This window comes from Leucopleurus acutus, assembly GCF_964270905.1.
Source record: "Leucopleurus acutus genome assembly, chromosome: 3".
Classification (NCBI taxonomy): domain Eukaryota; kingdom Metazoa; phylum Chordata; class Mammalia; order Artiodactyla; family Delphinidae; genus Leucopleurus; species Leucopleurus acutus.
In genome coordinates, this window is record NC_139145.1 from 14,061,352 (window position 1) to 14,133,440 (window position 72,089).

At 42.1% G+C, this 72,089-nt stretch overlaps 1 protein-coding gene and 1 pseudogene across 3 annotated transcripts; both read left to right on the forward strand.

Annotated features, from left to right (window-relative positions):
- Nucleotides 1-13,142: 13,142 nt before the first annotated feature.
- SLC1A6 (solute carrier family 1 member 6) lies at nt 13,143-28,191 on the forward strand (the record flags this gene model as incomplete). 2 transcript variants are annotated; one of them, XM_082836668.1, is made up of 9 exons in its annotated part: nt 13,143-13,347; nt 14,148-14,285; nt 15,940-16,144; nt 16,899-16,941; nt 17,363-17,706; nt 21,360-21,593; nt 22,936-23,130; nt 27,002-27,136; nt 27,996-28,191. In XM_082836668.1, the coding sequence occupies 9 exons, from the start codon at nt 13,143-13,145 to the stop codon at nt 28,189-28,191; spliced, it is 1,695 nt and encodes a 564-aa protein (XP_082692794.1). The 2 variants fall into 2 exon arrangements, with proteins under 2 accessions (XP_082692794.1, XP_082692795.1); XM_082836669.1 differs by lacking the exons at nt 15,940-16,144; nt 21,360-21,593; nt 22,936-23,130; nt 27,002-27,136; nt 27,996-28,191 and having other exon boundaries at nt 17,363-17,393.
- A 35,160-nt stretch (nt 28,192-63,351) lies between these two features.
- On the forward strand, nt 63,352-65,945 carry LOC309960062 (inner centromere protein-like; annotated as a pseudogene). Its single transcript has one exon. The product of its transcript is annotated as an inner centromere protein-like (transcript).
- The last annotated feature ends 6,144 nt before the right edge of the window (nt 65,946-72,089 follow it).

The following is a 72,089-nucleotide window of genomic DNA, read 5'->3' on the forward strand; positions in this document are numbered from 1 at the left end:
CTGAGGGTGAGGAGAATGAAGCCCTCACCTGGGCTGCAAAATGTTTAGGAGAGCCAAAAGAAACTCTGTAATTAAGATAAATAATATTAGAATATTATTATTGGAATATTAACTTTGAGAAGTGATAGATATGTTTATGGCCTTGAGGGTGGTGATGGTTTCATGGGTGTATACTTGTTCCCAAACTCATCAGGTTGTATACATGAAATACGTTCAGAATTTTACAGGTCATTTTACCTCAGTAAAATGGTTAAAAAAAAAGAAAAGAAAAGAATAGGGCAGTGAGATACACAGTGAGTCTGTGTGTAACTGTAATTTTGAAATAATGAAATAAGTCAGATTTTTTTCTTTATAAATTATTCTTTGGGGATATAGTTCTGTTATCTTTTCCCCATTCAGAGATAATAAAGATAGTCTCCTAGAAAAAAGATAAATAATATTCCAATGTGAATAATTAGAAAGTCACACAAAATTAATGCAAAAATCCGTGGTAAGCAAAATATCAAAATGTTAAAGACAGAAATCAGTACGGGTATTGAGCTGAGCCATATGGAAGTCTGAAGCACAAGGAGAAACCAGGAATTCTGATCCTGTCTTTATTTGAAATGTTGATATTTTGTTCATTGTGGATGTTTTGCATTAATTTTGATTTTTAAAAATATTGCATTGAAATATTATTTATATTAAATAGCGAGTTTTTTGGGCACTCCTTTACTTTTCCTTAAATTGAGGTGAAATTCAAACAACATGAAATTAACCATTTCAAATAGTACAATTCAACTACTCAGCCATAAAAAAGAATGAAATAATGCCATTTGTAGCACCAGGATGTAACTAGAAATTATCATATTAAATGAAATAAGTTAGAAAGAAAGATAAATGCCATATGAAATCACTTATATGTGGAATCTGAAATATGACACAAATGAACCTATCTACGGAACAGAAACAGAATCACGGACGTAGAGAACAGACTGATGGTTGCCAAGGGGGAAGGCATTGGGGGAGGGATGGAGTGGGAGATGTAAGTTTTTATATATAGAATGGATAAACAAGATCCTACTGTATATCACAGTAAGATGTTACAAAAACCCAAAAGAACTTTTGGGCCAACCCAGTATATTCAATATGCCATGATAAACCATAATGGAAAAGAATATAAAAAATATATGTATAAATATTATATCTATAATATGTATATTATAGATACAACTGAATTACTTTGCTGTACAGCAGAAATTAACATTGTAAATCAACTATACTTCAATAAAAATATTAAAACTAAAAAATAAGTACAATTCAGTGGCATTTGGTACAGTCACAATATCGTTCAACCATCATCTCTATCTAGTACTGAACATTTTCATCATCTCTAAAGGAGACCTACCCCCAGCCCCGGGAAACCACTGGATCTGCCTGTTCTGGACAATTCATATAAATAGAACCATACAATATGTGAACTTTTGTGTCTGGATTTTATCATTGTGCATAATGGTTTCGAGGTTTATCTACGTTATAACATGCATCAGTGCTGCCTCATACATTTTGTACCCATGGTGAGTGCTTCACTTGCCTCAACCTCATCCAAGCCCTGAAGAATTATAGCAGCTAATTTTGTTTTTGGATTCCAATCTTTTTTATTTTAATAACAAATGCTCTCCTGTCTGTGCTATGATGCTGATACCATGCTCTTTATTAAAATGATGTTTTTATTGCATACTAGCAGAGGACCACGGGGCATGATGGCATTTTGAGTACCCAAGAAGAGGACCTTCTTTTTTTTTTTTTGCGGTACGCGGGCCTCTCACTGTTGTGGCCTCTCCCGTTGCGGAGCACAGGCTCCGGACGCGCAGGCTCAGCGGCCATGGCTCACGGGCCCAGCCGCTCCGCGGCATGTGGGATCTTCCCGGACCGGGGCACGAACCCGTGTCGCCTGCATCGGCAGGCGGACTCTCAACCACTGCGCCACCAGGGAAGTCCAGGACCTTCTTTTTTCATTGTGTCCTTTTCTTTCTATTTTATCTTTCTGGACGCAGATCCTCTTTTCTAAACTCATCTTTCCTTGGCTCGACCTCCGAGGACCCACTCCTCCACGCCCACCTTGAGTCCTGCGTGCCGCCCCTTCCTGATGCTCCCATCCCTCATCATCCAAACTCATTCTCACACATCCTTTACTCTCTCCTAACCACCTGCTTTTCATTGTTGCACATCAACCCCATCAGCCCACTTCTAGATTCTCCTGCCATCACTCTGTTTCCTTTCCTTTTCCCTCTGCTCTTTTTTGTGTCCTACTGTCCAGTCTCATCCCTCCTGCCTCCATGTTTCCTTCAGTCTCTAATAGCAGCTAATTTTTATTGAGCTCTTCATGTACGCTTCATTTTAAAAACTGAGATATAATTGACATACAACATTTCGTAAGATTAAGGTGTACAACATGTTGATTTGATACATTTATATATTGCGATATGAGTATCACCATAGCATGGACTCACCCCTCTCTCACATCACCTAATTATCATTTCTTTTTTTGTAGTGAGAACATTTAAGATCTACTCTCTTAGCAACTCTGAAGTTTATAATACAGAATTGTTGATGATAATCACTATGCTGTGCCTTAGATCTCCAGATCTTATTCATCTTCTGGTTCATGTAACCCTCACTACAACTCTACAGATGCAAAGGCTGTGAGCATTCCCATTTTACATATAGGAAAACTGAAGCTTGGAGAAGTAAAGCAACCTGTTGTAAGCCTACGGAGCTAATTATTGGGGGAATGGATGGTAGCCTGATTCCAGGTGCAGTACCCTTAATACTATGTAGGGAGAGTACACGGGCAGTGCCTGGCATAGAGTGGGTTCTTGGTACATGCAGAATAGCTCAGGTCATGTGGATCCAAAAAGGACAGGCTCTGCCTGGGCCCAGACTAAGCTCCCTGATTTGCTTCCCAAAGGCTTCCTAGCTGGGGACAGGTAGATTTTGAATAGCCTGTTGGAATATGTTGGGGAGAGATGCACATGCTACCATCCTTGCTGTGTGTCAAACTCCCCAGGCACGTCCTGCTCTTAGCCTTTGCATTTGCTGTTCCCTCTGCCTGGATTGCTCTTCCTCCAGATATCCTCATGGCTCTCTCCCTTATCTCCCTTGTGCCTTTGCTCAGATATCACATTCACACCCAGACCTTTACCCAATAAAGAATGTTACTCCTTCCCTACCCTTCATACATTCTTTTCCTGATGATTTTTTTCCATAGGGCTTATCACCAACTGACAACAGTTTGCAAAGTGTAGTCTTGCAGAACCCTAAGCTGTGGTATCCCTGAGATTCTTTCGGGGATCGTCGTGGTCAAAACTATTTTCATACTAATTTTTAGGATATTAGGATACCCTAATTTACTAGGTTATTATTTGTTTTCTTCACTATGCTAATCTATGCACTGTTGGTACAAAAGCAATGGTAACAATTGTAACATTTTAGCATGGATCTTAATGGTAACGTCTTAGCACGGATCCAGGCAGCAACACCAACCTGTGCTAGGAATTGTTATATTCTTTGTTGTTGCACACTAATGGTTAAAAAAACCAACGAAAGCCAGTTTTGCTTTATCGTGACCTTGATGAAGCAATCCTTGGTGGCGCAGTGGTTAAGAATCCACCTGCCAATGCAGGGGACACAGGTTCGAACCCTGGTCCGGGAAGATCCCACATGCCGCAGAGCAACTAAGCCCGTGTGCCACAACTACTGAGCCTGCGCTCTAGAACTTGTGAGCCACAGCTTTGAGCCCATGTGCCACTACTACTGAAGCCCACATGCCTAGAGCCTGTGCTCCGCAACAAGAGAAGCCGTCGCAATGAGAAGCCCGTGCACCGCAACGAAGAGTAGCCCCCCCCCCCCCGGCTCGCTGCAACTAGAGAAAGCTTGTGTGCAGCGACGAAGACCCAACGCAGCCAAAAATAAATAAATAAATAAATTTATATAAAATTTTCATTTGATTAAATCACAACTCTTGAGTGCATGTCTTTATTTTGCTCCGATTTTAATTGGAGTATTCTTTTCTTTTAGAGACAATTTTTTAGAGCAGTTTAAGTTCACAGCAAAATTAAGCAGAAGGTACAGAGGTTTCCCATACACATCCTGCCCCTACTCGTGCACAACCTTCCTAGCTCTCAAAGTCCCCACCAAAGTAGTGCGTTTGTTACAACTGATGAGCCTACATTGACAGCTCATTATCACCCAAAGTCCACTGTTTACATTAGAGTTCGCTCTTAGTGTTGTATGTTCTAAGGGTTTGGAAAAATGTATAATGGCCTGTATCCATCTATACTATCATACAGAGTAGTTTCACTGCCCTAGAACTCCTCTGTGTTCCATCTATTCATCCCTTCCTTTCCCCTAATCCTTGCCAACCACTGATCTTTTTACCGACTCTGTAGTTTTGCCTTTTCCCCAGTGTCATATAATTGGAATCCTACAGTATGTAGCCTTTTCAGATTGGCTTCTTTTACTTAGTAATATGCATTTAAGATTCCTCCATGTCTTTTCATAGCTTGAAAGCTCATTTCTTTGTAACTTTGAACACTATTCCGTTGCCTGGATGTTCCACAGTTTATTTATCTATTCACCTACTCAAGGACGTCTTGGTTGCTTTCAGGTTTTGGTAATTATGAATAAAACTGCTATAAACATCCATGTGTAGGTTTTGTGTGGACATAAGTTTTCTACTCCTTTGGGCAAATAGCATGGAGTGAGATTACTGGACCATACAGGAAAAGTATGTTTAGTTTTGTAAGAAATTGTCAAAATGTCTTCCAAAGTGGCTGTACCAGTTCATGTCTTTTTAATATCCAGTATGATGAAATGAAAAGTATGCATAAAGCATTTTTGTTTCATGTTGAAGTACCGTGGTAGCTGTTCCCAGGAAAAAAACACTTGTGTGATTATTTGAATTGCAAGCTGAACAAGCCACTTTTTTCATGGAATACCATTTTTAGACAAACCTCAGTTATTCCAACATGGGTATTTGACAGACATTTTCACAAAAATGAAAGAAATGGGTCTGTCACTTCAAGGAAAACAGCTGATGGTATTTGTTGTCAATGATAAAATTTAGACTTTTAAGTGAAAATTAGAATTTTGGAAAACTTATATTTACTACTGTAATCTTGACGGCTTGCCAGCCCTTAAAGACTTTTCTGATGAGATGAGTGGTCATAGTAACAAATATTACTTTTTGATATTGAATAATGAAATGTGTTAATATTTGGATGATCTGTGTAATTCAGGAACTAATCTTTTTCAGATGACTAGTGAATGATGTTTAAAAAGGTGCACTCAATAGATTTTAATGTTGATAGAATACTAAAGGTTCACGGACAGTTTCAGATGCCACTGTGCAACTATCCTTTAAAATGTGTCAAGTTTTGGTGTAGTCTCAAAGAATAGCCACGATAACTGAAAAAGCTGATTAAAATATTCCTGTCTTTTCCAACCACCTGTCTGGGCGTTTTGTTTAGAGACTCCTTATTTAATATATATTGTTGATTCATCGACGTTGAATTCACAGCCAACAGCACTGTAACTCATGCCTGAATGAAGCTTATCTAACACATGGATTTTTTCCATGAGGCACAGCACAGTCTTCCTGTGCTAAAGAACATCACACAGCACTTCAGCACTGTGTCTGGGGCCACTTCAAACAGCAGAATCAACAAAAAGCACAAAAATGGGGAAAATGCAGCATTAAACAGACCGTGGAAAGGACATTGTTTACAGAATGACACCTGAAACAAGAAGGTAGAGGGTTGCCTTGTTTGACCTTAGCTGGAAACTTGACCTTAGCATATCAACCAGTTCAAATTTTTTACCATGCTGAGCATGTCTGCTAATGGCCCCAAAAGTGCCATGGGTATCTATTTTGGGGTCACAGATAAATTTTAGCAAGTAGGTGAATTTGCAAATATGGAATCCTCACATAAGGAGGATCAACTGTATGAGAATCTTGCTTTCTTTTTATTAAGCTAGTCATGAAACAATTTGTAAAAGTGTAAAACATTGCCACTCTTCTAATAATTTTTTTCTTGTTTTGGAAAATATAGCTATTTTCATAAAAATCTGCTATTTATGTTAACATGTAATGAATTTATTATTATGCTAAAATGAATAAACAAATATTGAAATACTTTCTCAGATTTATTTCCAATAAAGATTAATAGCTATAACTTATACAGACAAAAACTCTTTCGAGTCCTCCATCCTCCATCATCATTTTTTTCCCCTCCGTGATATTTTTTAACCAATAGACACAGTTTCTTAGAATAGTTTTAGATTTACAGAAAGATTGAAAAGATAGTGCAGAGTCCCCATATCCCTTCACCTCCCCCCAAAATTTCCCCTATTATTATTCCCCTATTATTAATATCTTCCATTAGTAGACACACTTGTTACAATTAATGAGCCAATATTGATACATTCGTATTAAAGTCTTTAATAGTATTAAATTCTAATAAATCTTTATTAAAGTAAAGATACATTAGTATTAAACCCTATTCAGATTCCCTCAGTTTTCTCCTAATATCCTTTTTCTGTTCCAGGAACACATGCAGGACCCCATATTACCCTAGACATCATGTCTCCTTAGGCTCTTCTTTACTTGTTTTAGACTTTCCTTGTTTTTATGACTTGACAGTTTTGAGGAGTACTGGTTAGGCATATTGCAGGATGCCCCTTATTGGAATTTGCGTGACTTAAAAAAAAATCATGATTAGACTGGGGTTGTGAGTTTTGGGGGATCCTCCTTAATTTTAAGAGTGTAAAGTGGTTTCAAGACCCAATAGTTTGAGAACCACTGATGTTTCTTCTTCTTATTTTGTGTGAAAGAGCAAGGGGTGCTCTGTCTTCCAGCCTCTAGCACAGCTTGAAGCGTAGTGGGTGGATGAACGATAAATATGTGTGGAGTGAATAACTGTATGAACCAGGACCTCAGGGGCAGCTCAAGGCTCAGAAAAGGATGCAGAATCATCTGTGCACAGCTGGTGACTGAAACAGAGGGAGTGTGAAGGTTTCAGGGAGGAGTTGCAGGTGTGGCCCAGGAGAACCTGACATCTAGGGCAGGGGTTCGACTTCAGCCAGACATTGAAATCATTGAGGAGCATTAAATAAATATGCCTGAGCCCCTTGCCCAGGGAAGCTGACGAGATTGGTCTGGGGTGCCACCTGGGTATCAGAATTTTTAAAGGCTCCCCTGGTGATTCTAAGGTACAGCTAAGTTTGAGAACTGCTTATCTAGAAGGTATTGTGTCAAGAAGGAGAGTGGGGGCTGTATGCACAAAGAATTGGAATTGGGGTGGCTGCTCCCCGGCTGTGTGACCTTGGTCAAGTTACTGAACCTCTCTGAGAGCCTGTCTCCTCATCTGCAAATGAGGGTAATGATATCTACTGCATAGGGGTGTGTAGATTAAATATGAGTAAAAGAGCCTGCCTAGACTAGGAAGTTGCCGTCAACAACTGCTCAATAACAATAATAGTAGCAAACATGTGTTGGGTTTTTATCACATGCCGTGCTCTGTGCTCAGCTCTTAAACATAGCAATTACTTTTCAGGAGAGGTAGGAGATATTGGAAACAGCCAAGTCAGTGCCATTTGGGAAGAAAAGCAAAATCAACATTGCCCGGTGTATCCTAAAGAGTGCAAAGAATAATATTAATTACAATACTAACAGCAGTGATTTGCCTCCCACTTGCACAGTGCTTCACGCTGCAGGGAGGATTTCCATGCTCACGCACTTCAATTTTCTCAGCTTTAATTTTCTGTGGGGTCGGCTGAGTCATCTCCGTTGTTTAAACGAGGAGACCAGGCACAGAGAGGGAGAGGGGCTGGCTCAAGCTCACACAGCGGCCAAGTGGCCAAGGATGGAATGTGCGCCCCGAGGGAGAAGAGGGGCAGCCGAGCCCACGCAGAGGCTGCGCTCACTCGGACGCTCACGCCCGCGCCTTCCCCAGACCTCCGCTGAGGATGCGGGCTTGGGCCCAGTGGTGCCAGGGCCTGGTCCCCGCGCTCTCCAGGGATGTTCTGGCCTCGGGAGGGTTCAGGAGGCGGCGGGAGGCTGGGGCTCGGAGGCGCGGCTCTGAGCTGGGGGGCGGGGGCTAGACGAGAGAGAGGCCAACCATCCCGCCTACCCCAGGATCCCCTCCCTCCCCAAACAGGCAGCGCCCTTTCTCCCAAGCTGCAGCTGAGCCAGGGCTGGGCGCGGGGGAGGCTGGGGGCATCCCGGAGGGGATCCCGCCCCCGCCCCCCACCTCCAGCGACCCGGGGCCCCCACACCCACGTGAACGCAGGGCTGGCGCCGATCCCACTCGCTGCACAGCGCGTCGCGGCTCAGCGCGGGTACCTCGGCCTTTTGGTCCTGGAGCCGGCGCTGCGCGGTCTCTGGCGGTTCCCCCCTGCCCTGGCCGGGCGCTTCTCTGGGCTCCGGCTTCTGCCTCCCGGCGCAGCGCGTAGGCGGACACGCGGGCAGGCCGCCCCCGCAGCTCCTGGCCCTGGTGAGTGGGAACACCACGGCTCCTCGAGGGCGGGGGCTCTGAGGTTCGGGGCAGGCGGGATCCGAGGCCGGCTTGGCCTACCCTGGGGTCGGGCGGGTGGGGCGCCCCCTGCGCCCACGTTCCCATCTCTCGGCTGCTCTTTGTCTCAGCTGCTCCCTGACTCTTAGAGTCGTAGCCTCCGCTCATCTCCCCGTAGCCCTGTTCAGTTTCCTATCGCCTTAGTTACCCCAGATTCTCCCTGCCTGTCTCCCTTCTCATCCTGTCCCTCTATCCCTGGCCTCTACTGGTGGGCAGGTTTCCATCTCCGCCTGATGCCTGGTCCCTTTCCAGGGCTTGGTTCCCTTCCCTATCTGGGGCTAATTCCTCCAACTCCGGAGGGACCTGGTTGTGACAGACTTTGGCCATCGCTGCGGGGGGCGTGGGGCTGGGTCCGAAGTTGTTGTGGGGTGGTGATGGTGTGTGTGTTTTTGTGTGTGTGAGAGACTGAATTTATGAGTAGGGTTGCCTTCCCAAAGAGGTGGGTGGGCCTGAATGTTTAAATGTAGGAAGGAATTTGGATGTCTGAAGTTTTGTGTCCCAAGTTGTGTCCCAAGTTGTGCATTTCTGCAAATGCCATATGGAGTTTCATTTACAAGGGGCGTTGTGCAAGGACGTGAAGGTGTGTATGTATGGGGTTGTGCGTCTGAGGAGGGGTGTGGGGTTTTGTGTCTGACGGCATTCATGAATGTGTCAAGTGTGTGTGTGTTTGTGTGTGTAGGAATTGTATGACTGATGCTGCATGAATGGAGTTGCATTTCTCTTTTTTTTTAAATTGAAGTATAGTTGATGTACAATATTATATAAGTTACAGGCGTGCAACATAGTGATTCACAGTTTTTAAAGGCTGTACTCCATTTATAGTTATTATAAAATATTGGCTGTATCCCCTGTGTTGTACAATATATTCTTATAGCTTATATATTATAGCAATGTAGCTTATTTTATACATACCAGTTTGTACCTCTTAACCTCCTACCCCTAAGTTGCCCCTCCCCCCTTCCCTCTCCCCACTGGCAGCCACTAGTTTGTCCTCTATACCTGTGAGTTTGTTTCTTTTTTGTTATATTCACTAGTTTGTTGTATTTTCTAGATCCTACGTATAAGTGATATCATACAGTGTTTGTCTTTCTCTGTCTGACTTATTTCACTTAGCATAATACTTGGAGTTGCCTTTCTGAGAGTGTGTGGGTTGTATGTTGAACAGTTCTGTGTGTGTTGAAACTGTGTGTCTGTGCAGTTGTGTATATGTCAGTTGTACACAACAGGTGTGTGAGGTTGTGTGTTCAAGTGTGTGTATGTGGTGTGTGATGTACGTGGTTTCCTCCTTGTCTTTCCCTCCCTTCACTCACTCCTCCGGCTAGCAGAGTATTGAGATGAAACGTATGGAAAGCATCCTTGTTTGCCCATTGTAGGTTGCCTCAGCTTTAGAATGTAGGAGTTCCTTCCTTTTTGCCCCTGGCTCTGAGAGATGCCCCTCTCATCACATCTAAGAGTCTGGAGGTTGTGAGAACCAGGTGGGGGACCCGTCCTTGAATCCCTGAAGGTCCTGCAACACTTGAAGGGCCGTTTCCTGAGTAGGAAGCCTAAGAAACAGGGCCAAGAGAAGGCCTAGGACCAGGAGAGACTAGAAAAGAGAGAACCCAGGGTGAGGGGAGAAGGCCCCCGGGGGTCCAAGAGAGACTGAGAAGGGGCCAAGTGGAGGCCAAGGTCCTGGGGAAACAAGTTCAAGTTAAGCATCGCTTGGCAAGTAATGCAGTCAGGACCGAGCAATGTTGATGGGAAGACCCTCTCCCTTGTCAACATTTTGCTCAGTCCTCAGTCATGTGTCTGTTGGATTTCTGCTTTTTCTTAACCTTGGTTGTCATCTATTTCATGCTCACTAGGTGCTGTTCTAAGTGTCGCGTGAATTGGGCCATCAAAGCCACACAGAAAGTGACCAGTTCCTGAAAGGTGGAGTGGGATTTGAAACAAAGAGCTCATGTACGCTCTTCCTCTAGGCCAGGGATCTCCAAAATTTTTCAGTAAAGGGCCAGAGAGATTGTATGGAGACCCATAAAATCTCTGTTCCGACAGCTCAGCTCAGCACTTGTAGCACAAAAGTAGCTGTAGACAGTACATAAAGAATGAGTATGGCTATGTGCCTATAAAACTTTACTTACGAAAACAAGCAGCGGGCCAGAGTTGGTCCTTGGACTATGGCTTGTACATCTCTGCTCTGTACCATGTTTTGTAAGGGAGAGATAGGAAATAGACAAAACTAGCCCTAGAGTTTTTTGTGACTAGTTTGGATCTCAGCTGGATACACAGACGAAGAATATTGAAATCAGACCCCTATCTTACACCACTCACAAAAATTAAGTCGAAGTGGATACAAGTCATAAACATAAGGCCTGACATTGTAAAACTGCTAGAGGAAAATGTAAGGTAGAAGCTGCTCAACTTTGGTCACAGCACTGATTTTTCTTTTTTTTTTTTTGATATGACACCAAAAGCACAAACAACAGAAGCAAAAATCAAGTGTGACTACATCAAACTTAAAAGCTTCTGCACAGCAAAAGAAACAACAAAATGAAAAGGCAACCTACAGAATGGGAGAACAATTTTGCAGACCATATATGGGATAAGGGGTTAATATCCAAAATATATAAAGATCTCATACAACTCAATAACAAAAATCATCAACAATCAGATTGAAAAATGGGCAGAGGAACTAAATAGTCATTTTTCCAAAGAAGTTGTCCACGTGGCCAAGAGCTGCAGAGGATTGTTCAGTGGGAGCTGTGGCCTTAGGTAGAGGAATACAGTCAATGCCAAACAGGGGCCTGGCAGGGGGAGCTGAGAGAATGCTCCACCTACATCTCCTCCCACCTTCCATTCTCCTGCTGTTTTCTACTGGCCAGACTGAAAGGGCAAGGGAGCCCGGGCAATGCCAACTGTAGTGGTCAGCCTTTTGCCTGGGGATGAATCTATAGGGATAACAGAATTGCCAGTATGCCTACAAGAGGGGTGCTGCCACTTTTTGCTGTGAGATCAGTATAGGTAAGCCTGCTTATCTTTCTGCAATAGGAGGTGCCCAGGGCCCACGAGACTTTTAGGGACACCCATGCAAACGTTTTCGCTTCTTTTGAAATCAGAATAAAGAATTTAACTTTCAAGTCAAAGAAAACGTTTTAATATGTAATATTACTGTTCTCATCTAAAAAATTGGGGTGAAATTTACACAACAGAAAACCAACCATTTTCAAGTGGCATTCAGTGCCATTCAGTTCATTTGCAACATTGTACAACAATCCCCTTGATCTAGTTCCAAAATAATATATTCCTTTTTATACCAATTTGGCATACCAAATTATACCAAATATAATTTTAATATATATTTTAATGGAGGAAAGGGCCATGAAGGCAAATTTTCCTCAGACTCATGAAGGCAAATGTTCCTCATAATTTCCAAGCTGCCCTATACATGGAAGGTGTTTCGTTGGTAAAAGGATAGGCAAGTTTTATTTCTTATATGCATTTTATTTAACGTGTATTAAGATATAATAAGCATTTCAAGTAATGATCTAAAGTTCCCAGTTTGGATTACAATTATTTAGGTAAATAAGATGACACGGATATGGCTGAATGTAAAGAGTCTGGAGTTTGGGAAACAGGGCCTGGCACCCCAGAGTGACTCTGCACGTCACATTTTTCTTCAAAAATGGATCCTGAGGGGCTTCCCTGGTGGCTCAGTGGTTGAGAGTCCGCCTGCCGATGCAGGGGACGCGAGTTCGTGTCCCGGTCCGGGAGGATCCCACATGCCGCAGAGTGGCTGGGCCCGTGAGCCATGGCCGCTGAGCCTGCGCGTCCGGAGCCTGTGCTCCGCAACGGGAGAGGCCACAGCAGTGAGAGGCCCGCGTGCCGCAAAAAAAAAAAAAAAAAAAAGGATCCTGAGGAGGTGCTGGGATCAAGAATGATCACCATTTCCATCCCATGGGACTCTCCCTCTCCCTGTTGCTCACTTGGGCATTCACACAGAGCAGCTGCATTTATTGGGCGCGAACTGTTTGCCAGACACCTGCTGATTCTGTCGTTGTGGAAAGCCCATTTGGTGGCATCTCCAGGCTAGACGCCTAACTGTATTAGCTTGGGGGGCTAACCACAGAGGGCCTTGTTTAAGGCTCTGAGTGAAGCTGATGCTCAGCGAAGATTTGTTAGTCTGGTTTGTGAGCTGCGTCAGCTCTCAATTACTTGTGATGATCTCGTGAGATAAGGAGGGGTCTGGAGTTAGAGAATGGCAAAAACGTCCATTATATTGTGACCTACTCCTCTGTCTCTTCCCAGCCATGCCTGGGAGTGATTCTGGAGACCTTGATCTTTTTCTGCCAGGACATGACCCTTGAACCCCTGGCAGTGTTCTCAGGTGGCCCAGCGCAGGCACATCCCGACAGACCGACGCCGCCCCTCCCCTGCTCTTTGGACTCTCTCTGAGTTCATCACCAGCTTCTTCCACCTTTCCCCTCTTCCCACATCCACCTTCTGTCCGGCCCCTCACCAGGCCCGGGCCCCTTTGTACCCCGCAGGTAGACGATGAGCAGCCATGGCAACAGCTTGTTTCTGCGGGAGAGTGGCCAGCGGCTGGGCCGGGTGGGCTTGCTGCAGCGGCTGCTGGACAGCCTGCAGCAGAGAGCGCTGAGAACGCGCTTGCGCCTGCAGACCATGACGCGCGAGCACGTGCTGCGCTTCCTGCGCCGGAATGCCTTCATCTTGCTGACCGTCAGCGCCGTGGTCATTGGTGAGTCGTCTGGGAGGGGCGGGCTCTGCCCCTGGAGGGCGAGGACTTGAGGGAAGTTCCCCGCACAGCATATTTCTTCCCTCCACTTACTTCTTCTCACCTGCACAGGTGCACACGTCCACCATTCCCCCTCCCCAGGACGCGCTCACACAATTAGGTATACATTCTTGCAAACACATCTGTGGGTACACACAACGTCTCATCTATATGCATGTGTATATACGGGCATAAGTGTACACCATACAAACGCACACTTTCTGCCTACGAATACACGCAAACATGAACATGTTTTTATGCATGCACAAAACATACAGCTGCAAAAAAGTAAACACACACTTGCACACATATACTAGAACTTATAAACACGTTCACACACACATGCATTCCTCTGCACACACAATGGCACACTTAAGAGCTTGAATACATGTGTACCCCCATGCTTGAAAACAGTAACATACACACACAAGTCATACCTGTATACACACATAGGAAAAACATGTGCATCTCATATACATGGACCCTCATATACAGGCACAGATACATGTGCACAAGTGAGTGCACTATCACATATGTGTGTATATGTACACACGAATGTGCACAGACATTTACACACACATCAACATAGTAACACATAAATTCATACATTCCACAATGTACACACAAACACGCACACTCATAGAATGTTTCTCTCTTTCTTTCACCTCTACCCACACACACGCCCTTCTTGGGATGGATGGATGGCCCCTGCTTGGGATTCAGTGACCAAATTCAACCCTACAGACCCCTCATTTTGGCCCTAGGGGTCAGCCTGGCCTTTGCCCTGCGCCCGTACCAGCTCAGCTATCGCCAGGTCAAGTACTTCTCTTTCCCTGGAGAGCTTCTCATGAGGATGCTGCAGATGCTGGTGCTGCCACTCATTGTCTCCAGTCTGGTCACAGGTGAGAGAGCCCAGGCCAGTGTTGGCCTCCAAGACCCATCCCAGAGTCCAAGCTCAAACCTGGAGCCACGGCTGTTCCAAGCATGGGACCACCTCCCCAACTCAGGACCTCAAACATGGAGCATGCACGTAGCTCTGAGTCTTTGGCCAAAGCCCTGATCCCAATCAGACCTGGGTTCCAGAACCCAGATGACCTGCAATACTTATCTCAGTAGCTTTCCTGTACTTTTCCTTGGAGGTAAAATACCAGCCGGAGAGGGGCTTAGTATCATCCAGAGATGAAAGGAAGGCTGTTGTGGGGCAACCAGGGAAGGTAGCTGGGATGTGGCGTGGAAGGTAATGGGGTGGGACGTGGATGAAGGTGTTTGAGATACAGGTGACAGGATGGTGGGTGGAGGGGGGGTGGAAGTATGGATGGCCTATGCAGGGGTTGGCAAACTTTTTCTGTAAAGGGACAGGTAGAAAACATTTTCAGCTTCAAGGACCATGTGGTCTCTGTTGCAACCCTTCAATTCTGTTGTCGTGCAAAAGCAGCAAGCAGATTAGTTTGTAAACACATGGGCATGGCAGTGTTCCAATAAAACTTTATTTACAAAAACAGGCAGCGGACCAGGTTTGGCCCATGGGTGGTTGATTGCCAATCTCCAGATTTGGGGATGGGTACGAAGATAAAGGGAAGGGAGAATGATTTCTTGGGTTGGGTTTCCTTAGAAGCAGAGACTGAGAAGGGGCTATTTGCACAAGTGATTTATTGAGGGGTAGCTCTCAAGAGAAACCTATGAGGAAGTGAGGTGAGCAGGATGGGATGGGGAAGGAAGCTAAGTAGAAATGTGGGTTCAGAAGAAGGTTGGCCTCTCAGCTCCCACGGGAGCTCTGGAGAACGTGCAACACTACAGAATTATTCTCCACAACTCTGCCACCGTCTAAATCAAAGGTGAGCAGGATGGGATGGGGAAGGAAGCTAAGTAGAAATGTGGGTTCAGAAGAAGGTTGGCCTCTCAGCTCCCACGGGAGCTCTGGAGAACGTGCAACACTACAGAATTATTCTCCACAACTCTGCCACCGTCTAAATCAAAGGAGCTGGCCTTTTGAATCCCTGTACCGATCAGTCATTGGCTGTAGGTCTCCCATGGGGACTTTGTGGGTGAGTAAGCTCCTGTTCTGCTGAGGGCAGCCCTCAGGAGAAGGGGGCAGCACGAGTTGTTAGCAGCCAACAGGCTCAGCCGTGGAAGGATGGGTGTATCAGCATGATAAAGGGTGTCTTGATAGGGGACCAAAAGTATCTACTACAGATAGTGTATAGTGAGCTGGGTTGGAGGGAGGTGTGATTTTGGGGTGGATAGGAGGATGAAGAGAGCAATGCAGATGAGCTTATGGTGCAAAATAGGGGTGAATAGAGGACGGAGTGGGGGTTGAAAATGCTGGCTTGGAATAGAGGGAAGGTTAGTGAAGTGGTGCTTGGGATAAAGGATGGAGTGGAAGGTGTATTTGGAACATGGAATGGGAGTTGGAGGATGGCGATGTGGGGTGGGGCAAAGGAGGAGGGATGCTTGGTGGAATGGTTGTAGCAGTGTGGGGAGCGTGGAGCAAATGGATGGGAGAGTGGGTGGTGGGGTGCGGATGGGACTGCTCGGGCTGCACCACCTGTCCTCCAGGTATGGCGTCCTTGGATAACAAGGCAACAGGGCGGATGGGGATGCGGGCAGCTGTATACTACATGGTGACCACTGTCATCGCGGTCTTCATCGGCATCCTCATGGTCACCATCATCCATCCTGGGAAGGGCTCCAAGGAGGGACTGCACCGAGAGGGCCGGATCGAGACCGTTCCCACGGCTGATGCCTTCATGGACCTGGTCAGGTGACGTCCTTTCTAATTTTGATGGGAATTCCAGCCCTACATGTAACAACCTATACTCAAGGGGAGACAAAGGGGACGGGCTAATCCAGGCTGGAAATGCAACACCCAAGCTGGGCCTAGTTTTTTTGGTACCTATTTTCTGTCCTGGAGCCTTGCATAAATCCTCTGAGAGCAGCTTACTCCTAGGGTATGATCTTTTGACCCGTAGGCTAGGGAGGCTATAGTTGCAGCATCTTGAGATGGGCTCAGGACAAATGGTATTTGTCTGGTGTTCCCAAGATCCATTGGAAAGTGAATGATTCTCTTAAAGTAGCAAGATTTTGCCTGCCGGAATCAAGGCTGGTCATAGTTCTACCCTAGTCACTGACTTGGGGGGAGCTTTCCGTGTTTTTTTTTTTGGAGACATCACTGTGTGTGAATTGAAGTCCCTGAGGTGGCATAGGGTCGTACCAAAGGGCTCAGACAGGCCTGAATTTGAGGTCCATCTGTAGCCCTTAGGAGTTGTGTGGCTTTGGGTAACTTACATAAGTTCTTTGTGCTTTGGTTTCTTTGTATGTAAAATGGGGACATCAATAACACTCACTTTTAGGATTATTGTGGTGTTTAAATCAGATCCCATAGGTAAGGCACTTAGATCGGTTTTCAGATGTTGGCTTCTATTATTATCGTTGCCATTGCAATTATTATTACTGTTATCAGTCTAGATTCTCTTCTAAGGTCTAACCACATTCATTCATCTGATGTTTTTCTGCAGAAATATGTTTCCGCCCAACCTTGTGGAGGCCTGCTTCAAACAGGTCAGGGGGAAGTACATAGTCTGATCAAGGAGGTTTGGAGGGGTGGGGGAGCTCGCTGCTGAGTGAATGGTCCAGGAGTGAGGGATGGGAAGAAGGACCTGACAGAGCATTGCCCAGGGGCTTTTGGAAGAGTCTGAAAGAATGTGCTTTCTATTGGTGTGGTGATCAAGGCAAGGTTAGAGAGAAGGACTTAGGTCAAAGGTTGCCTGGGGATGGTAATGGAGGAGGAACCAAGGCTTCTGATCATAGACAGTTGAGGAGACAGACCCCAAAACCTGTCTGAGCATTGCCCAGGGAGCTTGTGAAAAATGCAGAATCTATACTCATTCTTCCATTCATTGGTTGTTCACTCCCTCATTAACCTGTTTATGCACTCAATTTACTATGCATTGGTCTATGGCCCAATATCTCCTTATTTCAGTTTAAGACGCAGTACAGCACGAGGTTGGTAACCAGGACCATTGTGAGGACAGATAATGGATCTGAGCTGGGCACCTCCATGTCTCCTTTATCCTCAATGGAGAACGGAAGCAGCCTCTTGGAAAATGTCACACGGGCCATAGGCACCTTGCAGGAGGTGCTGAGCTTTGAGGAGACTGTGCCTGTGCCTGGCTCAGCCAATGGCATCAACGCCCTGGGCCTTGTGGTCTTCTCAGTGGCCTTTGGGCTGGTCATCGGTGGCATGAAACACAAGGGCCGAGTCCTGCGGGATTTCTTCGACAGCCTCAATGAGGCTATTATGAGGCTGGTGGGCATCATTATCTGGTGAGTGCTGGGCTGTGACAAGGGCGGGGCGGTGGTGGTGGCACACAGAAGGGTGTTGTCAGGGCTGGGAAGTCAGGCTGTGGGGCAGCTCCTGAAGCGGTTGTTGGGACCACTTGGCCAAAGTCATTTATATATGCATTGGTTAATTCACACCCTCACTCATTCACTTACTCATTCATTCATACCTTTGTGCAATGATTTATTCACTCATGCACCCCGTTGTTCCTCTCTTTATTCACTCATTTATTCATTTGTACTCAAGCTTCTGTGCATTGTTCATTCACTCCATCATTTATCTATCTTCTCATTCTTCTATGGATTGGCCAAATTATCCATTCATTTATTTATTTATCTTCATTCTTCCATGAATTGGTTCATTCATTTTCCCATTCATTTGTTCATTTTTCTTTGCATTGGTTAAGTCACTCATTCATAGATTCATTCACTCATAAATTCATTCACAAACTCATCCATGCATTAGTTAATTCTTTGATTGATTGATTGATTTACTCACTAAGTCATCTATTCATTTGGACTCATTCTTTGACTCACTTGTTCATCTCTACATTTGTTATTCTCTCATTCACTCAATCAAATATTCCTTGCATCCATTCATCCATTTGCTTAACCCACTCATTCATTCACTCACCCATCATTCATGTCTCATTTGCTCATTTTCTCACTCATTTATCCGCTCATTGATTATTCCTTAATTGACGCATTCATTCATTCATTCTTTAAATCCCTTCATTCTTTCAGCAGACATTTTCCCAGGCTGACTTTATTTTGAACTCTGGAATACAGAGATACATTGAATTCAGTCCTTGTCCTCAAAGAGCTTTCAAAGTCTTGGAGGAGACAGGCACATATTAGATAAATATAATACAAGATGGAAGGTTCTAGAGTCAAGAGACATTAAAAAAGTATAGATAAGTAAGCAGCCAATGAGGGATATGAAGTGAACTCTGTCTGGGAAGGTGAGGAGGAAGTCATGGAGACGTCCACCTCTTAGTTGGGTCTTGAAAGGTGAGTGGGAATCCAACAGGACAGGAAGAAAGGAGAGGCACTTAAAGCAGAGGGAATAGAACATGCAAAGCTCGAAAGAACCTGAGTTGTTTGGAGAATGGTAAGGAGTTCAAGAAGGTGGGAGCCTACCTAGGGAGTGGTGGTGGAAGGTGTTAACGAGGCTGTCTTCCCAAATTGGGGAAGACTTTGTACATCATCCCAAATAATTTGAAAGTTGGGTGGGGGGCTAGAGGCTAAGTTGAGAGCTTGGAAAAGCAGCTGAGGGGATTGGGAGGGAAAGCTTATCAAGGACGAGCAAGAAGATTGAAAAGGAATATTGAAAGCTCAACTGAATTGGGCACCATGAGTCTATAGTGATGTCCTTGGCACGTTTGGGAAAGTATCCATAAGTGCCAGGTAGCCGAGTATAGGAGGAAAGAAGTCGTGTACAGTTGATCCAGAGTTGAGGAATTTTGCAGAGTGTGAGAAAGTAAGGATGGAGGTGAGGGATTTGAGAAAGGAGTTAACAGGCTATTCACAGAGGTAGGTCTGCAGTTGGAGACAAGTCAGCAACCACCCACCAGGGCTAACCTCGAGCCCAGCTTGGGGAATACGGATGTGGCTGGAGGAGTCCCCTGTCTCCTCATTCCCACAACCTCAGCTTGCGTCTCATCATTTCTGACCTAAGCTGTTGAACCACCTCCCCAAGCAGTCCTCACCTCCTCCAGTACATCCCCCATGACAATGACCAAGTATAGACTTCAATTTCTAAAGAGACAGAAATAACAAAGGAAGTCTGGTGATGGGTGAATTATGGCATCACTGGCAGAAACTCACAAAACTAAGCAATGGGCTGTTTTGAGTGGAAAACAAGTGAGCCCCCTATGAACTTGCTTCATCTGTCTTCTCTACTCTTCTTTTCACTCACTGCTCCAGCTATACTGGTCTTCTTTCTGCTCCTCCAGTACTTCTAGCTCACATCCATCTCACGGTCTTTGAACTGTGCCTGCAATGCTTTCCCCTCAAACATGCATGGTTCCTTTTCATCATTCAGGTATCAGCATAAATGTCACCTCTTCAGAGAAGCCCTCCCTGACCACTCATTCTTACAGCCCCACTCACTGATTCTCTTTTGTAGTTATCACCACCTGAAGTTTTTTTTTTTTTTTTTTTTTTTTTTTTTGCGGTACGCGGGCCTCTCACTGTTTTGGCCTCTCCTGTTGCGGACCACAGGCTCCAGACGCGCAGGCTCAGCGGCCATGGCTCACGGGCCCAGCCGCTATGCGGCATGTGGGATCTTCCCGGACCGGGGCACAAACCCGTGTCCCCTGCCTTGGCAGGCGGACTCTCAACCACTGCGCCACCAGGGAAGCCCTACCTGAAGTTTTTAATGACATATTTCTCTGTGTATTGCATAGTTCCCCCATTAGGATGTAAGCACCATGAGGGCAGGGACCATGTGACTGGAACATAGTAGGTGCTCAATGGATATTTGTTGAGTGAACGAACAGGTAATTTAATAAGACAGGCTGTTTATAATTAATTTTTTTTTTTTTTTTTTTTTTTTGTGTACTCGGGCCTCTCACTGTTGTGGCCTCTCCCGCTGCGGAGCACAGGCTCCGGACGCGCAGGCTCAGCGGCCATGGCTCACGGGCCCAGCCACTCCGCGGCATGTGGGATCCTCCCGGACCGGGACATGAACCCGCGTCCCCCGCATCGGCAGGCGGACTCTCAACCGCTGCGCCACCAGGGAAGCCTATAATTAATTTTTTATTGGAGTGTAGTTGATTTACAATGTTGTGTTAGCTTCTGCTCTACAGCAAAGTCAGTCAGTTATATATACATACATATACCCACTCCTTTTCAGATTTTATTCCATATAAGTCATTATAGAAGATTGAATAGAGTTCCCTGTGCTATACAGTAGGTTCTTATTAGTTATCTATTTTATATATAGTAGTGTGTGTATGTCAATCTCAATCTCCCAATTTATCCCTCCCCCACCTTTCCCCCTTGGTATCCATAAGTTTGTTCTCTACAGCTGTGACTCAATTTCTGTTTTGTAAATAGGTTCATTTGCACAATTGTTTTTTACATTCCACATATAAGCAATATTGTATAATATTTAAGACAGGTTGTTTAAGAGGTCTGTGGGAAATCCAGGTGAAATAACTTAGGGCTGGTGAATGAGTGAGAATATGTACTTATAGGAAAGAGAATAGGGGCCTACAGGTTACAAATGTAGAGCAAAGAGTTGGGGGAAGTGAATAAGGGAAGTTAGAAGGCCAGAGATAGGGAGTGTCTGGGCAATGTCTAGGGAAAAAGCCCTGAGGACTGTGATTATTTGGGGGGACTTGAATTGGGGGGTGGGTGAAGGAGAGACCTTATAAGAATGTATATGTTGGAGTTGTAGGAACTCTTCTGCTCTCTTTGGGCGAGCTGTGGGTAATCAGGAAGAAAAGGTGGGATTTATTTGTGGGACCCAGCCCCATTTGTTATTGTGTGGGGAAGGTTGGAGTGGAGCAGGATGCTGTATGGTGTGTGTTGCCTGGCTCCAGGGTCTATGTTGGCAAAGCCTGGGGGATGCTAGCTCCAGGCTTGTGGGGGAGGTCATGAGGGAGGCCTGACAGGTGTCTGGCTTGGCCCAGGTATGCACCTGTGGGCATCCTGTTCCTGATTGCTGGCAAGATCCTAGAGATGGAAGACATGGCCGTCCTTGGGGGTCAGCTGGGCATGTACACCCTGACCGTCATCGTGGGTTTGTTCCTTCATGCCGGTGGCATCCTGCCTCTCATCTACTTCCTCATCACCCATCGGAATCCTTTCCCCTTCATTGGGGGAATACTGCAGGCCCTCATCACTGCCATGGGCACGTCTTCCAGGTATGGCCTTGCTCCTCACCACTGGTACCCTTCCTAGGTTCACTCTTGGCCTTTCACAGGCTCTCTTAGGAGTCCTGCCCTCTCTGCCACTACAGAACCTCATCTGGGTTGTATAGTAATGTCAGGTGCTCTTGAAGGTCTCCAGGTGGCTCAACACCTGGGCACTGATCTTTCTCCTGGGCTGGCTCTCCTAACCCCTTTCCCTCCTTTTCTGTTTCTCTATTTATTTCTTTATTTTTAAAATATTTATTTATTTGGCTGCTCTGGATCTTAGTTGCAGCAGGTAGGATCTTCGTTGCCGCGTGTGGGATCGTCATTGTAGCATGCAGGATCTTTTTAGTTGCGGCATGTGGGATTCAGTTCCCTGGCTAGGGATCGAACCCAGGCCCCCTGCATCGGGAGCATGGAATCCTAGCCACTGGACCACCAGGGCTATGTGTTTCTCTATTTAATATGGAGGGAGAACCAGCTGCAAATTTTGAGGTTAGGACCAAGGGTCCAACATGCCTCATGATCTCAGTCATTTTCTACCTCATAGGGTCTCATCTCCCCTTGAGATGGCCTCTGGGAGCTCCCTTGGCTTCCTTCTTTTTTGTGGTTTCAGGGTTTTCATAAAGAGCTCCCCTCTCCACCATCAATCAAATTCAAAACAATCTGAGATGTATCACTAGAGCCAACCAGATGGAAGAAAAGTATCATTTTTATTGCTTGTAACACCTATTGGAGAATGTGCCTTTTGATCTGTGGCCAAGGAGGATTGGTGCCATTGTACCCCAGAATTAAACTCACCGGGTTGCCACAGGCATGGACACCCAAAGATCCCCTTTGTGGGTCCAGGATTCTCACTGCATGATATAGAGCTGACCAGACAGAGCACATGTTTTATGGACCAGCTGATCCCAAGTGGGGAGAGAGAGACCTAGAAGGTTAGTGTAGCTGAGGTCACTCCGTGAATAAACATGGGAAGTGGGGAATAGGAGTCTTCTGTAATACCCCTCTCTTAGCCCTGAGGTGTGGGAGCTCAGAAGGCCCTTTGCCTGCTTTCTGGGAGTGGATAATTAGAGTGAACTGGTGACATGAACTAGTGTCTAGTAAGTAGCCCTCAGCTATTGGCTTTAGGTGGGTCAAGAGACCTTCAGCCTGGGGCACCTCATTGCTGTGTGCTCTCTGTGTCATGAGGAGTTCCCCTCCCCCACGCACAGTCATCAGCCTCTGAAATGTTAGACACCTGCCATCTTCCCCTTGCTCTAGCTCCCACTTTGTCTTCCAGTGTTCTCAGGGGGAGCCCTCCCTTGGCCCATTGCCACCACTTATTCTCAGCCGTTGGGGTTCTCTCTCCCAGCTCTGCGACACTGCCCATCACCTTCCGCTGTCTGGAGGAGGGCCTGGGTGTGGACCGCCGCATCACCAGGTTTGTGCTGCCTGTGGGGGCCACCGTCAACATGGATGGCACTGCCCTCTATGAGGCCCTGGCCGCCATCTTCATCGCTCAAGTCAACAACTACGAGCTCAACCTGGGTCAGATCACAACTATCAGGTGAGTTGGCCTTGGGTGGGACCTGCAAACAGCTGAGACCTAAGAAGTCATTAGCTTGGCTGGGGGTGTTGGAGGGGAGGGAGTCACAGCAAGAAGTAAAGGGAGCCTTTGGGTGTTAGAAAGGGGATGTGTTGAGGGACGCAGGAAAAAATAAGACATGGTTCCTGAACTCAGGGAAGATCCAGTCTAATGAAGGAAAAAGACACACTGATGAGGATGATGTTGATGATGATGATGATGACAGTGTTGGTGATGATGATGTAGATTACGGAGGTGATAGTGGTGATGATAGTGATGGGGGTGATAAGGGTGGTGATGGTGATAGTGGAGACGACGATGATGGCCAACATTTATAAAACATTTGCTATGTGTCATACACAGCATTAAATATTTTACAGGCGTGGGCTCTTTGAATGACATCTCATGATGTCCTATGCATAGTTCCATTACTGCCCTTGCCAAATTATAAAAAAAGATTATCTGCTTATTATGGGTAACGTAAGAGTTTTGGGAATCCAGAGAAGGGTTATCTAACTCAGCTGATGCTGTATAGCTTTCTTTTTCTTTCCATTTTCTTAGCCTCTCCCTAAATAATTTCAACATCCAAACAGGTGACTCTTCCATCATCTTCTTTTCAAAGTTCGCTGACCTTTGGAATTCCAGCCACCTACCCATGGGGCCATGTCCTGGACTTTGCCTCTGCTTAGCCTGCTCTGACATCTCGAGTATGTGCATCATGGCCACAGTCTCCAATCTCTCCACCCTCTTACTTTACTTCCCCTACATATTTTCTTTAATTCCATGAAAAGTTTTGCTTCTTCAACTCCTCTCATTCCCTCCGTTATGGTTTCACTTTCCCTTTATGTGTTTTAGTTCAGTGCCTCTCAAACTTTTCTGTGCATACTAATCACTTGGGGGTTTTGTTCAAAAGCAGATTCTGATTCGGTGGGTCCGGGTTGGGGCTTGAGGTTCTGCATTTCTAACAAGTTCAGAGGTGATGCTGATGCTGCTGGTCTAGGGACCACACTCGAGCTTCCAGACCAGAGAGTATGGCTCTTCATTCTTTCATTTTCTTGAGAGCGTCTTTGACATCCTTACCCCTTAGTCTTTCCAAATCCTCAACATTGGGGATTCAATCAACCACTTTACCTGTTCCTATGTCAAGGTGTCTGAACCCAGCTAGAGAAAAATCTACCCACTGCGGTGATTACTGCAGTGACCACTACAAGACGACGCATTACCTCATCAGCTAAGTGTATTTCCACTCAGAAATCCCTTTATATCAGTGATTCAAAGTCTTGGCTACACGTTAGCATTGCCCAAGACCGCCTACTCCCTGAGGCTCTGACTTTGCTATGGTGGGGGTAGGGTATAGGCATTGGTATGTTTGTGAAAACTGCCCAGGTGATACTACTGTGCATCCAGGGTAGATAACTACCCAGGTACCTGGTGGCACCATTATCCATCCCTCACTCCAAACCTTCACTCTATTTATCTTCCAGCTCCATTCTCCAATTTTCTTCCGCGTAAAAGATCATATTGCCTTATACCTCAGGGGTGCCACTGAGGTTACTGGGTGTGAATGGACCCAACTTCCTGCCCCCACAACTCAGATTTATTGTGGTATGCATCCATCCATGCTTTCTTTCCCCTGATCTCAGTTTAAACATGGATCTGTCGCTCTATTCAAAACTCATTCCTCTACAATTCCCCAAATCTCATCCCTCCTATCTTCTCACTCTGTCAGCGATTCCATTGCTTACTTGCATTTTCAACTCCACTGCCTCTACTTGACCTTTCTCTATAGCATATGAAGGCATTCTGATGTCTCTTAGACCTAGACCTTAGACCTAGAATGCTAATGACCTCAGGGAAACTGGACTCCAGTGCCCATGCTCTTTAATGGACCATCCTACCCTCCCTAACAGCTCTCTGCCCCTCTTGGCTACATAGGGATTGTGAGTAAAGGCAGGTACCACAATGTCATGCAGTACAGTACAAAGCTGGCTTGGCTGGAAATACTGGTAACTGGGGTCAGCAGCACGATGGAGTTCTCTCTCTTTTTATAGGGGTTCTGAGAGACCACTCTGCAGATAAGGAAAACAGGCTGAACTTGGGTCCCAATGGCTTAGGGACATTCAGGGATACAGCTTAAATCTGAGCGCTGTGGCTCATAGCATCTGGAGGTCCTGTGAGATGTTGAGCCCATGTGAAGTCCCTTCTACTATGGGTAGAGGAAGTCCCAGCTACCTTGTTACCACACAACCCAGAGATCTTTGAGTCTTATACCTCTGAGGCCTCTGAGTCTTTCTTCAAACAATCTTCCTTGCCTTTACAACAGAAGGCTGTGGTATGAGAAGCCTTTTCTAGGGGAAACCAAGGATGCAGTGAAGATGACATGAAGATAATTTCAAAGGAACACGTTTTGGTTTGTTTGTTTGTCTAGCTTACGGTCCCAAACATTGCAGTGAGCACTTTTCACGGGAACTTTCACATTCTGGGGAGTAGAGAAGTCATCAAAAAGGCTAAGGACTTTTGAGGGATGTTCTTAAATGGATCAGGGAACTGAGCATCACTTCTAGCTTCTAATCTATGCGAAGAGCTTGGTGGCAATGGCCAGCTTGAGACCCATCAGGTAATTGCTTCAGAATTTAGTGGAAGATTGTGATTGGATGGTTAGGGATTCCTAGTTTGGGCTGAATCTAAACAAAGTTTGAGTTGGATTATTGGATCCAGGTGGAATTAGCTGGATCTTACCATTCCATTGAGAGCATGATGCCTGCCTCCCAAGGGCATGCACAGATCACTGTTTATGCCAGGGCCAGCACTCAGAAGAGATATTCTCTCTCACTTAGGATAATAGTAATAATGACCCTTCTTGGGGCCCTATTCTCAAAGCAGTGTTCTATTTTACTGCTCATAATAACCCCTCAAGGTAGGTATATGTCTGCCATTCTATAGATGAGGGAATATAGGCTCTGAGTTTATGTCCAAGGGTGTACAGCTGACGAATAAAATCTGCTGGACCCCAAAGTCCACTCCCTGTTCGTGAGCCCAAATGTTTGCTCAATCACTGTTCTGTAAGAGATATCGTCTGTGTTAAGCATCTTGAGTAGCTCTATGTTCACGACTATAGCATTTGGGAGAGGACTTCAGAAGCCACCAGGGAGGGGGGGGACGTCAACCTCAGGGCCCTAACACCTTTCCTGGCAAGCCCAGTGGTTCTATAATTCTTCTTAGCACACCATGCTAGACATCCGAATTGATGCAGGAGCTAAAATCTAGCCTACTTGCGATCCAGTCTGACCCTCTACTTGATGGTGGATCACCGTCTCTTCATTTTCTATGTGTTTTACCTTTTAGTTTTCCAAAACCTTATATGTGTAAATGTCTAATTTTTTAAATTCACTCAGCACCATAGACAATTTCTTCTTTTGACTCTAAATTTGGCCCACCTTCCGGAGTTCTGTTCCTGGCAGCTGGACCTGTCTATACTGACCTACCTACTTCTAGCATATGTGCACATGGGGAACTCAAGCTTCTGCTTTACGGCTGCTGCCCAGGCTGATTCTTCTGCCCTGTTCCAGTCCCCAGAAGCAACTGGTTAAATCCTTACTCTTGCACCTGCAATATGAATTGTTTAAAACCTCTATCATTGGGTGGACGTCTAACCAGATCCCAACAAAGGACGAGGGAACATAACTGCATTGGCATTCAATGAAAGTTGCTTTGGATTTGCTCTTTATTTTGGGGAATTTGATTTAAGATGCCCCGGGAAACTGATCCCTTCCCTTCTTTCGTGTCTCTTCTGACACTGCCTCATCTCTCCCTTCCCTCCTCCTGCCTCGCTGTGTTCACTCTCCACGTGCAGTATCACGGCTACAGCAGCCAGCATTGGGGCTGCTGGCATCCCCCAGGCAGGTCTGGTCACCATGGTCATTGTGCTCACCTCGGTCGGCCTGCCCACTGAAGATATCACGCTCATCATAGCTGTGGACTGGTTCCTGTAAGTGCTCTTCAGACTCTGGTACTATCTGTCCTCGAACCCACCACTCTCCCTGCAGCACTCCCAACACATGGGCTCTTATTCCAGCAAGGACAGAGTTCTAGAATTTTAGAATGAAAAGGTGGCCTGGGGGAATATCCCAAGCCATGTGGATCCCAAATTCTATAGAGTTAACCTTGGGAAGTAGGGCAGGGAGGAGGTAAGCAATGGGGTCTTTACCCATTATCCAGAAAAGCCCTGCTGTACCTGTTTTATGTAGAAGTCACCAAAAAGGTGATCCTTGGGGGCAGAGCTGGCTTGCAAATTTAAAAACAAATTCTCAACTTTAATTTTTTAATTAATTATTTATTTGTTTTTGGCCACGCTGTGTGGCTCAAGGGATCATAGTTCCCTGACCAGGGATTGAACCTGCGCCTTTGGCAGTAAAAGCGCCGAGTCCTAACCACTGGACCGCCAGGGAATTCCCTCAACTTTTAAAAATAGGAGGTTTACATATAAAAATCTGGACTTTTGTCCCCACTTGGGAGCTGTCCCCTGGATCTGAGTCTCATTTAGTTGGTCTTCAGTCTGGCCTTGTTTACTCACAATGGTTACCTTCCTCATCCTGTATGCTGTTCAGCTCGTAACCCCTAATTTTCTATATCAGACGTTTACATTTTTTTTAAAAAAAAGACTTGTCTTGCTAATAACAAATGTGAGCATATCAGAGCTCGGTCCACCCTGTGTCAGACTGGAATGTGAACCCCAACTTTTAGGCACAAGGAGCTCCTGGCTGCTGCACCCTCTTCTCTGTGGAGCTCTTCAAACCTTGATTAACGGTGGCTTGTCTCTCCCTCCCCCCCGCCCCCGCCCCCTCCAGTGATCGACTTCGCACCGTGACCAATGTGCTGGGGGACTCTATTGGAGCAGCAGTCATTGAACATTTGTCTCAGCGGGAGCTGGAGCTGCAGGAAGCTGAACTCACCCTCCCCAGCCTGGGGAAGCCCTACAAGTCTCTCATGGCACAAGAGAAGGGGGCGTCCAGGGGACGGGGAGGCAACGAGAGTGCCATGTGAGAGCCCCCAGCTCTGCCGCCTAGAGGAGGGAAGGGGGCTGGGGAGGGGGTTCCTGGGGAAGACCGCTGCATGAGTGACTGTGCACTGAACACACATGTTCTTTCCAGCACGTCTGGGGGAAACTGAGATAAAAGAGCAGGGATGAAAGATGTCTAAGGGCTCTGTTTCTCTCTGGGCATATGCTGAGAATTTGTGGGAGGGTGATGGGCAAGGCAGGGGAGGAGATGTTTTCCCTGGGATTGGGGCTAAGGGGAGCTTCAGGTTCCACAACGTGAGCGATCAGCTCATGTTCCTCGTTTTCTCAAGGAGTGGTGGAACTCGAGAAGGTAAAGGAAAACTACTATTTCTCCTAATAAAACAATATCCATGGCCTCTGTGTCGGGAGTCCCTATGACCACCTTCGGGCTTGATGATTTGCCGGAAGGACTCACAGAACTCGAAAAAGCTCTGATGCTCACATTTATGGTTTATTGCAGTGAAAGGACAGAGGTTAAAATCAGCAAAGGCAAAAGGTGCAGGGGGCAGGGGCCAGGAGAGACCAGGTGCGAGCTTCCAGTTGTCGTGTCCCAGTGGAATTGCATGGACAGCACTTATTTCTCCCAGCAATTATGTGTGACAACACATATGAAATACTGCCAACCATGGAAGCCCACCTGAGCCTTGGTGTCCAGAGATTTTATCAGGGTCTGTCATGTAGGCATGGAGTTCCTGCTGACCTTCACAACTCACTCTTTTTTATTTTTGCGGTACATGAGCCTCTCACCGTTGTGGCCTCTCCCATTGCAGAGCACAGGCTCTGGACGCACAGGCCCAGCGGCCATGGCTCACGGGCCCAGCCACTCCATGGCACGTGGGATCTTCCCGGACCCTGGCACAAACCCGTGTCCCCTGCATCGGCAGGTGGACTCTCAACCAGTGCGCCACCAGGGAAGCCCCACAACTCACTCTTTAGTCCCCCCAGAGGTCAAACTAATACAGCATTGCTAGGGTCCCAGGTAAACAAAAACAGGCATTCATCATCAACTACACTGTCAACACAGACTACCTGGCATGGATTAAGGCCTCAGGTAAACAAAGACACTTTTATCAGGCAGGATATTCCAGGGGCTTAGAGGTCATCTTTCAGGAGACAGTCTAGGACCAGTCCTTTATTTGGGATGTGCAGGCTTTGAGCACCCTTTATCCTCTGAGTTAACCGTTTACCTCATACACCCCATGGTTGGGAATAGGGGAAGCAGCTCCCATGGGGATGAGTAATTGGGACTTGTAGCCCTGACTCTTGACTTCTGGGACTAATTGGCCTGGACATCACCATGGTGGTCTCAGGGGGCTCTGTGTCTCCTTACTCCACAAGGGTGGACGTTGGACTTTTAGCGTTATTTTCTTACAGCCTAATGAACCAAGTGGGACATTACATGAGACCTTACTAAAGGTGTGGGGAAAACACAAGTAAACAGAAGGTAACATGATTCTAGCTGCTATAGATATAACTCAACTCCATGATCCTTTTGTCCAAGAAACATGACATTAATTTTTTCTAAATCAAATTAAGCTTCGTTTGAGCACCTACCTCTCCCAAAGAGGGGAGGGAAATTAAAGCATGGGTATGTTTTGAGTGGCTCCATCCTCCATTCCTTAGGATCCTAAGAGAACCCTTGAGCATAAGCAATTGAGAGAACTTGGGAGAAGAGCTCCAGAAATCTTTAATGTATTTTCAGTCACCATGGAGACAATTATGGTCAAAGTTTGGAAATAGTCCATGAAAAGGCAAAAGGCTCCTCCACTTATAAAACATCCTACTCTACATTTGACCATGGGTAACTTTTTTTGAGATCCCAGTCTCAAACCAGAATTTCAGCTTCTAGCCCCACCCACCCCATGGTCAGTGTTCTGTGTCCCCAGAGGGCTCCTCTGGAAGCAGGGTATATTATTTTTCTAGGGCTAACATGACAAAGTACCACAGACTGGGTGGCTTAAACAACAGAAATTTATTTTTGTTTTGGAGGTTGGAAGTCTGAGATCAAGGTGCCAGGCGGGTTAGTTTCTTCCGAGGCCCCTCTCCTTGGCTTATAGATGGCTGTCTTCTCACTGTGTCTTCACATGGTCTTCTCCGTGTGTGTGTCTGTGTCCTAATCTCCTCTTCTTATCAGGACACCAGTCAAATTGGAGTAGGGCCCACCTGAATGAACTCATTTTAACTTAACTACCTCTTTAAAGACCCTCTCTCCAAATACAGTCACATTCCAAGGTATGGGGAGTTAGGACTTCAACATATGAATTTTGGGGGGACACAACTCAGGCCGTCACACAAGGTGTGACATACCATCAAGGGATGCATGACTTATCTCCTCCAATCCTTGGAATCTGCTCCAGCTCTATTTTCTTTATAAGTCTGGGTTTTAAAAATAAAGGAGCAAGGGAAACATAGATCACTTTTTTGTTGGGGGGGATTGTGGCTTGGATTTGATTTTATCCCCTGGGACAAGAGAAATATAGATCATTTTTTGAGGGGAATTGTGGATTGGATTAGCTAATCTTTTCATTCTTTCAATCCTTCATGCCAGCCAGAACAAGATAAATTTATCTCTGACCACAGAAGTTTTCTGTTGTAAAATATGTGACCTGCTTTCTGGGTTTATCCTGAAAAGAGAAGATGGATGTAACGTGGGGTGTGATCAAAGGCAGGCTGGAAGCTGCAAGCAAGAGATGGAAACTCATGAGGATGGAATAAAGCCTGTGGCCAACTGTGTTGCTTCTGACCTCAGTGATGAGGGTTTTCTGCAGAACCCAGAGCCCTTTGTTATGGAGATAAACACACACACTTGGCCCAAGAGGCAGAGAGATTCAAAGAGGATCTAGCAGAATGTAGAACAGTTGCAGCTCCATCTGTTGCTTCATGTCAGTGAGGCAAATCAATAGATCTTCAGTAGTATGTGTGTGTGTGTGTGTGTGTGTGTGTGTGTGTGTGTGTGTGTATTTCCACAAATGGCAGCTCCTTCCTGTAACCCTCCAAATATTCCAAGAATCTTCCTTATCGTCTGTATTAGTTTCCTGTGGCTGCTGTTACACATTACCACAATGTGGGTGGCTTATAAGAACAGAAATTAATTTTCTTACAGTTCAGGAGGCCAAAAATCCAAAGTCAAGGTATCAGTAGGGGTGCACGCCCTGTAAGGGCTTTAGGGGAGGATACTTCTTTGCCTCTTCCAGCATCTGGTGGCTCCAGGAGTTCCTTGGCTTGTGGCCACATCACTCCAATTTCTGCCTTTACATCATAGGGCTTTCTCTTCTTTGTGTCTTCTCCTCTTCTGTATCTTATAAGGACAATTGTCATTGGATTTAGGGCACACCTAAGTAACCAATAATTATGTCATCTCAAGATCCTTAACTAACTGAAATTGGTGAAGACAGTTTTTCTAAATAAGGTCACATTCACAGGTTCTGGGTAGGCATATCTTTTGTGGCGCTGCCAATCAAGCCACTGTATGGCTCAGGAAATGTAGCTCAGTCTATTTAAGACCAAGATTTTAGTGGTCCCAGGCAGTGGAGTTGTGAGTCAGGCAAGGGAAAACAGCCGTAAAGGATATGTTTATCAAGCCAGTTACCAACATGGTCAACTGGGATTCCTGCTGGGGAACGACTGGAGCCAGTGTAATATATGTGCTTCAGACTTATCTCACCCAATAAGCAAGTGAGCTATACACCAGCTCCTGTCAGTCTGGTTAAGAAGTGATTCCTGGGGCATTAATTCTCTGTGCACGTGGATAGGGAAGACTAGAGAAATTCTTCAGGCAAAAGATGCAGATGTGAAATTTTGAAGCCAGACAGAATGCACTAAAATGGAAAATGCTGATGGGATATCTTGTATATTATGCTTCTCCATCCTACCTTCCAGGAATGCAGTTGCAATGGCTGGAAGGGCAGAAGCTATTTTGTGATCATGAGGGTGAAAACCCCATGCTAAAGGTACTAGAGCAGAAAAGTAGAAGGATCCTGAGTACTTGAGGGCCAGCCTAGAACTGCTTAGCTCTAGAATTCATGTTTCAGGAGGAAAAAAGCTTCTTTGTTTAGGCCATGTAGTCTGGTTTCTACCATATGTAGCCAATTGCATTTTAAAACAGGAATAGGAGAAATTTGCTAGCAACATACCTGATCGCCTTGACGGGGCATCCCTGTAGAGTGTTATAAAGAAAAGGCAGCATCCTTCTACAGTCATACTCTCTGATAGAACTCTGTGACATGTTCTCTATCTATATTGTCCACTGTGGTGGACTAGCCATGCATAGCTTATTGAGCACTTGATATGTAGCTAGTATGACTGAGGCACTAAATTTCTAAAGTTTTTATTTATTTTTCATTATTTTAGACTTAGACAGCCATATGTGGCCAATAGCTACCATATTGTATTGGACAGCACAGTTTTAAGGAATATTGTCTTTGGGGTAATGGAGCTATTTTAGTAGCATTAGGAGAGGGAAGGACAAAGCTCTGATCCCTGTCCTAGAGTGTAGGGTTCAAGTTTCTTTATTTGACCTCATATCTATGACTAAACTGAAACTGAGGGTTCCTTCTAAGGATGAGTATTTCTGGCTGAGACTCCAAAGCTGCTGTACCTCGATGACCTCTTGAGGAGTCACATTCCGCTTAGAGCAGCTGAGACCTTGAAGTGACAAAGCTCAAGCCCCGATTTATAAATGACTGAGGAAAGGAGCTTCTTGTCTTGGAGATAAGGGAAATCGAAACCACAATGAGATATCACCTCACACCTGTCAGAATGGCTATCATGGAGAGACCACAAATAACAAATGTTGGCAGGGATGTAGAGAAAAGGGAACGCTAGTACACTCTTGGTGGGAATGTAAACTGGTGCCGCTGGAGTTTATATATATAAACTGGTGTGTGTGTATACACACACGCAATGGAATATTACTTAGCCATAAAAAGAATGCAATTCTGCTATTTACAGCAAGACGGATGGACCTACAGAGTATTATGCTTAGTGAAATAAGTCAGAGAAAGACATATTCTGTATGATATCACTTATATGTGGAATCTGAAAAAAAAAGAATGTGTACACAAAATAGAAAAAGACTCACAGATACAGAAGAGAAACTGTGGTTACCAAGGAGGAGAGGGAAGGGGGGAGGGACAAATTAGGGGTATGGGATTAACAGATACAAAGCACTATGTATAAAATAGATAAGCAATGAAGATATACTGTATAGCACAGGGAATTATATCCATTATCTTATAATAATCTATAATGGAGTATAATCTGCAAAAATACTGAATCACTATGCTGTACACCTGAAACTAATATAATATTGTAAGTCAACTATATTTCAACTAAAAAAAACCCAGAAAAAAACAGTAAGAATAGAAAACTTTAAGATGATAAAAGATCAAAGTATGTAAATAAAAATTTAAAAGGAATAGATACAAGTCGATATATATATATGATACTGTGCTCACCCTGATCACAATGAAAGGAAGTTAGATTAAAATACTAGGGGAATCTTAATAAATCTTATTCTAGGGTTTGAGTTATTTCCGAGCCTACAGCCTCAGAGACAGAATATTTCCTGGTGGGGGAGCTGACTTCCAGAAATAAGAGTTTTTATATTAGAGGGTTCCTGTTTCCTTGGAAATTGAGCTATTATTAAAATAAGGTTTGACTAGAGACAACATAATACTGTGCTTAAGAGAGTGGTCTGATTTTTTTCTCTTTTTTTAAAATTAATTTTTATTGGAGTACAGTTGATTTACAATGTTGTGTTAGTTTCTGCTGTACAGCAAAGCAAATCTGTTATATACAGATATCCACTCTTTTTAGATTCTTTTCCCATTACAGAGTATTGAGTAGAGTTTCCTGAGAGTGGTCTGATTTAGACAGCCCTGGGTTTGAGCCTCCCTTCATCACATGTATGACCTTGAGCAAGATCCTCACACCATGATCAAGTGGGGTTTATTCCAGGAATGCAAGGATTCTTCAATATACGCAAATCAATCAATGTGATACACCATATTAACAAACTGAAGGAGAAAAACCATATGATCATCTCAATAGATTCAGAAAGAGCTTTCAACAAAATTCAACACCCATTTATGATAAAAACCCTCCAGAAAGCAGGCATAGAGGGAACTTACCTCAACATAATAAAGGCCATAAGTGACAAACCCACAACATCGCCCTCAATGGTGAAAAACTGAAACCATTCCCACTAAGATCAGGAACAAGAGAAGGTTGCCCACTCTCACCACTATTATTCAGCATAGTTTTGGAAGTTTTAGCCACAGCAATCAGAGAACAAAAAGAAATAAAAGGAATCCAAATCAGAAAAGAAGAAGTAAAGCTGTCACTATTTGCCGATGACATGATACTATACATAGAGAATCCTAAAGATGCTACCAGAAAACTACTAGAGCTAATCAATGAATTTTGGTAAAGTAGCAGGATACAAAATTAATGCACAGAAATCTCTTGCATTCCTATACACTAACAATGAAAACCTGAAAGAGAAATTAAAGAAACACTCCCATTTACCACTGCAACAAAAAGAATAAAATACCTAGGAATAAACCTACCTAAGGAGACAAAAGACCTGTATGCAGAAAATTATGACACTGATGAAAGAAATTAAAGATGATACAAACAGATGGAGAGATATACCATGTTCTTGGATTGGAAGAATCAACATTGTGAAAATGACTATACCCAAAGCAATCTACAGATTCAATGCAATCCCTATCAAACTACCACTGGCATTTTTCACAGAACTAGAACAAAAAATTTCATAATTTGTGTGGAAACACAAAAGACCCCGAATAGCCAAAGCAATCTTGAGAAAGAAAAATGGAGCTGGAGGTATCAGACTCCCTGACTTCAGACTATACTACAAAGCTATAATAATCAAGACAGTATGGTACTGGCACAAAAACAGAAATATAGATCAATGGAATAGGATAGAAAGCCCAGAGGTAAACCCACGCACATATGGCCACCTTATGTTTGATAAAGGAGGCAAGTATATACAGTGGAGAAAAGACAGCCTCTTCAATAAGTGGTGCTGGGAAAACTGGACAGCTACATGTAAAGGAATGAAATTAGAACACTCCCTAACACCATACACAAAAATAGACTCATAATGGATTAAAGACCTAAATGTAAGGCCAGACACTATCAAACTCAGAGGAAAACATAGGCAGAACACTCTATGGCATAAATCACAGCAAGATCCTTTTTGACCCACCTCCTAGAGAAATGGAAATAAAAACGAAAATAAACAAATGTGACTTAATGAAACTTAAAAGCTTTTGCACAGCAAAGAAACCATAAATAAGACGAAAAGACAACCCTCAGAATGGGAGAAAATATTTGCAAATGAAGCAACTGACAAAGGATTAATCTCCAAAATTTACAAGCAGCTCATGCGGCTCAATATCAAAAAAACAAACAACCCAATCCAAAAATGGGCAGAAGACCTAAATAGACATTTCTCCAAAGAAGATATACAGATTGCCAACAAACACATGAAAGAATGCTCAACATCATTAATCATTAGAGAAATGCAAATCAAAACTACAATGAGATATCATCTCACACCAGTCAGATTGGCCACCATCAAAAAAATCTACAAACAGTAAATGCTGGAGAGGGTGTGGAGAAAAGGGAACCCTCTTGCACTGTTGGTGGTAATGTAAATTGATACAGCCACTATGGAGAACAGTATGGAGGTTCCTTAAAAAACTAAAAATAGAACTACCATATGACCCAGCAATCCCACTACTGGGCATATACCCTGAGAAAACCATAAGTCAAAAAGAGTCATGTACCACAATGTTCATCGCAGCTCTATTTACAATAGCCCGGACATGGAAGCAACGTAAGTGTCCATCAACAGGTGAATGGATAAAGAAGATGTGGCTCATATATACAATGGAATATTACTCAGCCATAAAAAGAAAGGAAATTGAGTTATTTGTAGTGAGGTGGATGGACCTAGAGTCTGTCATACAGAGTGAAGTAAGTGAGAAAGAGAAAAACAAATACCATATGCTAACACATATATATGGAATCTAAAAATCAAACAAAAAAATTGGTCATGAAGAACCTAGGGGCAAGATGGGAATAAAGACACAGACCTACTAGAGAATGGACTTGAGGATACGGGGAGGGGGAAGGGTAAACTGGGAAAAAGTGAGAGTGTGGCATGGACATATATACACTCCCAAATGTAAAATAGATAGCTAGTGGGAAGCAGCCACATAGCACAGGGAGATCAGCTCGGTGCTTTTTGACCACCTAGAGGGGTGGGATAAGGAGGGTGGGAGGGAGGGAGATGCAAGAGGGAAGAGATATGGGGATATATGTATATGTATAACTGATTCACTTTGTTATAAAGCAGAAATTAACACACCATTGTAAAGCAATTATACTCCAATAAAGATGTTAAAAAAAAAAAGAAAGAAAAGCAATGAAGAGAACACAGTTCGATATTGGTAGATGTGATTATACAAAATTTACATACACTCACAATTCCCCAAAATACGCCTATAGTTACATTAAAAAAATCTAAAATTAAACAGCCAATTTTTGAAAAACTCGAATTCTCTGTTTGAGAGATTGCACTTAAAAAGAGGAATAAAAGTTCACAGATCCTGCTATACAAAAGAGGATTCACACAGATATTAGGAGATAGAGAAAGTAAATGGCTAAGAAATCCACATACATATTCAGCCTCAGAGGTAATGAAACAATTGCAAAGTAAGGTCATTAGTACGCCCTTCTTCATATCTTATTTTTTTTCAATTTTTTTCACAGAATATAATGTGAAGGGTATGCCTTTTGCAACTGCTGTTTCAAGGATGCATTCACAATAATTCCTTGGTGTGTACCTTTCTCATCAATATGGAAACATTGTCAAATATACCCTGTCATACAGACCTACTAGAGAATGGACTTGAGGATATGGGGAGGGGAAAGGGTAAACTGTGACAAAGCGAGAGAGAGGCATGGACATATATACACTACCAAACTTAAGGTAGATAGCTAGTGGGAAGCAGCCGCATAGCACAGGGAGATCAGCTTGGTGCTTTGTGACCACCTAGAGGGGTGGGATAGGGAGGGTGGGAGGGAGGGAGACGCAAGAGGGAAGAGATATGGGAACATATGTATATATATAACTGATTCATTTTGTTGTAGCGCAGAAACTAACACATCATTGTAAAGTAATTATACTCCAATAAAAATGTTAAAAAAAAAAAAAAGAAAAAAAAAAGAAACTCTGGAGCTTCCACTTACATTGAATATTTTTAAATTATTTTGTGTAAGAGACTTTAATTAAATGTGTTTGGATGGGGAACAATGAATTTATTAAAATAAGTGAATGAAAATCAAAATAAACATCTTATTTAAAAAAAAAATATATATATATATACCCTGTCATAAAAATTAAAAAGAAATGCTCTCACTCTGTTTTATATGCCTCCATCGCTAACGCCCCATTTTTATACTCCAGTTAATTAACAAGATATAGGACACTGTTTCACTTTTACTGGAAGCAGTTTATGCCTTTCATCCCTCTTCTAATTGGGCTTCCATTCCTGTCATTTAATTGGTATCACTGAACAGTGCCTTACTGACTTCAGTGTTCACTTCTCTTTTTAGCATCATAAAAATACATTGATATTTAATCAAGCAAGCGAACAACCATAGTGGTCTCTGGGCTCTGGGCTAGGCTGAAATGGTTCTCAGGTGACCTCTGGTAAATATTCTCTCTGACCTTTTCCTGCAGCATCTTTTGGGCTCTTGGAATCTCCTGCATGGGAACTCTGAGAGGAAGGTCTCCGTGTGGAAGTCTGAATCCATTCCTGGATGGTTGATAATGGAGACTGAAGCTCTGTCCCCAGACGACATCAGAAAGGGGTCAAGCATTGGTCCTTTAGTCAGACTTAGGACTCCAAAAGCAACAACTGGGTCTTGTCCATGTCAAGGTTATACAAGTTCAGGGACTGCAGCAGAGGAGATGTTTACAGCTCTTTATGTCTGTTCATTAGGTACATCCACTCTTGTTACTACATAACAAGACCCTGGTTGGACAAAAAGGACTTTTTCTTCTGATTCTCTGTTTCCAGGATACCAATTATAAGCCAGGAGATTTCAGTGTTTATTAATCCTTCTCTATTAACTCTCTTGCTTTCCAGAGGTTTAAACTCCTAGCACCTTATCCTAACCTTATCCTAACCCTGAATTTAAGTTCTCTCCAACATATGAGACTAAGGCAACTGTCTTAACTAGGTCCCTTGGATCATTAAAACATTGACTTGTGATGGCTACACAGCCCATAAAACCCTTAGAAAATTATTATTTCCCACTTTTTGAGAGGGACAACTTTGTTCCTCTAATATAAAACATCGGGCAGTGCACTCTTTGGCTTCCTGACGCTTTTGCTAAAACCATTAGGAATTTCATATTTATATCTGTCATTTTGCCCCTCATTATAAAATATTTGAAGTTATGAGATATATTTAGATATTTTAAAGCACCATAACCTACCTTAACACATTATACGGATGATCTGATTTAAGTTTTAGAGAAGCTCCTTCTGTGAGGTAATACTATTATAACTCCATCCTCTATTTCAGGAATGGGGTTCAGAAGTACTTAATGTTCTGCTGAAAATTACAGACTGATTTTGGGATGGCTCGTTTTTCATGTCTGATTTTATTGATGTGGGCCCTCTCCCTTTTTCTCTTGATGAGTCTGGCTAAAGGTTTATCAATTTTGGTTACCTTTTCCAAGAACCAGCATTTAGTTTCATTGATCTTTCCTATTGTTTTCTTTGACTCTATTTCATTTATTTCTGTTCTGATCTTTGTGATTTCTTCCCTTCTCCTAACTTTGTCTTTTGTTTGTTCTTCTTTCTCTAGTTCCTCTTACAAAGTGAGAGAGTGGCATGGACATATATACACTACCAAACGTAAAATAGATAGCTAGTGGGAAGCAGCTGCATAGCACAGGCAGATCAGCTCGGTGCTTTGTGACCACCTAGAGGGGTGGGATAGGGAGGGTGGGAGGGAGGCTCAAGAGGGAAGAGATATGGAGACATGTATATGTATAACTGATTCACTTTGTTATAAAGCAGAAACTGACACACCCTTGTAAAGCAATTATACTCTAACAAAGATGTCAAAAAAAAAGGCTTCTATAAATGAGAATTACAAGCTATACATAACCTGAGTTGCCAAGAGTGAGCTGCCAGTAAAGGAAATATAACTAACTCTAAAACCAAGAAAAGATCTCAATCTTACCCATGATAAAATAAATAAAAATTTAATCCTCTCTGCAGCACCATCTTCACTGTTTTGTAAAATAAAGTTTGATCATAAAGTTTGCAACAAACTCTATTGAGAGCAATTTGTGATATCTATCAAAATTATGAATGACAAATCTTTTAATTAGTAATTTCACCTCTAGAAATTCAGCCTACAGATAGACATGCTCACAAGTGCACAAATGATGCCTATACAAAGCGATTTATTGCAACATTGTTTGTGATAGCAAAGCCAGGACACAACTTAGATGCTCATCATCCCAAATGATTGGCTAAATAAATTATGGCACACCCATACTTGGAATATAAACAGCCATAAAAAAAAGAGAATATTTTTAACTTATATGTAACATTTTCAATATATCTTAAGTGACCAAACAACATGCTGAATGGTAGAATTTGCTACCATATATGTTATTTAAAAGAAAAAAAAAGAAAAAAGTTTGCAAAGAGCAACTGAGCCCACGAGCCACAACTACTGAGCACGTGAGCCACAACTACTGAAGCCCGCGCACCTAGAGCTGGTGCTCTGTAACAAGAGAAGCCACTGCAATGAGAAGCCCGTGCACCACAGCGAAGAGTAGCCCCCGCTCGCCGCAGCTAGAGAAAGTCCGCACACAGCAACAAAGACCCAACACAGCCAAAAAATAAATTAAAAAAAATGTTTTTAAAAAGGAGATAACATTAAAAATATAAAAAGTTTGGCCGGAAGTATTGTTTTGTATATGTATATATGTGTGTGTGTGTGTGTGTGTGTGTGTGTGTGTGTGTGTGTGTGTGTGTGTATCTCTGGAAATATACCCAAGAAGCTACCAACATTAACTGCTCTCAGAGGAAAAGACCAGGGAGACAGACAAGGAAAGGATATACAGTTGACCCTTGAACAACATAGGTTTGAATTGCTGTCGTCTACTTATACACAGGTTTTTTCCAGTAGTAAATACTACAAAACTACATGATGCCTGGTTTGTTTTATCCACAAGTCCTGGAACCCCAGATACAGAGGAACCACCTATAAAGAGGGTCTACCGTGTTATATGTGTATTTCCACTGTGCAGAGGGCCAGCACCACTGACTCCCCAGTTGTTCAAGGGTCAATTGTACTTCCCAGTATACCCTTTGGTGTAAATGTAAATGAATTATATATTTTTTAAAGTAAAAAGATAGAAAAGAGGATAGACATGATTTTTTTTCAAATAGCATAATTGAAACTGCTGTTTCCTCCCCATTCTTTAATCTGAAGGTGAGTTTCTTACATCCTCTCCTTACCAAACTATTTACTTCAGCATTAACTGGATCTGTTTTCTGTGCACTTGACTCTCCCCACTCCCTGAGCACGCCTTTAAATGCCACCTGCTCCAATGAGGTTCCCACTGCTATTGGGTCAGTAACTGAGTGCCCTCCTTGTGGCCTAGGACAACAATGATAGAACAGCACAGTGACCCCTACAACAGGGAGTACAAGGGCAGAAACTCTTCAGAATTTAAAACACTCAAGCTGGAGACAGCCAACATAGACTCATGTAAAAGATTGTTTTTATGTATTATTTGTGTTCAAATATTCCTCTGATGATAAATCTTGCAATTAAGCAGTAGCTTTCCAGATTAAGAATTGGAAAAGTAAAAAAAATAAAATAAAAATTAAGGAATCAGTATATCTAGTCCCACCTTCGGTTAGAGAATGAATAAACCATTCCACTTTCTTTATATTCTCAATGTCTTTCAAAGAAGTTAGATGGTTTCAATAGCACATAAAATAAAATAAAATTTTTACTAAGTGAGTAAAAACAACTCACTTCTTTTACTATAAGTTTCTCCTTTACTTTCACTCTACTATCACACTCAGCAATTCTCAAAACAGATGTGTGGGTTTTCCCCTGCACCAAAAGATTTTCTGTGACATCGGCTGGGTGTCCTACTGTTTAAATCATTCTGACACTCTATACCTGGAGACAACATCAGATCCCACAGGTTAAGGGCTCAGTCCTACAGTACTTCAGATTGCCACTTCAGATGCCAATTACAAGTCTCAGGTTGTCACCTACACTTCTGACCCACAGGCTGTAAATCGGGGTTTCTATGACCCTCTCCTAGGGTTTGATAATTTGCTAGAATGGCTCACAGAATTCAGAGAAACATTTATTTATGTTTACTGGTTTATTATAAAAGGTTATGATAAAGGATATAGATGAAAGTCTAGATGGAACTGATACATAGGGCATGGTATGAAGGAAGGGGCATGGACCTTGCATGTTCTCCAGAGCTCACTGCTCTCCTAGAACCTCTACATGTTCACCAACTCAGAATCTCTCTGAACCCCATAGTTTTGGGATTTTTATGGAAGCTTGAACTAGGCATGATCAATCATGAACTCAATTTCCAACCCCTCCCCCAAAGAATGGGAGTTGGAGTTGAAAGTTTCAAGCTTCTATTCTTGGCTAGGCTTTTTGTTGACCAGCCCCATCTAGAGCCCACCAAGAATCACCTCGTTAAACCAAAGACATTCCTAATACCCAGGAAATTCCAAGAGATTTAGGTGCTTGATGTCAGGAACCAAGTTCAAAGACCAAACGTTAGAACAAAAGGTGTTTCTAATGTTCTTATCACTTATGAAATTACAAGGGTTCTAGGAGCTCTGTGCCAGGAACCAGGGACAGATATTATTATTATTATTTCACAGTAAGGGAAACTGGTCTATTAGGAATCAGGATTAAAGGATGATGTAAACCCAGGAGTGAAGACATGTCCCCAAATATTATTGCAGACATGGGATCTGAATTCAGCTCTTGAATTCCAAGACTCCAATGTGGAAGAAAACAATATTAGCTACGTAAGCTACAGTGTCCATGAGTTTAAAGACTTTAAAGATTCATAAATATTCTTGGTAATAACACCAGAGGCAAAAGTTTCCCTAGGTCTTCCTAAAAGTGTCTCAAAGTTCTTACTGCAAACACAGCCTTGAGTTTTACAATATTTTTTAATATGTATTGATGACACGCTGTCTGAACACAACTCAACTTGACAAAAGCGATTCAGCAAGGACTGGATGAAGCTGTCATCAGAGATTAGGTAACAGACACTTGGGAACAAAAGGGAATTCTTCAGGAAAGCCTCCAAAAATTGGGTTTCCCTCACTGAAGATTTATGGAGTGCCGATGCTCTCAGAGTTATATAGTTATACCAGAAGGTCCTTCTGCTTGCACTTAACGTCATATTTGAGGGATTTTATAGCCACCTAAAGTGGAAAATATCTTGACATCTTTTTCAGGATGCTTAGAATCCCAACAATAATTTAAGCCTGGACATTGTTTTAACCAAATATGATGAAATACTCCCCAGGATCATGAAAATGTATCAAGGGAGTGTCCATGGAATGTTTAACCTTGAGCAATGTAAGTTCCTTTTGGAAATTCAAGAGAGACTGGTTGCAAACTGTATGGCTAGAAAGTCAAATGGTGAGCCCCATGAAAAAGGTCCCAAACTCCCACAAGAGTTCCTGGTATGTGGTAGTTACTCAATAAGGGTTTATTGAATGCAATTGCTAGGTAATATTGGGCGACTTCTACAAAATAATGTTGGTGTTGATGTCAAAATAGTGGTTTTGTTAGTTCTTTATTTTTCATCTATCAGTACCAAGGCCACTATCTATTCAGTTTCCTTGGGAACGTGGTTTCATGCCCACAAGTCACATCAGATGGTAGCTCTGACATTTTTACATATAATTCTGTACATTCGCTACCCCTTAGACAGCAGCCTGCTCTGCCCTTACCTGTAATGGAGAGCCCATGACTCCTTCTGACAAGTGCTCAAGGGAGAAATGATCCTACAGAAGGGAGAGGAGTTTTCCTGGGCAGAACAAACTGTGGTCAATCTTTGAAGATTCCACAGGCACATGTTATGGTTATCTCCAGGTCACTGCACTCCAATAGCTAAGTCATTTCCTATGTCCAGTACCCAGGTAGTCCAGTACTACCTGCTTTAACTTGAGGTTATCTCTCCCAGCAGCCAGATGGCAAGGAAAACCACTCATCTCCCTACACCCTTAATAATATTTGTATGTCGAGAATACAATCAAGTCATCCGTGAACCTTTTCTTATAATGTGCATTCCACTGTTTTCAACATTTTACAGATATTTCCCTCTTTCCTCATGTCCTAGTTAAAGAGAATTACTCCTCCATGTTGTTGCAAGTGGCAGGACTTTCGTTTTATGGCTGAATAGTATTCCTGTGTTTATGTGTGTGTGTGTGTGTGTGTGTGTGTGTATCACATTTCTTTTTTCAATTTGGTAAATAGTTGGTTTTTCCTTCCAGTTCTATTGAGATATAATTGACATACAGCACTGTATAAGTTTAAGGTGGACAGCATACTGATTTGACTTACAGATATTATGAAATAATTATCACAATAAATTTAATGAACAACCATCATCTCATATAGATACAAGATTAAAGAAATAGAATATATATATTTCCTTATGATGAGAACTCTACATTTGGACTATTTTCATCCAGTTCTCCTTCCCACCACACCCCCATCTCTGGTAACCACAATGAAGATCTCTTTTTCTATGAATTTGTTTGTTTGGTTTTTTTGTTTGTTTTTTAAACTATAATTGGCCTACATCACTATGTTAGTTCTTGTTACCCAACATAGTGATTCAGTGTTGCTATACATTTCAAAATGATCACCATGATAAATCTAGTTACAGTATGTCACCATACAAAGATATTACTTAGTTATTGACTATATTCCCCACTCTGTACATTTCATATCCATGATTCATTTACATTAGAAGTTTGTGCCTCTTAATCTCCCTCACCCCTGACTCCCTTCTTCTCTGGCAATCACCTGTTTGTTCTCTGTATCTATAACTCTGTTTCTGTTTTGTTATGTTTGTTCATTTGTTTTGTTTCTTAGACTTTTGTTTCTTAGACATAGAAGTTAAATCATATATTGCGTGTCTTTCTCTGACATATTTCACTTAGCATACTATCCTCTAGGTCCATGTTGACACAAATGGCAGATTTTATTCTTTTTATGGCTGAGTAATATTCCATTGTGTGTGTGTGTGTGTGTGTGTGTGTGTGAAATACTCATTATCCATTCATCCACTGATGGACCTTGGGGATTTGGGTGCTTCCATATCTTGGCAATTGCAAATAATGCTGCAATGATTATAAGGGTGCATATAACTTTTCAAGCTAGTGTTTTCGTTTTCCTTAGATAAATACCCAGGAGTATAAATGCTGGATAATATGGTAGTTCTATTTTTAATTTTTTGAGGAACCTCCATACTGTTTTCCATACTGGCTGCACCAATTTACATTCCCACAACAGTGTACGATGGTTCCTTTTCTCCACAACCTTACCAACACTTGTCATTTTTTGTCTTTTTAATAATAACATTTCTGTGGGGTAAGATCTTATTGTGGTTTTGATTTGTATTAACCTGATGATTTTTTTTTAACATCTTTATTGGAGTATAGTTGCTTTACAATGGTGTGTTAGTTTCTGCTTTATAACAAAGTGAATCAACCATACATATACATATATCCCCATGTCTCCTCCCTCTTACATCTGCCTCCCACCCTCCCTATCCCACCCCTCTAGGTGGTCACAAAGCACCGGGCTGATCTCCCTGTGCTATGTGGCTGCTTCCCACTAGCTATCTATTTTACATTTGGGAGTGTATATATGTCCATGCCACTCTCTCACTTCGTCCCAGCTTACCCTTCCCCTTCCCCGCGCCCTCAAGTCCATTATCTATGTCTGCGTCCTTATTCCTGTCCTGCACCTAGGTTTTTCAGAACCATTTTTTTTAGATTCCATATATAAGTGTTAGTGTATAGTATTTGTTTTTCTCTTTCTGACTTGCTTCACTCTGTATGACAGACTCTAGGTCCATCCACCTCACTACAAATAACTCAATTTTATTTCTTTTTGTGGCTGAGTAATATTCCACTGAATATATGTGACACATCTTCTTTATCCATTCATCTATCAGTCGACACTTAGGTTGCTTCCATGTCCGGGCTATTGTAAATAGAGCTGCAATGAACACTGTGGTACATGACTTTTTGAATTATGATTTTCTCAGCGTATATGCCCAGTGGTGGGATTGCTGGGTCATATGGTAGTTCTATTTTTAGTTTTCTAAGGAACCTCCATACTGTTCTCCATAGTGGCTGTATCAATTTACATTTACACCTCTCCAACATCTATTGTTTGTAGACTTTGATGACCGTCATTCTGACTGGTATGAAGTGATACCTCATTGTAGTTTTGATTTGCATTTCTCTAATGATTAGTGATGTTGAGCACTCTTTCATGTGTTTGTTGGCAGTCTGTATATCTTCTTTGGAGAAATGTCTACTTAGGTCTTCTGCCCATTTTTGGATTGGGTTGTTTGTTTTTTTGATATTGAACTGCATGAGCTGCCTGTATATTGTGGAGATTAATCCTTAGTCAGTTGCTTCATTTGCAAATATTTTCTCCCATTCTGAGAGTTGTCTTTTCGTCTTGCTTATGGTTTCCTTTGCTGTGCAAAAGCTTTGAAGTTTCATTAGTTACCATTTGTTTATTTTTGTTTTTATTTCCATTTCTCTGGGAGGTGAGTCAAAAAGAATCTTGTTGTGATTTATGTCATGGAGTGTTCTGCCTATGTTTTCCTCTAAGAGTTTTATAGTGTCTGGCTTTACATTTAGGTCTTTAATCAATTTTGAGTTTATTTTTGTGTATGGTGTGAGGGAGTGTTCTAATTTCATTCTTTTACATGTAGCTGTCCAGTTTTCCCAGCACCACTTACTGAAGAGGCTGTCTTTTCTCCATTGTATATTCTTGCCTCCTTTATAAAAAATAAGGTGATCATATGTGCGTGGGTTTTCTATCCTGTTCCATTGGTCTACATTTCTGTTTTTGTGTCAGTACCATACTGTCTTTTTTTTGTCTTAAACATTTTTATTGGAGTCTAATTGCCTTACAACGGTGTGTTAGTTTCTGCTGTATAACAAAGTGAATCAGCTATACATATACATATATCCCCATATCTCCTCCCTCTTGTGTCCTCCCACTCTCCCTATCTCACCCCTCTAGGTGGTCACAAAGCACCAAGCGGATCTCCCTGTACTATGCAGTTGATTCCCACTAGCTATCTATTTTACATTTGGTAGTATATATTAGTCCATGCCACTCTCTCACTTCGTCCCAGCTTACCCTTCCCTCTCCCCGTGTCCTCAAGTCCATTTTCTACATCTGTGTCTTTATTCGTGTCCTGCCCCTAGGTTCTTCATAATCTTTTTTTTTTTTTTTAGATTCCATATATATGTGCTAGCATACAGTATTTGTTTTTCTGTTTCTGACTTACTTCACCCTGTATGACAGACCGTAGGTCCATCCACCTCACTACAAATAACTCAATTTTGTTTCCTTTTATGGCCAAGTAATATTCTATTATATATATGTGCCACATCTTCTTTATCCATTCATCTGTTGATGGACACTTAGGTTGATTCCATGTCCTGGCTATTGTAAATAGAGTTACAATGAACATTCTGGTACATGCTTCTCTTTGAATTATGGTTTTCTCAGGGTATATGCCCAGTAGTGGGATTGCTGGGTCGTATGGTAGTAAACAAGATGAAAAGACGACACTCAGAATGGGAGAAAATATTTACAAATGAAGCAACTGTCAAAGGATTAATCTCCAAAATTTACAAGCAGCTCATGCCACTCAATAACAAAAAAACAAACAACCCAATCCAAAAATGGGCAGAAGACCTAAATAGACATTTCTCCAAAGAAGATATACAGGTTGCCAACAAACACATGAAAGACTGCTCAACATCACTAATCATTAGAGAAATGCAAATCAAAACTATAATGAGGTATCACCTCATACCACTCAAAATGGCCATCATCGAAAAATCTACAAACAGTAAATGCTGGAGAGGGTGAGGAGAAAAGGGAACCCTCTTGCACTGTTGGTGGGAATGTAAATTGATACAGCCACTATGGAGAGCAGTATGGAGAGTCCTTAAAAAACATATTGTCTTGATTACTATAGATCTGTAGTGTAGTCTGAAGTCAGGGAGCCTGATTCCTCCAGCTCCGTTTTTCTTTCTCAAGATTGCTTTGGCTATTTGGGGTCTTTTGTGTTTCCATACAAATTGTGAAATTTTTTGTTCTAGTTCTGTGAAAAATGCCAGTGGTAGTTTCATAGGGATTGCATTGAATCTGTAGATTGCTTTGGGTAGTATAGTCATTTTCACAATGTTGATTCTTCCAATTCAAGAACATGGTATATCTCTCCACCTGTTTGTATCATCTTAAATTTCTTTCCTCAGTGTCTTATAGTTTTCTGCATGCAGGTCTTTTGTCTCCTTAGGTAGGTTTATTCCTAGGTATTTTATTCTTTTTGTTACAGTGGTAAATGGGAGTGTTTCCTTAATTTCTCTTTCAGATTTTTCATTGTTAGTGTATAGGAATGCAAGAAATTTCTGTGCATTAATTTTATATCCTGCTACTTTACCAAATTCATTGATTAGTTCTACTAGTGTTCTGGTAGAATCTTTAGGATTCTCTATGTACAGTGTCATGTTATCTGCAAACAGTGACAGCTTTACTTCTTCTTTTCTGATTTGGATTCCTTTTATCCCTTTTTGTTCTCTGATTGCTGTGGCTAAAACTTCCAAAACTATGTTGAATAATACTGGTGATCATGGACATCCTTGTCTTGTTCCTGATTTTAGAGGAAATGGTTTCAGTTTTTCACCATTGAGAACGATGTTGGCTGTGGGTTTGTCATATATGACCTTTATCATGTTAAGGTAAGTTCCCTCTATGCCTACTTTCTGGAGGGTTTTTATCATAAATGGGTGTTGAATTTTGTTGAAAGCTTTTTCTGCATCTATTGAGATGATCATATGGTTTTTCTCCTTCAGTTTGTTAATATGGTTTATCACATTGATTTGTGTATATTGAAGAATCCTTGCATTCCTGGGATAAACCCCAGCTGACCATGGTGTATGATCCTTTTAATGTGCTGTTGGATTCTGTTTGCTAGTATTTTGTTGAGGATTTTTTCATCTATGTTCATCAGTGATATTGGCCTGTAGTTTTCTTTCTTTGTGACATCTTTGTCTGGTTTTGGTATCAGGGTGATGATGGCCTCATAGAATGAGTTTGGGAGTGTTCCTCCCTATGCTATATTTTGGGATAGTTTGAGAAGGATAGGTGTTTCTCTAAATGTTTGATAGAATTTGCTGTGAAGCCATCTGGTCCTGGGCTTTTGTTTGTTGGAAGATTTTTAATTACAGTTTCAATTTCAGTGCTTGTGATTGGTCTGTTCATATTTTCTATTTGTCAATAAAATGGACAGCCTGAAAGAAATGGACAAATTCCATGATGATTATTGATGTTGAGTATCTTTTTACATGCCTGCTGGTCATCTTTGTGTCTTCTTTGGAAAAATGTCTATTCAGATCCTCTGCCTATTTTTAAATCAGGTTTCTTGTTTTGTTGATATTGAGCTTATGAATTCTTTGCACATTTTGGATATTACTCTTTATCAGATATAACATTTACAAATATCTTCCTCCATTCAGTATGTTGCATTTTTGTTTTGTTGATTGGTTCCTTCACTGTGCCAATGATTTTTAGTCCCTGTAGTCCCAGTTGTTTATTTTTAATTTATTTCCCTTCCCTGAGGAGATCTAACCAGAAAAATATTATTAAGACCAACATCAAAGAGCTTACTGCCTAGGTTGTCTTCTACAAGTTTTATGGTTTCTGGTCTTACATTTAGGTCTTTAAGCCATTTTGAATTTATTTTTCTACATGGTGTGAGAGAGAAGTCCAGCTTGATTCTTTTGCATGGAGTTGTTCAGTTTTCCCAGTACCACTTGTTGAAAAACTGTCTTTTCTCCATTGTATATTCTTGCCTCCTTTGTTGCATATGAATTGTCTATGTAAGTGTAGGTTTATTTCTGGGTTCTCTATTCTTTTCTATTGATTTCTGTGTCTGTTTTTGTGCCAGTACCATGCTGTTTTGATTATTGTAGCTCTGTAATATAATCTGAAGTCTGGGAGCATGATACCTCCAGCCTTGTTCTTTTTACTCAAGATTGCTTTGGTTATTTGCGTTCTTCTGTGGTTCCACAAAAATTTTAGAATCCTTTGTTATAGTTCTGTGAAAAAGGTCTTTGGTATTTTGATAGGGATTGCATTAAATCTGTAGTTTGCCTAGGGTGATATGGTATTTTATGACAATTAAATTTTCTAATCCATGAACATAGTGTGCCTTTCCATCTGTTTGTATCATCATCAACTTTCTTTCATTAATGTCTTACACTTTTCCAAGTGAAGGTCTTTCACCTCCGTAGGTAGGTTTATTCCTAGCTATTTTATTCTTTTTGATGTGATGGTAAATAGGATTGTCTCCTTGATTTCTCTTTCTGATCTTTCATTGTTATTGTATAGAAATGCAAGAGATTTCTTTGTATTAATTTTGTATCCTGTAAATTTATTGAATTCATTGTTGAGCTATAGTAGTTTTCTCATAGCATCTTTAGGATTTTGTATGTATAGTGTCATGTCACCTGAAAAGTGACAGTTTTACTTTTTCCTTTCTGAATTGGAATTCATTTCTTTTTCTTCTCTGATTGTTGTGGCTAGGACTTCCAAAATTATGTTGAATAAAAGTGGTGACAATGGACATCCTTGTCTTGTTCCTGATCTTACAGGGAATGCTTTCAGCTTTTCACCATTGAGAATGATGTTAGCTGTATGGGTTTGTCATTTATGGCCTTTATTATGTTGAGGTAATTTTTCTCTATTCTCACTTTCTGGAGAGTTTTTATCATAAATAGGTGTTGAATTTTGTCAAAAGCTTTTTCTTCATTTGTTGAGGTGATCTTATGATTTTTATACTTCTATTTGTTAATGTGGTGTACCACATTGATTGATTTGAGGATATTCAAACATCCTGGTATGCCTGGGATAAATCCCACTTAATCATGATGTATGATCCTTTTAATGTAATGTTGAATTCAGTTTGCTAGTATTTTGTTGAGGATATTTTCATTTGTGTTTATCAGTGATACTGGCCTGTAATTTTCCTTTTTTAAAATATATTTGTCTAGTTTTGGTATCAGGGTGATTCTGGCCTCATAAAATGAGTTTAGAAGCATTCCGTTTTTTGGCAGTTTTTGGAATATTTTAAGGAAAATAGATGTTAACTCTTCCTTAAATGTTTGGTAGAAATCCCCTGTGAAACCATCTGGTCCTGGACTTTTGTTTGTTGGGAGTGTTTTTGTTATTGATTCAATTTCATAATTGGTAATTGGTCTGTTCATATTGTCTATTTCTTCCTGGTTCAGTCATGGAAGACTGTATGTATCTATGAACTTGTCTACTTCTACTAGGTTGTCCATTTTATTGCCATATTATTGTTCATAGTAATCTCTTATGATCCTATATATTTCTGTGGTATCCATTGTAACTTCTCCTTTTTCATTTCTAATTTTATTGATTTGGGCCCTCTTCCTTTTATTCTTGATGAATCTGGTTAAAGAATTATCAATTTTGTTTATCTTTTGAAAGAATTAGCTCTTAGTTTCATTGATCTTTTCTATTTTTTTCAGTCTCTGTTTCATTTATCTCTGCTCTGAACTTTATAATTTATTTTCTTCTACTAACTTTGGGTTTTGTTGGTTCTTCTTTTCTAGTTCCTTTAGGCATTTTTTATTTCCTCCTTGATTTCCTCAGTGATTCATTGTTTGTTTAGTAGTATATTGTTTAGCCTCCACGTGTTTGTGTTTTCTGCAGTTTTTTTCTTGTAGTTGATTTCTAGTCTCATAGCATGTGGTCAGAAAAGAGGCTTGAAATGATTTCAATTTTCTAAATTTACTGTGACTTGTTTCATGGCCTAGCATGAGATTTATTCTGGAGAATGTTCCATGTGAAATTTAAAAGAATGTGTATTCTGTTTCTTTGGGATGGAATGTTCTATATCTATCTATTAAGTCCATTTGGTCTAATGTGTTGTTTTAAGGCCCGTGTTTCCTCCATGTGAATGATCTGTTCATTGAAGTAAGTAGGGTGTTAAAGTTCCCTACGATTATTGTGTTACTCTAAATTTCTTCCATTATGTTTGTTAATATTTGGTTTATGTATTTAGCTGATCCCATGTTGGGTGCATATATCTCTACAATTGTTGTATCTTCTTGGATTGATCCCTTGATCATTCTGTAATGTCCTTTTTTTCTTGTTACAGTCTTTGTTTTAAAGTCTATTTTGCCTGATATAAGTATTGCCACCCAGCTTTCTTTTAATTTCCATTTGCATGGAATGCCTTTTTACATCCCCTCACTTTCAGTCTATGTGTGTCTTTAGATCTGAAGTGAATTTCTTGTAAGCAGCATACATATTGGTCTTGTTTTTACATCTATTCAGCCAATCTTTGTCTTTTGATTGGAGCATTTAGTCCATTTACATTTAAAGTAATTATTGATAGGCATGTACTTATTGACATTTTAATTGCTTTGGATTTTTTTTTTTGTACTTCCTTTTTGTTCCTTTCTTCTTCTTTTGCTCTCTTCCCTTGTGATTTGGTGACGATCTCCAGTGTTATGTTATGTTTGGATTACTTTCCCTTTTTTTTGTGTGTGTCTATTATAGATTCTTGTTTTGTGGTTACCATGAGGTTTATACACAGCAATCTATTTAAATAAGTAATTATTTTAAGTTGCTGATCTATTCAGTTCAAGTGCACTTTAATAACCCTGCATGTTTACTCTTCTTCTCCATGTTTACTGGGTTTTCTTTCTTTCTTTTTTTTTTTTTTTAGTTTTCAGATTTTTTTTTACATCTTTATTGGAGTATAACTGCTTATACTGGTGTGTTAGTTTCTGCTTTATAACAAAGTGAATCAGTTATACATATACATATGTTCCCATATCTCTTCCCTCTTGCATCTCCCTCCCTCCCACCCTGCATATCCCACCCCTCTAGGTGGTCACAAAGCACTGAGCTGATCTCCCTGTGTTATGCAGCTGCTTCAAACTAGCTATCTATTTTACATTTGGTAGTGTATATATGTCCATGCCACTCTCTCACTTTGTCACAGCTTACCCTTCCCCCTCCCCATATCCTCAAGTCCATTCTCTAGTAGGTCTGTGTTTTTATTCCTGTCTTACCCCTAGGTTCTTCATGACATTTTTTTCCCTTAAATTCCATATATATGTGTTAGCATACGGTATTTGTCTTTCTCTTTCTGACTTACTTCACTCTGTATGACAGACTCTAGGTCCATCCACCTCATTACAAATAGCTCAATTTCATTCCTTTTTATGGCGGAGTAATATTCCATTGTATATATGTGCCACATCCTTATCCATTCATCTGTCCATGGACACTTAGGTTGCTTTCATGTCCTGGCTATTGTAAATAGAGTTGCAATGAACATTTTGGTACATGACTCTTTTTGAATTATGGTTTTCTCAGGGTATATGCCCAGTAGTGAGGTTGCTGGGTTATATGGTAGTTCCATTTGTAGTTTTTTAAGGAACATCCATACTGCCATGTTTTGACATTTGACTGTTTTGACATGATATTTTACATCTTTTTTGTTTTGTGTATCCCATAACTACTTATTGTGGATATAGATGACTTTATTACTTTTCTCTTTTAACAATCCTACTAGCTTTATAAGTGGTTGATTTACTAACTTTACTCTATATTTACCTTTTCTGATGAGATTTTTCCTTTCAGGGATTTCATGTTTCTAGTTGTGGTCTTTTCTTTTTCCACTTAATAGAAGTCCATTTATCATTTCTTGTAAAGCTTGTTTGGTGGTGCTGAATTCTTCATTTTTTGCTTGCCTGTAAAACTTTCAATCTCTCCATCAAATCTGAATGAAAGCCTTAGGTAAAGTATTCTTGGTTGTAGGCTTTTCCCTTTCATCACTTTAAATATATCATGCCACTCTCTTCAGGCCTGCAAGGTTTCTGCTGAAAATTCAGCTCACAGCCTTATGGGAGTTCTCTTATACATAGCTCATCCTTTTTTCCTTGTTGCTTTTAATATTCTCTCTTTATCTTTAATTTATCCCATCTTAGTTACAATGTGTCTTGGTGTGGTCTGTTTTGGGTTGATCCTGTTTGGGACTCTGTGTGATTCTTGGACCTGGATTCTTTTCTTTTCCCAGTTTAGAGAAGTTTTCAGCTACTATATCTTCAAATATGTTCTCTGCCTTTTCTATTTCTCTGTTCTCCTTCTGGGACCCTACATATGAACAAGTTTTGTTCCAAGAGTGTGTTCATAAGTCCTATTTTTTCGTAGGTCCAACAGAGTTAACCTAGGTACCCAATTACCACAATCAGCTATATAGTGCTGTACTGTAATAGGTTTAAAATAATTTTCACACAAATAATACATAAAAAGCAAACAAACCAAAAAAGAAAAAGAAAAATTTTAATCTCACAGTACAGTACCTTGAAAAGTACATTGGTACAGTAAAACAGCTGGCATACAGGGGCTGGCATCAAGTGAAGAGGTAAGAAGAGTTACTGACTGTAGGAGAGAGAGGAGGTGGGAGATGGTAGAGCTGAAGGATCATCAGCAATAGGAGATGGAGGGCAAGCTGCAATTTCACTCATGCCTGACGTTGATGGAACACACATTCACATCCTTGAAAGTTCACACCTTGAAACTTCATATGTAGGGGACTTACTGTAATGTGAATTTTAGTATACTTGATGTTGTCCCAGAGGTATCTTAAACTGTCCTCATTTCTTCTTCTTTTTTTTCTTTTTCCTTTGGTGGATTACTCTACATTGACTACTCTTTATTCCAAAGTTGCATTTACCCATCTGCAGGTGGCATTATGTAGCATCCCTCTTACCTGCTTATCACACCACTGATGTCCAACCAGCCTGCTGCCTATTCAGCAAGCAAGTACAAGGTGCCTTCCACTGCCAGCAAGGACATCAGCAAAATCTCCAAAACAGAAATAGTGGGGGTACATTCTCATCACCTGTTCTTACTATGGCTTGGAGTAAGAAATCAACAAATGATGAAATAAGGGTAACTTTGGTTCTCCCCAGTCTCTCATCTAGGTGTTTTCAACTGCATATTCTACTTTCATAATCAAGGGATTTCAGAGACCTTCAAAAGTCATTCAGTCCATACTGTACAAGCCAGGCAACACTCACTGCAGAGAGAAGTACAGTGGTCTTATACTTAAAGGTCTCCATTAAACTAAAACACCTCAGTGGACAAAAATATTCCTGAAAGAGAGAATTATTTTGGTACCTAACTTGAACGCTAATTTTTTTTTTTTTTTTTTTTTGTGGTATGTGGGCCTCTCACTGCTGTGGCCTCTCCCATTGCGGAGCACAGGCTCTGGATGCACAGGCTCAGCAGCCACGGCTCACGGGCCCAGCCACCCTGTGGCACGTGGGATCCTCCCGGACCGGGACACGAACCCGCATCCCCTGCATCGGCAGGCAGACTCTCAACCACTGCGCCACCAGGGAAGCCCCATTGAACGCTATTTTTTTCTCATTAGTTTTCTCTTTTATGCATACTAGCATATACATGTCAATCTCAATCTCCCAGTTCATCCCACCCCCCTCCCGCTTTGTGTCAATATGTTTGTTCTCTACATCTGTCTCTATTTCTGCCTTGCAAATAGGTTCATCTGTACCATTTTTCTAGAGTCAACATATATACACTAATATACGATATTTGTTTTTCTCTTTCTGACTTACATCACTATGTATAACAGTCTCTAGGTCCATCCATATTTCTGCAAATGGCACAATTTCAATCGTTCTTATGGCTGTGTATATTCCATTGTATATATGTACCACATCTTCTTTATCCATTCCTTTGTTGATGGACATTTAGGTTGCTTCCATGTTCTGACTACTGTAAATAGTGCTGCAATGTGGTGCATGTATCTTTTGTGGTGCATGTACATGTATCTTTTGGAATTATGGTTTTCCCTGGGTATACATTCAGAATTGAGATTGATGGGTCATATGGTAGTTCTATTTTTAGTTTTTTAAGGAATCTCCATACTGTTCTCCATAGTGGCTGTATCAATTTACATTCCAACCAACAGTGTAAGAGAGTTCCCTTTTCTCCACTTCCTCTCCAGTATTTATTGTTTGTAGATTTTTTGATGATGGCCATTCTGACCAGTGTGAGGTGATACCTCATTGTAGTTTAGATCTGCATTTCTCTAATAATTTGTGATGTTGAGCATGTTTTCAAGTGCCTCTTGGCCATCTGTATGTCTTCTTTGGAGAAATGTCTATTTCGGTCTTCTGCCCATTTTTGGATTGGGTTGTTTGTTTTTTGATATTGAGTGGCATGAGCTGCTTGTAAATTTCAGAGATCAATGCTTTGCCAGTTGCTTCATTTGCAAATATTTTCTCCCATTCCGAGGGCTGTCTTCTTGTCTTGTTTATGGTTTCCTTTGCTGTGCAAAAGCTTTTAAGTTTCATTAGATCCCATTTGTTTATTTTTGTTTTTATTTCCATTTCTCTAGGAGGTGGGTCAAAAAGGATCTTGCTGTGATTTACGTCATAGAGTGTTCTGCCTATGTTTTCCTCTAAGAGTTTGATAGTGTCTGGCCTTACATTTAGGTCTTTAATCTATTTTGAGTCTATTTTTGTGTATGGTGTTAGGGACTGTTCTAATTTTATTCTTTTACATATAGCTGCTCATGCAGTTCAATATCCAAAAAACAAACAACCCAATCCAAAAATGGGCAGAAGACCGAAATAGACATTTCTCCAAAGAAGACACACAGATTGCCAACAAGCACATGAAAGACTGCTCAATATCATTAATCATTAGAGAAATGCAAATCAAAACTACAATGAGGTATCACCTCACACTGGTCAGAATGGCCGTCATCAAAAAATCTACAAACAATAAATACTGGAGAGGGTGTGGAGAAAAAGGAACCCTCTTGCACTGTTGGTGGGAATGTAAATTGATACAGCCACCATGGAGAACAGTATGGAGGTTCCTTAAAAAACTAAAAATAGAACTATCATATGACCCAGCAATCCCACTACTGGGCATACACCCTGAGAAAACCATAATTCAAAAAGAGTCATGTACCACAATGTTCATTGCAGCACTATTTACAATAGTCAGAACATGGAAGCAACCTAAGTGTCCATCGACAGATACAGATGAATGGGTAAAGAAGATGTGGCACATATATACAATGGAATATTACTCAGCCATAAAAAGAAACGAAATTGAGTTATTTGTAGTGAGGTGGATGGACCTAGAATCTGTCATACAGAGTGAAGTAAGTCAGAAAGAGAAAAACAAATATCATATGCTAACACATATGAATCTAAATAAGAAAATCTAAAAAAAAAAAAAGGTTACAAAGAACCTAGAGGCAGGACATGAATAAAGACGCAGACATAGAGAATGAACTTGAGGACACGGGGAGGGGGAAGGGTAAGCTGAGACGAAGTGAGATAGTGGCATTGACGTATATACATTACCAAATGTAAAATAGATAGCTAGTGGGAAATCCATGTTGCCATAAGTGGCAACATTTAATTCTTTTCTACAGCTGAGTAAAATTCCATTGTATATATATATGCCAGGGGTCCCCAACCCCCGGGGCCGCAGACAGCTACCTGTTAGGAACCAGGCCACACAGCAGGAGGTGAGTGAGGTGCGCAGCGGGCGAGTGACCGAAGCTTCATCTGCTGCTCCCCATCGCTCTCCATCGCTCTCATTACCACCTGCACCATCCCCTGCCCCACAGTCTGTGGAAAAGTTGTCTTCCATGAAACCAGTCCCTGGTGCCAAAAAGGTTGGGGACTGCTGATATATACCACATCTTCTTAAGCCAGTCATCTCTTGATGGGCACTTGGGTTGATTCCATGTCTTGGCAATTGTAAATAGTGCTGCTATGAACATTGAGGTGTATGTATCTTTTCAAATTAGTGTTTTCATTTTCTCTGGATATGTAACCAGGAGTGGAATTGCTGGATCATATGAAAGTTCTATTTTTAGTTTTTTGAGGACCCTCCATACTGTTTCCATAGTGGCTGCACAATTTCATTCCCACCAACAATGTACAAAGATTCCCTTTTCTCCACATCCTATCCAACATTTGTTGTTTGTAGACATTTGATGATAGCAATTCTGAGGTGATATTTCATTGTGGTTTTGATTTGCATTTCTCTAATAATTAGCAGTGTTCAGTGTCTTTTCATATACTTGTTAGCTATCTGTATATCTTCTATAGAAAAATGTCTATTCAGATTTTCAGCCCATTTTTTCATCGGGTTGTTTGGGTTTTTTTGATATTGAGTTGTATGAGTTGTTTGTATATTTTGGATATTAACCCCTTGTTGGCCATATTATTTGCAAATAAATTCTCCCATTCAGTAGGTTGTCTTTTCATTTTGTCAATGATTTCCTTTGCTGTGCAAAAATGTTTAAGTTTAATTAGGTCCCATTTGTTTATTTTTGTCTTTATTTCATTTGCCTTAGTAGACAGATCCAAGAAAATATTGCTATGATTTATGTCAAAAAGTTTTCTGCCTATGTACTCTTCTAGGACTTTTATGGTTCTGTTCTTACATTTATGTCTTTAACGCATTGTGAATTTGTTTTTGTATATGATGTGAGGGAAGATTCTAATCTCATTGTTTTACATATGGCTGTCCAGTTTTCCCAGTACCACTTGTTGAAGAGGCTGTCTTTTCCCCATTATATATATTCTTACTTCCTTTGTCATAGAATAATTGACTATAGGTGCAGGGGTTTATTTCTGGGCTCTTTATTCTATTTGATTATTTTAGTTTTAGTGTTGTTTTAGTGTTGATACCATGTTATTTTTATTACTGTAGCTTTGTAGTATGGTATGAAGTCTAGGATTGTTATACCTCCAGCTTTGTTCTTTTTTTCTCAACATTGCTTTATTTGGGGTCTTCTCTGGTTCCATATGAATTTTAGGTAGTTCTGTGAAAAAGTCATGGGTATTTTGATAAGGATTGCACTTAATCCTTAGATTGCTTTGGGGATTATGGACATTTTAACAATATTAATTCCTCCAATTCATGAACACATTTCCATTTCTTTGTACCATCTTCACTTTCCTTCATCAACATCATTTTATAGTTTTCAGCATACAGATCTTTCACCTCCTTGGTTAAGTTTATTACTAGGTATTTCATTCTTTTTGATGTGACTTTTTTTTTTTTTTTTTTTTTTAGTGGTACGTGGGCCTCTCACTGTTGTGGCCTCTCCAGTTGTGGAGCACAGGCTCCGGACGCACAGGCTCAGTGGCCATGGCTCACGGGCCTAGCCGCTCCGCGGCATGTGAGATCTTCCCGGACTGGGGCACGAACCCGTGTCCCCTGCATCGGCAGGCGGCCTCTCAACCACTGCGCCACCAGGGAAGGCCCTGATGTGACTTTAAATGGGATAAATGGGATTTTTTTCTGCTTCCTTTTCCTGATAGTTCATTATTAGTGTAAAGAAAAGCAATAGATTTATGTATATTGATCTTGTGTCCTGCAACGTTGCTGAATTAATTTATTATTTCTAATAGTTTTGGGGTGGAGACTTTAAGATTGTCTATATAAAATATAATGTCATCTGCAAATAGCAGCAGTTTAACCTCTTCCCTTCTTATTTGGTTGCCTTTTACTTCTTTATCTTGTCTGATTGCTGTGGCTAGAACTTCCAAATCTATGTTAAATAGAAGTGGTTAGAGTGAGCATCCTTGCCTTGTTCCTGAGTTTAGTGAGAAAACTTTCAACTTTTCATCATTAAGCATTATATTGGCTGTGAGTTTGTTGTAAATGGCCTTTATTATGTTGAGATATGTTTCTCTGTACCCACTTTGATGAAAGCTTTTATCATGAATGGATGTTGAATTTTGTCAGATGCTTTTTCTGTGTCTATTGAGATGATTGTGTGATTTTCATCCTTGCTTTTGTTAATGTGGTATATCACATTGATTGATTTGTGAATGTTGAAACACACTTGTATCCCTGGAATAAATCCAACTTGATCATGCTGTATGATCCTTTTTATGTATTGTTGTATTTGTTTTGCTAATATTTTGTTGGGGTTTTTTGCATCTATATTCATCAGATATTGGCCTGTAATTTTCCTTTTTTTGTAGTGTCTTTGTCTGGTTTTGGTATCGGGGTAATGGTGGCCTCATAAAATTAATTTGGGAGTGTTCCGTCATCTTTGATTTTTTGAAAAGTTTGAGAAGGATTAGGTATTAGTTCTTCTTTATATGTTTGGTAGAATTCCCCTGTTATCTGTCTGATCCTGGACTTTTGTTTTCTAAGAGTTTTTTAAATTTCAAATTCAATTTCACTTCTAGTGATCAGTCTGTTCAAATTGTCTGTTTCTTCTTGAATCAGTCTTGGCAGAACTTTATGTTTCTAGAAATTTGTCCATCTCTTCTAGGTTGTCCAATTTGTTGGCATATAGCTGTTCATAGTATTCTCTTACGATTTTTTTGTATTCTGTGGTATCAGTTGTTATTTCTCCTGTATGAGTTTTTATTTTATTTGGGTCCTCTCTCTTTTTCTCTTGGTGACCCTGGCTAAAGGTTTATCAATTTTTGTCTGCCTTTAAAAAAAAAAACTCTTGGTTTCATATATCTTTTCTGTTGTTTTTTATCTCTATTTTATTTATTTCTGGTCTGATCTTTATAATTTCCTTCCTTCTGCTGACTTTGGGTTTTGTTTGTCCTTCTTTTTCTAATTATTTTAGGTGGTAGATTAGGTTGTTTATTTTAGATTTTTCTTCTTTCTTGAGGGTGGCCTGTATCACTATGAACTTCCCTCTTAGAACTCTCATAGATTTTGGAAAGTTGTGTTTTCATTTTCATTCATCTCAAGGTATTTTCTGATTTCTTCATTGACCCATTGTTTTTTTAGTAGCATGTTGTTTAGTCTCTACATGCTTGTTCTTTTCCCATTTTTCTTTCTCTAGTTGATTTCTAGTTTCATACCATTTGGGTCACAAAAAACGCTTGATATAATTTCTATCCTCTTAAATTTGTTGAGGCCTCTTTTGTGACTAAGCATGAGATCTCTCCTGAAGAAGCTTCCATGTACACTTGAAGAGAATGTGTATTCTGCTGGTTTTTGATGTAAAGTCCTGTAGCTATTAATTAAGTCCAACTGATCTATTGTGTCATTTAAGACCACTGTAGCCTTATTGCTTTTCTGTCTGGATGATCTGTCTGTTGATGTCAGTGGGGGTGTTAAAATCCCCTACAGTTATTATATTATCATCAATTTCTTCCTTTATGTCTCTTAGTATTTGCTTTACATATTTAGGTGCTCCTGTACTGGGTGTTTATATGTTAACAAGTGTAATATACTCTTCTTGTATTGATCCTATTATCATTACATAATGCCCTTCTTTGTCTTTCATTATCGACTTTGTTTTAAAGTCTATTTTGTCTTATATGAGTATTGCTAATGCTGCTTTCTTGTCATTTCTGTTTCCATGAAATACCAACTTCATTCTGTGAGGTTATCATTACCCTGATACCAAAACCAGACAAAGACATGAATAAAAGTAATATTACAGGTCAATATATCTGATGTTTATAGATGCAAAATTCCTCAACAACACATTAGCAAAGTAAATTCAATCATATGCTATGATCAAATGGGATTTATTCAATATTCCCAAATCAATCAATGCAGTACACCACATTAACAAAAGAAAGGATAAGAATCACATGATCGCCTCAATAGATGTAGGAAAAGTATCTGACAAAATTCAACATCCATTCATGATAAAAACTCTCAACAAAGTTGCTATAGAGGGAACATATCTCAACATAATAAAGGCCATTTATGACAAACCTATAGATAATATCATATTCAATGGTGAAAAGCTAAAGCTTTTCCTCTAAAATCAGGAACAAGACAAGGATGCCCATTCTCACCATTTCTATTTAATGTTGCAATCAGACCAAAAAAAAAAAAAAAAAGAAAGAAAGAAAGAAAGAAATAAAAGGCATACAAATTGGAAGGAAAGAAGTATAACTGTCACTATTTATAGATTACATGATACTTTATATAGAAAACCCTAAAGTCTGCATCAAAACATTATTAGAACTAATAAATGAATTCAGTACAGTTGCAGGAGACAAGATTAATATACATAAATCTATTGTTTTTCTATACACTAATAATAAACTATCAGAAAAAGGAAGCAAGGAAACAATCCCATTCACAAAAAGAATGAAATACCAAAGAATAAACTTAACCAAGGAGGTGAAAGATCTATACTCTGAAAACTATAAAATGCTGATGAAGGAAACTGGAGATAATACAAAGAAATGGAAAGATATCCCTTGTTCATGAATTGAAAGAATATTGTTAAAATGTCCATACTCCTCAAAGCAATCTAAGAATTGAGGGCAATCCCTATCAAAATACCCATAACATTTTCCACTATAACAAATAATCCTAAAATTTATACGGAATTACAAAAGACCCCAAATAGCCAAAGCAATCTTGAGAAAAATGAACACAGTTAGAGGTATCATGCTCCCTGACTTTATACTACACCATAAAGCTATATTAGTCAAAAGAGTACTGGCACAAAGAGAGACACATAGATTAATGGAACAGAATAGAAAGCTCAGAAATTAACCCATGCACCTATGGTCAATTAATCTACGACAAAGGAGGCAAAAATATACACTGGGGAAAAGAGAGTCTCTTCCATATGTGGTGTTGGGAAAACTGGACAGCTACATGTAAAAGAATAAAATTAGAACATTTTTTCAAACTGTATTAAAAAAAAACCTCAAAATGGATTAAAGACCTGAAAATGTAAGACCAGAAACCATAAAACTCCTAGAAGAAAACATAGGCAGTACACTCTATGACATAAGTCTTAGCAATATTTTGGGGGATCTGTCTTCTCAGGCAAGGGAAACAAAAGCAAAAATAAACAAATGGGACCAAACTAAACTTAAAAACTTTTGTACAGTGAAGGAAACCATAGACGAAACAAAAAGACAACCTACTGAATGGGAGATAATATTTGCAAATGGTATGTCCAATAAGGGGTTGGTATCCAAAATATACAAAAAGCTCATACAACTCTGTATCAAAGAAACAAACAACCCAATCAAGAAATGGGCAAGGCTTCCCTGGTGGCGCAGTGGTTGAGAGTCCGCCTGCCGATGCAGAGGACACGGGTTCATGCCCTGGTCCGGGAAGATCCCACATGCCGCGGAGCGGCTGGGCCCGTGAGCCACGGCCTCTGAGCCTGCGCGTCCGGAGCCTGTGCTCCGCAACGGGAGAGGCCACAACAGTGAGAGGCCCGCGTACCGCAAAAAAAAAAAAAAAGTCTACAAATAATAAATGCTGGAGAGTGTGTGGAGGAAAAGGAATCCTCCTACAATGTTGGTGGAAATGTAAATTTGTACAGCCACTATGGAGAACAGTATGGAGGGTCCTTTAAAAAACTAAAAATAGAGCTACCTTATGATCCAGCAATCCGACTCCTGGGCATATATCCGGAGAAACCATAATTCAAAAAGACATGCACCCCAACGTTCATTGTAGCACTATTTACAATAGCCCGGACAAGGAAGCAACCTAAATGTCCATCGACAGATGAATGGATAAAGAAGATATGGTAGGTTGCTTCCTTGCAGCCGTGAGCTTTGGAGGCCGGGAGCGGTGGAACTCGGGCGGGCTGAGATCTGTGCTGGGAAGGGCGCCGGACTTGTATCGGAGCAGCACTTAGGAGACACGGTGCAGTCGAGCAGAGCCATCATGGGGACGACAGCCCTAGGGCCCATTCACTTGCTGGAGCTCTGTGACCAGAAGCTCATGGGGCTTGTCTACAACGTGGACAATGACATAGTGTGGCTGGAGGAGATCGAGGAGGAGGCCGAGCGCACGTTCACCAGAGAATTCAGCAAAGAGCCCGAGCTGATGCCCAAAACACCTTCTCAGAAGAACCGATGGAAAAAGAGACGGATTTCTTATGTTCAGGATGAAAACAGAGACCCCATCCGGAGAACGTTGTCCCACAGAAAGACGCGAAGCAGCTGTCAGAGCTCCCGGCACCTCCGTAACAAGGACAAGCTGGCCACAGTGGTGGGGGAGAACGGCTCCGTCCTGCGGCGGGTGACCCGTGCTGCGGCCGCAGCTGCAGCGACCTCCGCGGCAGCTGCTCCTTCGCCCACCCCTGAGTCTCCCACGGTGCTGACCAAGAAGCCCAAGGACAGCCTGGCCCTGTGCCAGCTGGTACCCGGGGTGGAGACTGGCATCAGCGAGCGCCCGAGCGCTGAGCAGCACCTCAGCCAGCTCGTCTGCCCAGGCTCCGTCCCCCACCCCGGCTCCGGCCACGGCTTCGGCCTCTCATATCACCTTGACCTCGGAGGACGACTCAACACCCCAGAAGTCAGAGGCTGAGAGACTGGAGTCTGTCCCCGTGAGCTCCCTGATAACTACACCCCAGGACCCCAAGAGCCGAGGGGGCGGGGCATAAAGGTCCGCCTCCAAGCTCAGAATTGCCGCGACCTCCCCAGGCCCGCAGGACTCGCCCAGCTCTCTCGCCTCCCCGTGGCGGGAGCGGGTGCTGGCTCCCATCCTGACAGATAACTTCTCCACGCCCACGCGCTCCCATGTGGGCCGCGGATCCGTGCGGCGCAGCCTGATCGCCCCGTCCTCCCCGGGGCCCCAGGTCTCGCTAGCCCAGAATTACTCCCTGGTTTCCAAAGAGGAGAGAACCGTCCGAAGATCAAGCAGAAGGATTGCCAGGAAGGCCACCAAAGAGCCGGCCGCCTCATCTGCCACAGTTACCTGGAGAGGCTCCTGCATGTCGAGGTGCCCCAGAAAGCGAGCCCCAAGGCGGAGGAGCCCAGCAAGGAAGCTGAGCCGGAGAAGACGGCCGAGCCGGAGGTCCCCAAAGCAATGGCAGTGCCTTGCGGCTCCGCAGTGCCACCAAGATCGCCATTAGCAAGCCCGGCTCGCAGCCTGCAGCCGGCGGCCAGGGAACGCCCTCTGAAGGGTGGCGGGAGGCCGAGACTGACCAAGCAGATGGCCCCAAGGAGCCGCCTCCGAGTGTCAGGAGGAAACGCAGCTACAAGCAGGCAGTGTGTGAGCTGGACGAGGAGCAGCAGCTGGGGGGTGAGGAGCTGCAGCCCCCCAGCAGCAAGACCCCTTGCCCGCCCTATCCCGCCAGCAAGGTGGTGCGGCCCCTCCGGCCCCTCCTGTAGACCGTGCAGAGGAACGAGCTGCTCATGACCCCGACCTCGACCCCCAACAGCAGCATCATGAAATCCTTCATTAAAGCGCAACGCTCCCCTGCGCGTGGACCCCAAGGAGGAGCTGCAGCGGCTGGAGAACCTGCGGCGTTAGGAGGAGGCCGAGCAGCTCCGCGGGAAAAAGGTGGAGGACAAGCGGCGGCGGCTGGAGGAGGTGAAGCTGAAGCGTGAGGAGCGCCTCCCTAAGGCGCTGCAGACCCGGGAACGGGTGGAAAGGATGAAGCAGGAGAAGAAGGAACAGATGGAGCGGCAGTTTGCTCAAATCGACTAGAAGAAGAAGGCCAAAGAGGAGCGTCTGGCCGAGGAGAAGGCCAAGAAGATGGAGGAGGTGGAGGCGCTCAGGAGGCAGCAGGAGGAGGAGGCGCGGAGGCTCAGGTGGCTACAGCAGGAGGAGGAGGAGGAGAGGCGCCCCCAGGAGCTGCTGCCGAAGAGGAAGGAGGAGGAGCGGGAGCGGCGGCGGGAGCGGCGGCGGGAGCGGGAGCGGCGGCGGGAGCGGGAGCGGCGGCGGGAGCGGGAGCGGCGGCGGAGCGGGAGAGGCTCCAGGCCCAGAGGGAGCTGCAGGAGAGGGAGAAGGCCCTGCGGCTACAGAAGGAGCGGCTGCAGAGGGAGCTGGAGGAGAAGAAGAAGGAAGAACAGCAGCGCCTGGCTGAGCAGCGGCTGCAGGAGGAGCAGGAGAAAAGCCAAGGAGGCCGCGGTGGCCAGCAAAAGCCTGAACGTGACCGTGGACGTGCAGTCTCCAGCTTGTACCTCGCATCAAATGACTCCACAGGGCACCGCCCCCCCAAGATCAACCCAGAGAACTACGGGATGGATCTGAACAGCGATGACTCCCCCGATGACGAGGCCCATCCCCGGAAGCCCATCCCCAACTGGGCCAGAGGCACCCAGCTTAGCCAGGCCATCATCCGGCAGTACTACCACCCCCGGAACCTCCTGCAGCTCTTCGGAACCATTCTCCCACTGGACTTGGAGGACATCTTCAAGAAGATCAAGCCCCGCTACCATAAGCGCACCAGCTCTGCCGTGTGGAACCCGCTGCCCCTGCAGGGCACCAGGGTCCCTGGCAGCCTGGCCTACAGCCTGAAGAAGCACTGAGCCAGGCCCTTGGGCCTGCTCGGCAGTCTCAGCCTTCATCTGTGTCTATATGTCTGTGTCTCTGGTGCCATCCTGCCTGGTATCCTGTCGCTGAGGGTTCGGTCAAGTGTATATAAACGTCCTCTGTGTGCTACAGGGGGAAGGCGGCTTGGGCCTGCTGGGAGGTTGAGCTTGTTGAGTGTTCGGGGAAGACCCAGGCCCAGCCTTGCCTGGTCTGCTGACAGCACTCTGTAAATAGATTGTTAGAGTTCAGCTGAATTTTAGCCTCTAGTGTTTGAGAGCTAGAGTAATAAAGTCTATTCCTTCACGCCTGCTGTGAGTATCATGAAGACTGGGCTTCTCTTCAGAAAGCCCTGGACCCTGGCCCCATCTCGGGCCGCTGGATGGGCTAGAGGAATAGGACCTGCTTATACTCCTGGAGTGTGCGTCAAGGTCTCCTGGGTCCCACCCCCAGAGATGCCGATGGAGTGGGTGATTCTGATGCCAGCCCTGGACAACCCTGAGAAACACTTCAGTTACTTTCATGTTGGGGCAGGTGACGATACTTCCTGTTTTTCTGGGGAGCGCCCTGCCTGTAAAGGGGGCCTCATTCCAGTGGTAAGACCTGGAGTTGAGGTCAGGAGAATTGGGCTCTTGACACAGCTCTGCCACTTAAGAGAGGCCCTCAGCCCCTCCACGCCTCAGGCTCCACCCACCCTTGCTGCATGGATGGTGAAAGGACTTAAGAATGTGGACGTGCTGCTGAAGCAGGAGATCGGGGTTAGGAAGGGAACATCTCTTGAAACTCCCTCAGGACCAGTACGTGCAAGTAGTTGAGATGTTTCTCCAACAAATCCAGGCAGCTGCTAATTAAATGCTTAGTGTCCATGGAAGCTGGCCCTGCCCCATCGCTGCCAACCATGTTCTAAACGTGCCACAGCTTCATCATCTCCTACTCCAGCCCCTGGAATGGGGGTTGGTGAATTTGGGCCTATGGGCCAAATCAAGTCGCAATCCATTTTTGTAAAGTTTCATTGGAACCCGCCCAGTAGAAATGAATGCCTGTTGTCTCCGGCTGCTCCGCTGAGGGCAGAGTTAAGTAGTTACAACAGAGGCCTTATGGTTCGCAAAGCTGAGAATATTTACTGTGAACCTTTACAGAAAATGTTTGCTGACCCTGCTTTAGGACAAAATCAAGGCTGAATATAAGAGAGCTTTTTAAAATGAGTAAAGAGTGAATGCACACAACAGGCTGAAATCTAGAAGATTCCACCATGCAAAGAAAATCATTTTACAGTTCATTCAAATACGGTGCGAATTTAAATTTGTTCCATGTGTTCTCTGATGAGAAACTGTTGTGTTGAGTCAACTGGTGAGTGTGTCTTTGCCTGAAACCACAATGTCAATGTCAAAATATTACCTCTTATAAAAACATATTTATATAGTGTGTATTTTTATAGTGTGTTTGAGAAAACAATTGTTATTCAGCAAAAAGGTAGCTACAGGTTGCGCTGCATCTTCACTCGTACTTGATATTGTCAGTGCTTCTTATTTTAGCTATTCTAATAGACGCGTAGTGAATTCTCATCATGGTTTTAATTTGCATTTCCCTAATGGCTAGTGATGGTGAACATCTGCTCAATGTGCTTACTTGCCATCTGTGTATCTTCTCTGGCAAAGTGTTTGTTCAACTCATTTGTTCTTTTTCTTTTTTCGTTCCTTTTTTATTGGGCCATGATTCCCTCTTTCTTCATGTGCCTTGTGATTTTTTTCTTTTTTTTTTTTTTTTGCCATGTCACATGGCATGTGAGATTTTAGTTCCCCAATCAGGGGACAAGGTATCAAACCCGTGCCCCCTGCAGTGGCAGCACCAAGTCTTAACCAGTGGACCACCAGGGAAGTCCCTCATTTGTTCATTTTTAAATTGAGTCGTTAGTTTTCTTACTGTTGTGTTTAGACTCTCTATGTATTGTGGATACAAATCTGTTGTCAGATACGTACTTTGCAGTATTTTCTCCTAGTCTGCAACTTGTCTTTTCATTCACTTAACCATATTTTTCACAGAGCAAAACTTTAATTTTGATGAAATCCAATTTATCAACTTTTTTTCCTTTTATGGATTGTGCTTTTTTTGGCTTCATGTCTAAGAAATCTTTGTCTAGCCCCAGTTCTCAAAGATTTTCTCCTATATTTTCTTCTAAATATTTTATAGATTTATATGTTATATTTAGGCTTATGATCTGTTTTGAGTTAATTTTTTTTTAAATGTGAGGTTTATGTTTTTTGTTTTGGGGAGCATATAGATGGATGTCCAGTTGTTCTAGAGCCATTTGTTTAAAAGACTATTCTTTTTCACTGAATTTCTTTTGTATCTTTGTCAAGAGTCAATCAGCCATATTTGTATGGGTCTATTTCCAGACTTTGTATTCCCTTTCATTGATCTATGGGTCTCTCCTTTTACCAATACCGCATGGCCAAGATTACTGTAGCTTGTATAAGTCTTAAAAATCTGGTAGTGAGGCTTCCCTGGTGGCGCAGTGCTTGAGGGTCCGCCTGCCGATGCAGGGGACACAGGTTCGTTCCCTGGTCCAGGAGGATCCCACATGCCGCGGAGCGGCTGGGCCCCTGAGCCTTGGCCGCTGAGCCTGCGTGTCCGGAGCCTGTGCTCCGCGACGGGAGAGGCCGCAACAGTGAGAGGCCCGCGTACCGCAAAAAAAAAAAAAAAAAAAAATCTGGTAGTGTGATTTCTCCATCTTTATTCTTTTCAAAATTATTTTGGCTTTTCTATCAATTTTGCCTTTCTGTATAAATTTTAGAATCTGCTTATCTATACAAAAACACTGCTGGGATTTTGATTGAAATTACATTAAATCTATATAAGTTTGGGGAGAATTCACATGTTTATGATAGTGAGTCTACTAATCCATGAACATTATATATCTCTTCACTTATTTACATCTTTGGTTTCTTTTATCAGCATTCTGTAGTTTCAGCATGCAGATCCTATATAAGTTTTGTTAGATTTATAGCTAAGTATTTATTTTCTTGGAGTTGTTATAAATGGTATTGTCCTTCTAAAAAAAAAAAAAAGAAGATATGGTATATATATACAGTGGAATAGTACTCAGCCATAAAAAGAATGAAATAATGCCATTTGCAGCAACATGGATGGACCTAGAGATGATCATACTAAGTGAAGTAAGTCAGACAAACATGTGATATTGTTTATATGTGGAATCAAATAAATGAACTTACGTACAAAACAGAAATAGACTCACAGACACAGAAAACAAAGTTATGGTTACCAAAGGGGAAATGGAGAGAAGAATAAATTAGGAGGTTGGGATTAACACATATACACTACTATATGTAAAATAGATAACCAACAAGGACCTACTGTATAGCACAAGGAACTATACTCAATATTTTGTAATAACCTGTAAGGGAAAAGAATCTGAAAAATAATATATATGTATATAGATATATATGTGTATATAACTGAATCACTTTGCTGTACACCTGAAACTAACACGACATTGTAAATCAACTATACTTCAAATTTTTTTAATTAAAAGGAATCTGAGAGATCAAAGTGAAAAAAAAGTGGGCAGAATACCTGAATAGACATTTTTCCAAAGAAGACATACAGATGGCCAACAGGCACACGAAAAGATGCTCAATGTACTAACCATCAGGGAATAGCAAATCGAAAGCACAATGAGATATCACTTAATACCTGTCAGAGCAACTATCATCAAAAGACCAAAAATAGCAAGTGTTGGCAGGATGTGGAGAAAAGAGAACCCTAATACACTGTTGACAGTTATGTAAATTAACACAGCCACTACGGAAAACAGTGTGGAGATTCCTCAAAAAACTAAAAATCCAGCTATTCCATCATGGGTATATATCTGAAGAAAACAAAAGCCATAATTCAAAAAGATACATGCACTCCAATGTTCATAGCAGCATTATTTACAATTGCCAAGATTTGGAAGCAACCTAAGTGTCCATCAATGGTTGAATGCATAAAGAAGATGTGATATATATATATAGTTATATATATATATAGGTATATATATATATATATACACACACATATAATTATATATCCAGTTATACATATAATTATATACCTAGTTATAGACATAGGTATAGATAGATATAAAATGGAATAATACTCAGCCATAAAAAGAATGACGTTTTTCCATTTGTAACAACATGTATGGATCTGGAGAGTTTTATGCTGAGTGAAATAAGTCAAAGAAAGACAAATAGTACATGTTTTCATGTATCTGTGGAATCTAAAAACAAACGAATGTAATAAAACAGAAACAGACTCACAAATACAGAGAATAAACTAGTGGTTACCAGTAGGAAAAGGGGTAGAGGGAGAGGCAATATGGGGTGGGGATTAAGAGGTACAAAATACAAGGTATAAAATAAATAAGATACAATATAATATGTTGCACGGAGACTATAGCCAATATTTTATAACAACTTCAAATGGAGTATAATCTACATAAATATCAAATAACTATGTTGTACACCTAAAAACTAGCATAATACTGTAAATCAACTATACTTCAATTTAAAAAAAAGTATTCCCTGTCTATGTGACTTTGCCGAACATCGGAGTAGACCAGGAAGGAGGGTGTTTTGAAAAACAAGAATGGGGGTCGGAGACCTGTCTAGGTGGAGCTTGTCTATTTCCACAGGTTTGTAGCTCAAAGAACTCTGTGTGGCCTGAGGCAGGGCAGTTGTCTGGTACCCACTGAAAACTGGGTCTGACATTGTGAGCAGTGGCAGAGGTCAGTTATTTAAGAAGGCTTCCCACCTGCTAGTGGAGGTAAGGTGAGAGCAGGTCCAGGTCAGCTTAAATGGAGAGCACTGAGAGAGATGCATCTCCTCTAGATGTCATGTCATGGATCGCCATGTGCCAAACAAGCAGAGGGTTTGAGACTGTTTCACATTCCATAGTATGAGGCTCTGGAGCCCCTTGAGAAGGAGCTGTGTGACATAAGGCAAAGTGAGGCAGCAAGACAAGACTGTTGGCCAAAAAAAGCTGAGAGTGACACGGTCCCATCTCTTCATTGCATGTCAGCCCACTCTACATTGATGCTTCCAGTGTTTGGAATGTTCAAATGCTCATTCCCTCCTTCACTCCTCTCCCCACACTCTTACCACAAAGCCAGACTATTTTCCTTGAATTTTTCCTGATAGAAGGGGTATGACAATCAACCTTGAAAATGTTTAATTACTTTATTCATTCACTGCAACTTTAAAATCACTTCAGTTCCTGTTTAGCGTGGAATGGAGGCAGACAACAAGGTAATTCAGTGTGAGCTCACTGCCATGGCTATTTGGAACTCCTGAAGCAACAGGCAGAATGCTACTTCCAGGGAAAGTGTGACTTCCTGAGGGGAGGGAGGGAGGGAAGAATAGAAAGGGAGAGAAGGAGAATATTCTTTTTATAAATCTTGTAGAGGCCTTGTTGTATAACTGTGAATACGTGAATTTGCTAATTTTCAGTAAGGCAGAAGTTGATAGAAAAAAGAACAAATGTGAAGTGAATTTACACCAGAGGCCCTAGAAGGTGGGAAGTATAAAGACAAGATGTGGTTGGAGAAAAGGGGATAGGGAGGATGAATCAAAGGAAGGGGAAAAAAAGAATCTAGGAAAAAACAGTTCAGTTTGGGGAGAGAGGTGTTGGAACCACATGTGTGTGCCGTGTAACCGGATGTAGAACTGCCAGGGTGTGGATTGGGGTTGGATGTCCATCTCTTTTGGACCATAAAAGGGAGCGATAGAACAAGGAATGGTAGGTCAGACTAGCTGTTGCAGGTGAGGCCTCGCCCAAGAAGGCCTTTGATGAAATCCCCAGGTAGGCGGCCATGGGGCTCAGGTCTACAGTTTCAGAAACTCAGGTTTCTTGATTTATTCATAAATCTGAGGAATCAATGCAACCAAAGTCCCCAAGAGACTATGTAAATGAAAATTCCACTCCCTGACAATTCACACTACTGTCAGCAGAGGGCGCCCCTGCCCAATGAAGACCAAATGCAAATTAACATGTTTCAAGGCAGTTAATCTGGGCAGTAGGGTTATGGATGAACTTTGTTTTCTTTTTCTTTTTCTACATCTTACAAGAGTTATACAATGCAA